Below are 60,948 nucleotides of genomic sequence, written 5' to 3'. Positions count from 1 at the left end.
TTAGGACTTGCTATATAGATCAATCTGGCCTTAAATATGAATTATCACCCTGCCCTAGTTAAGCAGGCTCTGCAATCAGGGTCTCACCTGAGTAGGCAAGTGACATACGGTCTCGTGGCCTTGGTTCCAACAATCAGTTAAAGCCAGGACAACGACTTGCTGGCTTTGAAGAGCAGTGTGGCCAGGAAGAGAGGAAGCTGTCACCATTTCCTGCCCAGTATAAAGGAAGGTGGCATGAGGACATGGCTCTCACCAGTGTGGGATTCTAATGGGCACAGGATTCTAATGTGCATATTTTTCAGAGACTACATATGCTTTCTCGTCTGTGTCTCTGCTTTGTGTCTATGTCTAGTCTCTGCTTTTAAAGAGGGAAGAGCTTTTAACCCAGTAAAATAGCATAGTCAGTTATTAAGGTTCAAAGGAAAAAATGCAATAAAATGACAACAATCTGCTCATTTGAACTTGAGGCCTTGTAGAACTCTCAACTTTCAATTCCACTTAAGAGAGAAATGAATCTCCATGATGTAACTTCACATTCTATTTATATCATTATTCTTGATTCAACATAAACACAGTGTTCTGTGATGTTACTACATGTCATAAATGTCATCATAATTTGTCTTTACACATCATAAATATCTTAGTTTGTGACATTATTATACCTTCGGGTGTCTCTTTCCATATTTATGGTAATTACATCAAAGTATTTACTATAATTATGTCATTTGATGAAATTACAGTAATTACTTCAAAAAATGATAGCCCATGACTAATGAATTAAAATAGCATGGAAATTCACATTAAAAATGACGTTAAAATAATGCTAAGGATCTCAGATAGTGAGCAGGAAGAACATTTCTCACTGAGCTTTTTAACCCAGACTTGTCTCCACTGGTTCCCCGTATGGAGGAGCTCAGCCTTATTTGAGCCTCAGAAGTACTTTGTAAGGGCACAAGAAACCAAAAATGGAAACCCATTTGGCAGCATAATTTTCAGTAAGTTTATGAAGCCAAAGTTTGACTTTAAAAAAATAACTCTTGTCATGGAAGAAAAATCAAATCCTCCTCTGTGTTTTTATTTATTTATTTTTTTAGTGTATTATTAGAGTTTTGTCAAAACCAAGATTATATAACCTCTATGATATATATGAGAAAGCAAACTGGGAAGAAACTGGACTTGAGAGGGACTGATTTATTATATACATATCATGAAACAAAGCAAAAAAAAAAAGTCACTTTGAAGCTTATGTACAAAGGAAAATAGATAAAACCAGACTTCAAGAGAGAAATTTCAGACAGATAAATATTTATACAGTAATATATAATGTGTATCAGCCATTATGCTATCACTATGACAAAATACGTGAAACATCCATGATACAAATAGCAATCAGAGACACGTCTTGAGGAGCAAGCAAGTGAATACATTTTGAGCTAAGAGCCTACAGAGAAAATGGAAGCACCAGGCTTGCTTTTCTTCTATCAGAACTCTCAGAGTATTCAAGGGCTTCTCTGAGAACTCATTACCTCCAGTCCCCAAGCCCCTAAGGACTTGCCTGGAGCCACCTTGAGGCACAAGCATCCACTTCAATGTGCTCTTGGAGTCACCAAAACCACACCTACAGTGGGAACATTGCAAGATAGGATGAGACAGGTGCTACATGGGCGGGTCACACCAGGAGAAGGCGAAGAGCACCTTAGTTACACGTGTGGCCTTAAACGGGAATGACTAAGAGAACAGCATCAGAGCCGTGAGAAAACAGTGATGGGAGTATTTGTCGGGAGAAATTTGATGGTTATGGAGAACAGTGAAAAGGGCTGAAGTCAAAAATTCATCCTTCACTTGGGAAGGCCAAGAGCTGGTGGGCAAGGAAGAGAAGCCAGTAAGATGTAATGTATGTATGTAATGAAACGCATGTAATGCTTCAGACATACTAGAACGCCTACTTCAGCCTCCACATACACATGCTGAGCAGGCCACTAGCTGTTCATCTTTAGGACTCAAACTTGGGGTCCATCAGCACAGAGCTGCTATTTAAGGCAATGGTGTTGGATCAGAGAGTGAAGGAGAGGAGAAGGCTGTGACAAAGAGACTAGAACCAGAAGAGAAACCTTGAACAATCCTAGCCAGCCAAGAAGCTCAGCACAGCAGATTTTGGCTCAGAACAATGAAGCACTGAAAGAGGGCTAGGCTGACACTCAGCATCTGTGCCACGGTAGGATGACTAGAGCTGATGTGGGCCATTGGACCCAGTGACACACTGGATCACATCATGTCCTAAGGTCTAGACACCCGTATGTTAATTGCCCATCCTCTGACTCTTGCTTCATACCCCACTCAACAGAAATAATAGCAGATGTAAAAAGGCTCAGAGTCCCTAAGGCCTATTTTCAGGATCCCGCCTTTCTCTCACTGTCTTGAGCACAGTGAAGTTTGCACAGGGAGGGGAACCTACATTACTTCTTATATGCTAGGAAGTACAGAGAGATAAAAAAGGTAGCACATAATGTCACTCTTGCTAATTGTTATGTTTTGTTTCAACACAGACAATATTTTTTTTTCAAATAAACTATTATAAGGGCTGGAGAGATGATGCAGTAGTTAAGAGATCTTAAAGGGAACAGGGTTCTGTTTCCGGAAGCCAGGTTAGGAGGCTCGCAACTGCCAGGTAGTTCTACCTCCAGGGAGTCCAGTGCCTATCCTGGCCTCCATGGGCACTTTCGCCCATGTGTACAAGCCTACACAAGAACACACAGGAACACACATGAATAAACAAGAAGACAGATCTTAAAATACAGAAAAATATTACCAGTAACATGTAATACGTTATTTTTAATTAACAAATTATTCTAAGATTTTTGCTTTCATTTTTAATCTGTCCAATATTTCAATGTGTTCATCTGTAAAAAAAAAAAAAAAAAAGCTGGACTAGCCAGCCTATACTATGCAAAGCGATGAACTAATTTATTAAATCTCATTTATAATGATAATAAAGTCTCTCTCTGTCTCTCACACACACTTGATTGTACTCTTCTGCCTAATGCGGTTCTTAATCCCAATGTGCAGTCTGCCTGCCCACCTGTCCTAACAGCTGCCCAATCAAAGCCTTAGAGCAGGTGTCATTGAGAGCGTGCCGCCATTCAAACAGCAAAACACTTACTTCTTCCTTAGCAACGTATAAAATGTAATGCATCTCACACTCCATTAAGTTTTAGATTCAACGATATATGTCCATAATCAAATATGAATGTTTTAATATGACAAATGACATGCAAACAAAGAAAACAAGCACTTAGGAAGACAACCTTATTCCAAAGGAAATCCACACATCCGCCTTCCTCGGAGCTGTTCCTTCACAGGTGCCACTTAGTTGGAGTGTGATAACATCTTATTATACTTCTCTACACTGTCCCAAAAATGTAAGTTCTTCAACCAGTATTTGAAGTTGAACATTGTTTAAAATTGCTGCTGTCTGAAACCAAATTAAGCGATTGCTTGTCCTGTGACAGCCACATGGGCTAGGAAACTCTTCCCATTCCAGGTTCTCTCAGAAGATGAAAGGGTCTGAAGAGTCTCATCTGTGGGGAGTGTGTTAAAAATAAAGTGTATCTTTCATAATTTGTCTGCCATACTCTTCCTGCACAGTTCTTAGCAAGAGACACAGCTTAACGTGTTGATTTGTGCCCAGAAAGTAAATTCAGAAATCAGAAACTTGTACAGTCACTCCTAACTCACAAATGGATTAATCAAGGCTAACTCACTGTAACACCAGATAACCTTGACCATCAGAAAGGCAGCATTCTCCTCTCCTCATTTCTGGAAGAAAGAAAAATAAGCAAGAATCTGCGCTCATATTTGTGAAAAACGGTAAATACAGGCCAGGACTGCATTCTTCCAGCGAGCATACAGAAGACCTTGAAACAAAGCTTAGAGGTCTGCCTTGCAGCCTAGAAGTACTGGCTGCTTTTCCAGAGGACCTGGCTTAGATGCCCAGAACCACACGTCAGCTCACAGCCCCTGTGACTTCAGTGCAAAGACACACATGCAGATAAGACACATCCATGTACAAGATATAAAAAAATAAATAAAATCACTAATAAGAATTTGAGCAAAAACAAAAGGAAAAACAAAAATAATTCTGTTTATTTGGAAATTTAGATATCAGAACAACTCTTTGGCTAAATTTATTTTGTTTAGTTTTTATTTTTTACAATTTATTCATTTTTATATCCCAATTGCAGCCCCTTCCCTCATCCCCTCCCTGTCCCATCCTCCTTCCATCTTCCCCCATCCCCTTTCCCTAGTCCCCTGAAAAGGGGAGGCCTCTCCTGCCATCTGATCCTAGCTTACCGAGTCCCATCAGGACTTAAGAGCACTGGCTATACTTTTTTCTTAATGTGTCGTTTTTTAGTTGCACTGTCCTGGGAGTGGTGTGAGTGAGGTAGTAATTATAATAGCTATTTCTATTTTGGGATTTACAAATCAGGAAAGGAAATACAGAAATCTTTTATTATTTCTGCTTCTAACCCTTTCAGATGTAGGAAAACATAAAGGTTTTCGAAAACAAAACCATGTTTTGTTTTATTTATAATTTTTGGTTCAGTATCTGCTCAAAATGGTTTTTGTTTTCCAATTTATTTTACCATGGCTTCAAGTTTGTTTCTACATGAATGGTGCATTTGTCATCATATCTTGGAAGGAGAGGTTAGTCTGAAAGGATTAGACATGAGATGCGGAATCTGGTCCCTGTAGGTCATTTGTTTGTATCCAGCTGAAGTCAGCAGTGGCTAAAATTCATTACCTTCTGGCAGCTTTTCCACAGCATCTTTGACAGAACGTGTGGTCCTAGTCTAGTACACACTAGACAGATGTCCAGGTCATAAAAATCACAACACTGCTTGGCATGGTGTCACCCCTTGTTGACAGAATCATCAGACAGGCCAGAGATCGAAGCAGAATAAAGGATGAGCTCTCTTCATGGCATCCAGTGGTCCATTGGCAAACAGATTCCCAGTCCTTATGCGTCCCGTGTGGGGGATGGAGTTTTTGGCTGTCCTCGGAGGAAGAGGGAAGGATGCTAATGAACTCAGTGTGTCACAGCGCAGCAGAATCAGATCTCTTGCTACGCCTTCACGCGCAGATGCAAAGTCTGATGGAATGGCTAAAGCTCAGAAGCTTTCCTTCCCGTGGCAAATAAGACTTCTTCTACTCCATTCCAAACTGTTGAGTGAAGTCACAGCTACTTCTGTGATTGCAAACACAGCTGTGAAGACAACCAACCATGTAAACTACTCATGTAAATGCTCTGTATTCTCACACCCATCTTCTGCCTCTCCCAGCCACCCAAGCATTTTCCATGACAGACATATAATGTACGATGGATTTCAAAAATCCCTAAGACCACAGTCATTTCTCTAAATACCTCCTTTACCTTCTTTGCTAACTGAAGTCTTCAGGTGCTCAGGCTAGTTCTGTCCTGATCTTCAGGGTAGCTCACTTTCCTCTCACTGGCCACCTCCCCATCTTTGTTCTATGATTTCTGCTTTCCTGTGTGAGCCTCTCTTGGAGTACCCGTTTGCTACTTCAATGTCATTGTTAATCCTGTTCTGTGTTAACTTCTGCTCAAGGCTTCACCTCGTTCCCATCATCACCATCATCACCTGCCCAGTTTAAGCCATTATACACCAAAAACAATCCCAGTTTATAGTGTACTGACTTCTCTGTTTTGAAAGCAAACCAGCCCTCCTGATTCTCGGACTGAGTGGCTTTTCAATATCCGTCCCAGCTAAACGTAGGTGAGTCTCACCCTCTGCCACCACTGTTGTGTCTTACATGCATCCTCATCTTCTTGTCTTTCCTCCCTGCATTATTACACAGGAGGAAAAATCAACTGTGCTAAATTCCAGCTGCCCCAGTGCGGAATGTTTGCGTCAAAGAATAGAACGTGGGAGCCATAGTCAGACGGCTGTCATCCAGACTCACGCTGAATGACGACCAGAGACTGCAAATGGAGCTTGGAGCTATCTGGACGCTTTGTCTGGTTTTCACTCAGCTCATTTGCACATTGTCTAGATGACAATGTCACATGTGTAATTTACAGTTTTCTCAGTATTCCTTCTTTTCCTTACACTGGGCTCAGAAGCACCCTCCACCCTGCACAGACAAGTGCAGAGAGTACAGACCTCCTCCTGCTGTGTCTCCCGCTCCCCCCACAGGCTTGATGTCCCTTCTATGTTAGATTGTGTTTTGACCACAACATACAGCAGGGCGTTGCCTGTCTTACAAGCGAAAACCTAGCTTGACATGGATTTCCTCCAGCGCCTGTAGCACTGTTCTTCCCTTTGTCATAATCAAAGTTCTTTGGGAAGGTCTACAGAGAAGGCTCAGCTGTTAACAATCCTTGGCATGCTTGCAAAGCACCTGGGTTCTCTCCCTAAAACCACTTGATGGCCTACCAACATCTGCAACTCCAGTCCCAGCGATTCTGAAGTCCTCCTCTGGCCTCCATGGACACCAGACACGCACATGGTACACATACATGTGTATAAACACTCGTAAGCACAAAAAAAACGACCAAATAAATAGATCTTATTTTTAGAAATGTTCTCAAATTATTAAGAGAGTGAAAACTTTTGTCACATCCCTCTGCCAAACTCCCCTCTTTTCTTTGAACTTGGTCAGACTATTTAACCCTAATTCTATTAAGGTCCTGTATGAATCAATGGATCTAGCAATTGATTTTCAGTTTCAAATTCATTTTGTAGTTTCAATTCATTGGACAGAATTGTTCATTTTTCAATCCCAAATACCATTATCCCTTAGCTATAGTGTTCACACTCTTCCCTTAGCTAGGGGTGTTCACACTCCTTTTGTGAACCTCTTACTTGACTGACCATTCCATCTGTGAATGAAAACAGCTTCACCAATCAAAACAAAAACAAATAAGCAACAGCAGCAATAATAATAATAATAATAACAACAACAACAACACAGGTGCATATCAAGGCTTGCCTGAGTATCAAGCTGTGCTAAGTGGTGGAAGTCCTCTTCCATTAATCAAGTTAGATTTTCTCCAGGATTTGGAAATATGAGTCAAGGTTGATGCTACTCTGAGTATCCACGTAGAAAAACACACAGAACATGCTTCCATTGGTTTTGAGTATATGCTGCAATTGCTAGATCATATATACTGCCTGTGGTGACGTTTATAGTTTTTCACTGTAATTTTTAAACTCCGAATTTTAACCTTGTATTTGTTTTTCATTTGTTTTGAAGATTGTGTGGTTATTTCCGGTCTCATAAATATCAGCAAGGATTTTAAGACCAAGTTGAATTTTTTTTTGTAAAGAATCAACATTAAAAAAAAAGAAGAAGAATGACAGCTGTCTGAGAAGAGAAGAGAGAAAGAGCTGTGACAGTAGAGTCATAACTTCTCGTTTCTCACACCACCTGGACATCGACAGGGACGCTCATCAGCTTGATCAAAAGAGGGACTACGTGGCACATTCCCACTCACCTTTCTGACATGATAGGAACCTTCCAATTAAAGTATGCATTGAGCAGTGCCTGCAAGTCTCCAGAATATTTTACTACAAGAGATAGTTTGTATAAAGTACGTAAAACCCCAGGGAGTACCAAAAAGTAAAACATTTTAAATGAGAAAAAGCTATGGCAGACAAAGGGGTAGCTCGTGAATACGCCCAACATCTAGGATGAGGACTCAGGAAGACAGGAAACCAGGCCCACCCACCACCTGTCAAGCACCAGCTAGAGGGTCCCTAGGAAGAATGGGGTTTCTCTGCACTTGACTACAGAAGGCCTCTCACAGGGCAGAGAGTATGCCTGACAAACTTTTGAAACTCACAAGGAGATTCATGTTGCCAGAGAGAAGCTTTGGTGCTCACTGCGGCTTGTTTATGATATCTTTTCCATCTACAAGGTGCTGTGAAATTTACATCTTTGATCCAGGTACTTGAGACAGAAAACTCTATCATCTTGAATCAGCAATGTCTAAGCCAAGTCTAATGTCAGGTAAGTGACTATGGAGGTGATCAATAAATGATTATTAAATAAGTGATTGAAATTCTCTAGGCCCCTGTACTTCTGTGTGTATTTGTATGTGTGCCAGGTGTGCAGTTATGTTTGCATGTGCTGTGTGCATGTGTGCATGGGTGTGTGGCCACACTCAAGTGTCATTCCTCAGGAGCTTGGTTTTTGAGGCAGAGGCTCTTGCTGAACCTGGAGCCCACTGACTCGGCTGCACTGCCTGACAGTGATCTCCATGGATCCTCCTGTCTCTACCTCCAAGCTATGAATTACAAGGACACCCCCACACCTGGCTTCTTATATGAGTTCGTCATGTGGGACTGAACACAGGTCCTCATGTTTGCCATGCAACTGAGCCACTTTTTCATCCTTCCGTCCTCAAGAGAACAGCAGTGCACCTGGCTGAACTCTATCCATTCTCACACCGTTGGGCTAGGTTAAATGAACAGGTTTATAAAACCCGCGTAGCTGAGGAAAGGGGACAGAACTTCATTTCATTCTCAACCATCTTTCTGTCAGAGGAGGAAATGACCAAACCAGAGGCCAGCTACATCTACCATACATTTAGCCAAGTGCTTTCCAGCATGGATCTCGGCAGTCCTCACTCCTTCCACAGTTCAGTTTCCCAGCTGTAATCAGGCTACCTCGTGAAAACTTCCCACTTGGGTGAAGCGGACTATTTTATTCATGCAGTCATAATCCAAGTTATCATGAATTAAATCATGTGCCATTCAAGAATGTGATGTGCACATTACGGGAGAATTAATATGTGCAGCCCTGCTGCCTTTAACAGATTATCATTAGGCAGGGCCTGAAACGCATTGGTAAGAAATACTTAACAGATGACACCGTGACAGTGTGCCAGTGGGCATGTTTCTGTAATGTCAATATTATTAAACCTATGTACCCAGCTAATTCATGAATAGAAATTACTTGGTATCCGTAACATTTTATTGTGTGACAGACTCTGTATAAAGTTGTGACTATTCCATTGAGACAAGCTGAGGAAAGGTCTTCTTCAAAACCACTTCCTAGAGAACTACTGAATCCAGATGCTACCTAAGGGGCTGGGGATGAAGGACCAGGGTCCCGCAGGTGCTAATTCTCTGGTCTGTGTTATCAGATCAGGTGTGACTAAAAGATGTCATTGATTTCTAGTATAAATGAAGACGCACGGTAACTATATCTACAATCTGTCAAAGCCTGATAGTTACCTGGTACTTTTCACACATGGCTTCAGACGTAGGATCTGCCAAGTCAGGGCAGGAGAAGGTATGGTTTTTAGACATCAGGAGGTAAACATCTGGGGGATTAGTGCTTTATTGGAAATATGTGGCTCTGAATTCTCCTGAGTTGCCTCTTACAGGCTTTATGTAGGACCAATCTGGGTGCTAAAGCATGGCGTTTGGAATAATTGAACCTCTTACCTGAGTGCTGCCTGCTGATGCTGCTGTTTGTCTCAGTTTCTCTTTCTGCAAACAGAAATAGCACTTGATTAGAAAAGTAGTGACACACCATAAGAGCTAAATTATTTTAAAAGGTTTCCCACAAAACTACTGCAACTAGCCATTTGGTTTTATTATCTCCATCAGCAAGAATCTGGTGAAACACACAAGATCATCTGCCTACTTTCAACGGTTCTTATCCTCAGTCTAATGTTCCCGTTTTGAGATGAGGGCCATTCCTTAGTTAGACTTCTTCCCTTCTGTTTCCCAGTATTACCTTTGCCGATAGTTCTTGCCCACTTTTAGATATTTTAGGCCACTCGATATACGTACACGCATAATCCCTATGTTGGCATCACTGTCCGAAGCTGAGGGAAGGCAGGATAAAGGAGTGTGAAAGGCCAGAGGAGACAGCAGCTGTGTGTGAGAGGGAGAAGTGGCTTCTGTCTGGGGAGCTCTCCATATTCCGCTACTCAAGCAACAGAGGGTGTGGCTGAAGCTCTATCTTTAAATCTATCGCCTTCTTGAAAAGGAAGACAAGAAATAAATGAACCCACAGCTCTCAGACTCATTAGCATCCACGAACACCCCCAATACGATCAGTCCCTTAATGTTCAGACTGGTGTCACCACTACCTTGAACAAGAAACAACTACAGGTTCTTAGGCGGGTCTGTGGGCCACTGTCTGAGCACTCTTTCTTTTCCACTTTTCATTTAGTTCCCACGGAGGGGTGTATACTGTGGGCACTACTTGCGCAGAACGTGAAACCCGGGCATGGACTCAGGAGACCAGCTCACTTCTACTCCACTCTCCACACCGCTGCCCTCTCCACACAAATGATAGGGGTTGTTGCTGCTTTGGCACAGGCCTTTATGTGAGGCTATTAGCCAGGTTCCAAAGGACGTGAAGAATGAAATTACTGCAGAGGTGTTTGAGGGAGGTTAGGGGAGACTGAAGGAGGGGAACACTGGGAACAAATTTTGAAATAAAAGAGCATGTACTTGGTTCAATTAATAGTTAAATATTCATGCAATTCCACAGTTCTGATGTTGGAAGTTGTGCTTTAAAAATAATACTCGGCTAATGTCAATTATTAACAGTGTGGTAGTATGTGATTTTTCCTAGCAAAGCATAAGCAAAGGCCCTTTCCCCTAGATAGAACACTGGTCTCTTGCCAGTGTTCTTTGTAGCTTCATGAGTCAGTGAGTTACTGGTGTTACAGGACTGTTATTGGTGTTATAGGACTGTGACTGACTCAAGGCAGCTGTATTACTGGCAAGAAGATCCTCACATAGGCAACAGCTCATGAAAACTACATCCCTAAAATTCCCTGAACAACTTGCAGGCCGCACCATGGAAGAATCATTTCCTCCTTGGCAAGGGCCCTTGTGACTCTTACATTTCTGAGTTCTGTGAACCTCCTAAGTTTCATGTGCTTCCTAAACCATGTGTGTTTCCTCAGCACCCTGCATCCAAGAGCCTTCCTCCTTCCTCTATGGGAGAAGGTTTCAGATCAAGACACAGCTACTCAACAGACAGTTCAAAATTCAGTCATATTTTGATAGATCTCAAAGAGTGATTGTGGAGTTGAATGTCACTTTCATTGGTGAATAAAAGAAATGGCTCAGAAATGAATGGAAAGAAAGACTTTTGTATTTGCTTGAGTTATGCATAATCGCAGAAACCTGAATTCTATTTTGCACCATTTAACCTCTATTATAAAGGATAGAAAATCCAGTCTGTGAGTGATTCATTGGACATTTCTTCATTATCATAGACACCTGCTGAATGGTAATTCTCTATCAGTGACTTTGTGAACTGTGTGAGGTGCTGTGGAAAGGAAACCGACCTGAGCAGTCTGACTGTCTCAAAGTTTCCTTTGGCTCCTGGTCACCTGCAGTTGGAAGCTTTCTTCCTTTTACCCTGGAGGGCTTTGAAACACTCTTGTATTTGCCTTGAAACTAAAATACTATTGTTTATGATCTCTTAGGAATCTTGAAATTTTAGAAGGTACCACCCCCAAATGATCCAGCAGGACCAGAGGACCATCCAATCACCATTACTGATATTAGGACTGCTTTAATATTACCAGTAGCATGGCATATATCAAACATATTTGATGTTTATAGGTTCTACATTCAAAGTACAGGAAAAAAAATCACCATCTGAGAGGGGTGATGTTAGGTTTTAGGGTAGAACAGAGTCCCCAAGTGGAGACCCTCAGACAGAGGCTTATTAGCCAACAAAGCAGTGGGATCTGAAAGGATGCTTCAGCTGTCCAGGGACAGATAAGTTTGTCCTCTAATGTCCCTCTGTGGTGGTGAGCATTGTACCTGAAAAAATGGGTCCAAAGTTGGCTGACATCACAAAACTAGACTAAGAGATATTAAGTTTCCTTGTTTTTCTAGAAGAAGATGTTTGAAGGATCCCAGAGATACTTCTGGGGCCTTTGGAAGAGCAATGGGCCTAGTTAAAATGAGCTGCCTTTGGTCACATGTTCTGTCTGAAGCCACTCTGGACCATTCCCAGGAGGGACGGTAGTAACATGACTCTTGTAAGACCTGCGACTGGGAAAAGGAGAAACTGAGAGTGTGTGCAGATTCATAAGGCAACAGTAACCAGATATAATGCTATACCTGACATAAATAAAATTCAACTGATTGTTTAAGTGCTACAAAGCTTACCATAGCCCTGAATATAATATTGGGACCACCTAGGTGATATGCTGAAAAAAATCCTCTCAACCACATTAAAATTTTCATCTCACATATTGTTTTTATTGATAGGTCATTAGGAATTAGTGGATTTAATTAATGTGGTTCTGTGTTTTATATAAATAAATTCAGTTTCACGTAAGTGTAAATGTAAATCTGTGGTCCATCTCCTGCTTTAGTTTCTCTTCGATGTCGGTATATATTTGCTAAGTGGAATGAGGTGGAGCCTGGGATGGCTCTCTTCACATCACCATCAAGTCGTGGTTCAATTTGCTATACTTTGTCACAATTCTTTGTTATTTCAAGCAAGATCTATTTACCTCATGTTTTATTAATAAAGAAAATATAGTCCCATCTAGCCTGAAACCTTAAATCCCTCGTTCAGTCCAAACTTCCTCTATGATAAACACAGTTGAAATATATATATATATACATATATATGTGTGTGTATATATATATATATATTTATATTTATATTTATATATAACCTCCGTTCTACCCCAAAACACACACACACACACACACACACACACACACACACATACATTTATATATAACCTCTGTTCTACCCTAAAACACAGTTGAAATATATATATTTATATTTATATTATTTATATTTATATATTGTGGTACCCTTGTAACTTTCATCTCATTCTCTGGGCTCTTGTTGGAAGAGGAATATGCCTTAATATGTTTGGGCTGCTGTAACAAAATTGCACAATCTGAGTGAATATAAAAACAGAAATCCATTGCTCACTGCTCTGGAAGTTAAGAAGGATGAGACCAAGGCAGGCTGTGTAGGTCTGGAGAGGACCGACTTTGGTGAGGCCTCCTTGCTGAACCCTCACATGGTGGAAGAGATTGTCTAGGCCTATGGGCTCGCTTTCAGGGTACCAGTTCTAAGCAGGAGCGCAGGGCTCCTCCAGAGAAGAAACCTCACCCTGGAGCTTATTCTTGCATCATATGAACTGGGGCCTGGGGGTCAAGCATTTACCAAGACTGACCACCATGCAGATCAGCCCTATAGGACAATGAACAAGGCAGGAAATTCAGAGAACGGATTGTGGAGACCAGGAAGTGACAAAGGACAGGAGTATGCTACTATAGCTGAAAAATCGAAAAAGAAACAGAAGCCATGAAGAAAGTTTTTGTATCTAGCCATCATACGTAGTCAAAGACTCACTTTTTTCGGGGGGGGACGTCCTCCAGGTTCATCTCAGAAATAAGACAAACGTCTTAGGAGGAAAGGCCCAGGGTGTAAGCCTCGTTTTTTATTATGATGTCCGTAAACTTCCTCAATCCAAAACATGTTTATTACAACTTACAAATAAGCAAATAACATGGGAAGATGAAATAAGATAATACTACAAAATATAATGTGCTGAGATGCAGCAAGATAATATTACAAGAAAATACGGGAGAAATGCTGCATCAGTTGGTTAGTGCATAAAACCTAGACCCTCCTGTGGGTCATGAGTTTGGTTCTGTCTTTTTTCAGTCTTTCTCAAAAATATTTCTCTTACACATGTGTCGAGTCACTGTGACTTTTTTCTAGGTAGGGATATGGCAGGAAGAAAGTAACCAAGGTCTCACAGGGTTTATGTTTTACTGGGATATACAAAAAATGGCATATATATAAGGAAACTTCAAGCTGTGCTCTGAGGAAACTGAAACAGTCAGCTGAGAGAGTGATGGGGCAACTTGCAGTCTGCTGTAGAGACAGCAAAGCCTTCCTGAGGAATACGCTCCTACAAAAACGTCACTGATAATGGACACAAGTGCCAGTGAGATGACTCAGTGGACAAAGTGCTTCACACAAAAGCCCGCAGACCTGAGTTCAATACCCGCAGCCCACAGAAAGGTAGAAGGAGAGAGTCGATTTCACAAGTTAACTTCTGATGTCCATGTGCATGCAGAGGTCACACACACACACACACACACACACACACACACACACACAGCTAAACATAAAGAGAAAAATAAAAGAAACATGGCAATGTGTCAATATTGCAAACAATAACAGAAAATAAATAGATTGGCTTAGTTAGACTTTATATTTCTGCGATGAAACACCATGACCAAAAACCAAGTTAGGGAGGGAAGGGTTAATTTGGTTTACACTTCCATGTTGCTGCCAGGATGGGAACTCAAGCAGGGCATGATCCTGGAGGCAGGAGCTGATGCAGAGGCATTGGAGGAGCGCTGCTTACTGGCTTGCGTCCTGTGCCTTGCCCAGTCTGCTTTCTTGTAGAACTCATGACCACTAGCCCCGGGGTGGCCCTAACCACAGTAGGCTGGGCCCTCCTCCATCAATCACTAATTTAAAAAAATGTCTTACAGATAGATTTTATAGGAGCATCTTGTCAAGTCAGTTTCCTTCCTTTCAAATAACTCCGGTTTGTGTCTCAAGTTGACATAAGACCACCAGCACAGATATTAACATACCCTGGTAGTGCATGGGTACAACAGCCTAGTTTGGTCAGCACTGCATAGACCACTCCATGTTCATAAGCACCCTTCATGCTTTTGCATTTTTCAGATCTCATCAGTTCAACAAAACTTTATTTCTGACTTCTTATTTTGACATTTTCATGTGTCCACATATCTGCTATATATTCTTCCTGTCAGGGTACCATAACAAAGTCCTACAGACTGAGTGATCCAGATGGCAAAAAAATTTAATTTTTCATAATCCTATACTTGAAGTCTAAGATGTAAATATTGATAATGTTTTTTTGTTTTGTTTTCTGGCTTACAGAATGTTGCCTGCTCAATAATGGAATCAATGATGGAACTAAATCAATAATGGAACTAAAAAAGGGAGAAATTATGTGACGTTAGTACCAAAATGTGCCAAAATCCAACCCATCACCATATATCCTGCTCCCAAGCTGCTCCATGCCATTTTCATCTCTTCCTTGGATCATTATAATGGATTGTAAAGTCCCCTACTCAGCCCTCACCCAGCTTCTAGGGGTTCGGTACAAAACAAGTCAGACCAAGATTCCACAGCGATGTCTCATGTTGCTCAGAAGAACCAGTTCCACCAGAACATTGAAACTCCTATATCAACTGCCATCCATGAACCACCCCTTCATTTAAAACAAAAAAAAAAAAAAAAAATCAAACAAAAACTGCAGTGATCCATGAAGTCTCATTCTCTAAGTCAGCACCTTTGCCTAGAACTTTAACAGACTAGCAGTCTAGCAGTGTCTGTGTGGAGACTTACGGCAGGGCGGGGGAAGCCTGTCAGCCATGAGTTGGTCTAATGTAATTGACACGCTACTAAGGGCCTGGCTGGTGAGTTAAGGGATGGCGACATGGCTAGGCAGACTTTTGTAATAGCCTTGATGAATGAAAAGGTCAACTTGTTGAATGCATCCATAACCTCCATTCTGATGTCATGGCTATTTTGTCCTTTGGGCCACTGTAGAAAACAGAGACAAGGATGGAGTCTGGTTGAATCCTCCTTCTCTTCAGCTCTTGCATAATGTGTATATATCTGTATTTTCTGGGAGGTCATGGTAAGGTATAAAAGCCTGTACAAAGTGGGTCCAATGTCCTGCTCTGTCACCACAGCCTTTTCCTTTACAATATTTTATTTGTGTTTTTAAATTATGTGTCTATATGTATATATTAGAGCATGGTTTGTGCCAGAAGGTGTCAGGTCCCCTGGAGCTAGAGTTACAGATGGTTATGAGCCCCCCCCCCCCCGCCCACATGGGCACTGGAATGAAACTTGGATCCTCTGCAAGAGCAGTAGGTGTGTTTAAGCACTCAGCCATGTCTCCAGCTTCCAATTTTTTTTTTAATGCTACTCAAATACTAGGCAATTACCAACCAGCCAAAGTCATTCGACCACCTAGGGACCTCTTTGCATTTTTATCTATGGCCATTTCAATCCCCATAGTAAGCTAGTGAGAAGGCACATTTATTAAATCTCTGCTATTAAGAACATTTCATCTCATTACTGATTTATTGGCCCACTGGAGCCCTGATGTATGGGTGATATAGGGTATTTTGGTTGTTTTGTTTTTAGCTGAAGTATCCTTGCACCAGGACAGGGATTCTTTTCTCCTCTGGGAAATAATCTTAAGTGTGAACAAGAAAGAAAAATGAGTATGTCGTACATATGTGACAGGCACCCAGGTCAAGTAATTTACTCACATCAGTCTTAATGTGCCCCTGCTCCTGTGCTCAGTCCATACCAACGGTCTGTGGGAGCACCAGTGCCTTTCTTAGGATGGGCAATCTGGTTGTATTTGCTGTTTTCTGGTCAAGTACCTTTTCTAGAGCAGAGCCCAGAAGATTCAACAGATCCTTTCTGAATGGTTAACAGAACCCCAATTCAAATCAGCAATGCCTTGCTACCTGAAGAGTTCAGGAACCCACAGAAGATACTGTGAGGGCTACAGTTGGGCTAAAAGCCCACTTATTGCTTGATTTTCATAATTTTATGCTCTGAGAGGACAGCAAACCAAGGTGGGGCTTGGAGTCTCACAGGCTTAGTATCAGCTCTGATCCTACGGTAATGGCCCTTGCTTAGGGTGCTCCCTCATCTAGCAGACAACCACAGGCTTTTGCAGTTGGGTTGGGAAGAATACAAAGTAACGAAAACTGATTTCTCCTTCATCCAAGCTCTGGGCTGGCTCTGGCCAGGAACTTTGTTGAGGGCTATGGTCCTTGGCATCAAGAACAATGTGGTAGGATGGCCATACATACCAGTGCAGAGCTGCTGTGATTACCTCCTGGCTAGCAAAGATCACTATAGATCTAAGAATTCTGATCATTCCTATGAACTTGCACATGTATGTGCATGCTTCCTGGAATAATGGGCAAGAGCTGGCAAGTGCTGCTGTATGTGAGGTAACTTTGGTCAGACTCTGCGCTGGTGTTCTGCCCAGATCTGAGTCTGGGAATGGTGAGCACTAGAGATCAGTCATCCAGAAGAACAGCAGTCACTCCCAACCTGTTAACTTCAAGAGAAGTCACTACAGGTTCCCTCTGCAATAAGACTGAAGTTCAGACAGCAGAGTTCTGGCTACTCCTGCCGGGAAGGGAGGCTTAGAAAGGAATTAGAAAGTTCATGCGTTCAGCATCTTTGAAGACCGTGAGAAGGTCACCATTCCAAAGTTTAGTATCTTTTCATCAATTTAAGCATCACCTGAGTGGCATTTAATTCTCTTAGTTCAAACTCGTAGAGGAAAAGGGAGTAGCTGCTCTGCTCACAGTTCATGTCCGCTGTACCCCTAGGCTTCTTATGTCATCTATCACTCAGAGCTCTCTGCTACTCAGCACTCCAACTACAACTACACCAATGCAAGACTCCGTGCTAGACAGTCATATCATTTACTGAATCTTTCACCCAGGCATGTGCCCACTGAGTATCAAACAGGAAAGCACAGAAAACAAATTCAACATTTTATGGGTTTTCCCTTCTTCTTTTCAAAAGAGAGGGAAAGGAACATCAAGAAAACCTAGATTTAAGTATCTGAGAGTGGCTCTTTTCCCAATAAAGTTTTCTTACTCTGTGTTGTGGTTGGAATGCCAAGTGCTCACCTTGGCATATGTGCTAAAAGAGTTGGTCACCGGTTGGTGGCACTGCTCAAAAAGCTGAGGAAGTAGGTCACTGGGTGGATAGGGGATTTTTAGAACATGGATCCACTTCCTGTTTTCTCTTCCGATGAGAAATACAACGAGATCAGTCACTTCCCACTCGTGCCGGGCCTTCCTCGCGCCGGGCCTTCCTCGCGCCGGGCCTTCCTCGCGCCGGGCCTTCCTCGTGCCGAGGGATGTGGCAGCAGACCATAAGCCGAAATAACCTTCTTCCTTTAAGTTGCTTCTTGTCAGACACGGGGACACATGGTCACGAGAAAACAGCTAATGTTTTCTCACTTTGTGAATGCTGAGGTTTCTAACACTTTCTGACGGGACATTTTCAGTTGCTGAGCTGATTTTTCACCTAGCTCTCCATGGATATTCTGTCCCATATTTCTCCAACTGTGTCTCCCTCTATTCAGACAACTATCTGTCAAACTATCTACTGCGAAGTTTTGTGAATCTGCAACTGTTCCGTATAACCTTTCCTGTTACAAACCATGGCACTGTCTTATATGCAGATAGCCCAGATGGTGATTTGCACTAAAATGCTCTTACTGCAAGAAAGCCTTTCCTGGGTTATCCTCCTTTCCATATGTCCCTGTGGTTCTTCCTTTGATTTTCTTGCAGTGGAGACCAGGATTAGGTAGCAAAGAGGATGAGCCCAACTGACAGAGGCCTAGCTACTTCTTTCTGTGATCTTACGCTGTTTGCCATTGCTGGGAGAGGACAGTCTCCCTCACTGACGTCCCATTGACTTGGACCAAAGAATAAACACACCTGAAGCAAGTGAAAGCAGAAAACTCAGTAAATAAACAAGCCTAACCTGTCACAAGCACTATGTCTATATCAGTAAACACCCCACCCCACACAGAAACATACTGCTTATAATCACCTGCCGCTGGCAGTTTTCTGTTTACATAACTTGTTGCAACAATAGCAAGCTGGTGAAATGGTAAATACTTGGAAAAATTTATGTCCACTGTATAGCAGTTTTGTATCATTTTTGCCACATAGAAAATGATTCTATGTATTGGTATAGGCAGACATTGCTGAAATATAGTATTCTGCCACCTCTTAATGTTTTAAAATTTTCTTTTCCAAATGATCAACTGATTTATTCATTTGTTTTGAGTTCATGAGACAGGGTCTCACTCTGCAGCCTCAGCTGGCCATGAATTTGCTGGAATTCTCTTTCTTAAGCCTTGCAAGTATGGGCATCACTGGAGTGAGCTACCATGCTCACTGCCAATTTTTAAGTGAAAATTTTGGCTATAGTTATGTACAATAATTTGATCTTTGGGTTAAATGCTACCACAAATATTATTGAAATGCTTTATAGTAAAAATGTATCCTTGCTTTAATTTTTTTCAGCTGGGTGATGGGGCATGTAAGAAGCTAAGAGTGAAGGATAATAAATTTGAAGCCAACCAAAGAAGCATAAACCAACCTCTGAACCCAAAAACCCAAACAGCCAGACGATGGTCCAAACAATGAAACAAACAAACAAAAAGAGAAACAGAAAAAAACAACTAAATACTGATTTTATTTTATTCAGCCTCTAGATTTTGAGGTCAACTGACCCTTTTTAAATATTGATTTAAAATAGCCACTTGGCTGTTTTTGACGGGATTTGTGGAGTTTCTACTCCATACATCAATGTGAAGGTGTGAGAGACCTTTATTTTAGAGCCAGTCATAAAGGCTCTATCACCTATCAAGTATGTTTTGCTGGTTCTAAGGGAGCTGGATTCATTTAATGAGTAGAAGGGAGATTATACTAAACAATAAAAACATCGTGGATATGGTGGTCAGTGGTCCGCTGTGAGAAGGAGCATGTTTTGTCGGCATTCCGCTAGACTCTAGAGTGGGAAGCTGTGACTCTACAGGCTATAAACACATCTTGAACTAGAATCAAGCAAATTAATTTCAATTCTTGACTTAAAACTGCTGCTGAGAGATTTGCATTTCCTGACTCTTGCCCTGAACAGACGAAGGGATTCACCCGTGTTGGGTTGTGCTTGTGCGCCCTCCCTCCGCAGAGATTTCACCTGGCTGCTCCTGTGTCCGTCTCTCTAAAGCAGGCCTGTGTGTGAACTTCTCTTCAGTCTCCCTCCCTTTCTCTCTTCCCACCTGTTGCTGCTATTTATTCTTTATAATTTTTTTTCTGTCTTCATTCTTTGTACTGAAAAAACAAAGGCAAAGAAACCTAAAGATATTTATCCTTTTAAAGGAAAGAAGGCCGTGTATGGTGGCACATGCCTATAATCCTTGCACTCTGGAGGCAGAAGCAGGTGAATCCCTGAGTTCAAGGCCAGCCTGGTCTATAGAGTAAGTTCCAGGACAGCCAGGGCTTCACAGTGAGACTTTGTCTCAAAAACAAAACAAAGCAGAACAAAACAACAACCAAAAAAAAAAAAGTCGTTAGACCAAAATGAGTTGGTAATAAATAATAAATACTCCTTGTAGGAGTTTCCTCAGCCTCAGCTCATGCTGCCTCTGGAATGCTAAATATTCAACCCATTTGATCCCCAAGATGTTCTGATTGGCTGAAAGGCTGTATGTTTTGGAACCAGCTTTGATTTGCAGAGAAGTTGTTCCACAGGGTTCAGAGGCATTGTGACATTATGTTTTTTATGAAAGATCTTTGGTACTATTAAGTTGAAGTTGGCTTTACTAAAATGTGGGAAAATAAAATCTTCCTGCACGAGAATAGCTCAGACTCATTGGCCGGCTCAGTTACCCCAGCCTCTGTACCTAGCTATGGAACTATTACATGTTAACCAGCTAGAAACAAAGGGGACACGAGGGCATCTTGCAGAGTCAGAAGCTACGAGCAGCGAGCGGTAGAAGTGGGATGCCAACCCACCTGGGTGCTTTGGGCACTGGCACCTGCGTCTGATGGGCTCCCTTCTACAACTGTTCAGACCTATGACGCTGGAAAGTCGTGGAACCCTCCTGCCCAGATCACACAGTTCCAGCAAAACTTCCCTCCATCAGCTTCAGTAAGGGAGCACAGCTGCGCATGCGTAGCAGCCCCAGTCTCAGCACAGACTGCAAAGATCGGGACAGCTTAACCAAACGCCTATACTGGCCAAGTCACACCAAGACTATCCAAAGAAAAAAGCACAGTATTTCTCTTTCTGATCTTCCCCTGTGGCTTTCATGAGGTCGGCAGCACTTGCAGGCAGGGTGTGAGATCGGGAAATGTGGCTGACACAGGCTGAGGCGACCATCAGAAGTTGAAGCTGGTTTGGTGGGAGAGGTAATGACGGAGAACAGCAGCCGAGAGATAATATTTCCAAAGCATTACAGGAAGTATGTTCTGAGATGACTGAGGCAAACGAAGACTTCTCAAAAGGTGGAAAGGAGATAGGATTCAGAGAGAGGGCGAGCATTTAGCCAGCGACCTGGGGCCAGCAACATGGGCTGGGATTAAGAAGAGAGCGCTCGGTGAGAGTATCTGCGCCCAACGATGCGGCACATCGTTGATTTGCAGAGAAGTTGTTCCACAGGGTTCAGAGGCATTGTGACATTATGTTTTTTATGAAAGATCTTTGGTACTATTAAGTTGAAGTTGGCTTTACTAAAATGTGGGAAAATAAAATCTTCCTGCACGAGAATAGCTCAGACTCATTGGCCGGCTCAGTTACCCCAGCCTCTGTACCTAGCTATGGAACTATTACATGTTAACCAGCTAGAAACAAAGGGGACACGAGGGCATCTTGCAGAGTCAGAAGCTACGAGCAGCGAGCGGTAGAAGTGGGATGCCAACCCACCTGGGTGCTTTGGGCACTGGCACCCAGAAGGCGATGACTGCATTGAGCCATGTTCTCCAGTGGTTACAGAAAATAATTAATAATAATAATAAAATAAACAACAAACAGCTCTTTAACCTTTGGTACCTGCTAGGTACTTTTATGAAATCTTTTCTTCTCTCTAAATATAATTTACAGATCAACACTTCCAGGATGTTCCAGAATTTTCTAGGTAAAACTTCAAACTTCACTCTACATACTAAGGGAAAGTCGGCACATTAACAGCATCCCTTGGTCACTCAGAAGGTAGGCTGATGCCTGAGAAGCAAAGCGGGAGTGTTTGCTGTTAGTGCTCCTGGCGTCGATGTCAGAAGGCCGTGGCTAACAGAAAGAAGCAGGAGGTGCAGAACGGGCAAGCCACGGAACCAGCCCCCTACCTGCACTTGCACTATGGCAGAACGGGGCACTCACCCACAGCCACCCTGGCCAGCACATCATTCCATTCTCTCCAGCAGCTCACAGCACTTGACCAAATGCCATCTGCCAGGGGCAGTTAAATTTCTTGTTTGCAGAAGATAAAATGAGAAATTTTCAGTCTTTGCCAGGAGTTGAGGCAGCCACGCATCTGAAGTGAGAATTACGGTTTAACTATCGTTCAGGGCATACGGGTAGACGTAAACAAAGACCCGCTAGAGTCGGAATGGATGGCTTCTGCTGCATTTGCCTCGGGAGCTGGTAAGTGGGGCCCGGATGGCGAAGAGCTCCCCAGTCTTAGTTTCTCTCCTGATTCTATGCTAAAATAATCTAACAAACGCAACTGAAGGGTGTGGCAAAGGCTAATTCTGAATCACAGTTCCAGGTGTAGTCCACTATGGGAGGGAGGTGGCATCAGCCTGCAATGTTAGAAGTGACGAAGTGACGTCACCAAATAATTAGGTAAGGAACTTTGGAGGAAATACAGGGAAATACTCTCAAGATAATCAAAGAAGCTGTTTGTGATGTATCTTGAAAGTAAGATTTAAAATGAGTGAGATTTTTTAATGCCCCCCAGTTGTAGTGTACCTGCTCAGTCCATAGCAGGCTCTGACTGCTACCTTGGAGGGGAGACAGAAAGGAGGAAAGCTACATCTGTACACACACACACACACACGCTCCACTCTGTTTTCTGTACCTCAAGTGGCTGTATGGGCTAGCTGCAGTACACTAAGAAATACCATGGAGGCAGGAGATGGGGGGTTCTGAGGATGTGCTTGCCCTTCCCTTGGCTCACTGTTGGGGTGTGGCTCAGGATCCCCAGGCTCTGCAGAGGCCTCACTAATGAGGTTCCTGCTGGACAGCTCCCAGGCTTCAGAGGATCTCTGTCCCCTGAGAAAAAGCGCCCTCCTCTCTTCCGTCTCGGGTGGACTCACTATACCATGTTTGGCTCCTTCCTGATTCTAATGTCCTCTCAATTAGCTCTTTGTTCCAAATTCCTTTCACTGCATTGCTAACATTCAGCCCTGTTTTCCTAATTAGATTTCATAAATATTAAATGCCTACAAACCACAGTCTCTCATCTATAGAATAAAATTAGCAATTGCTTTCTTCGACGTTTATTTTCATGATAATGTTTGTGGCCATAGCAGGAGTCAGCACACTTTGGCCTGCCAGGGAAACACAGCCGCTGCTGGGGTTTTAGAGCAGCATTTTTGGGAATACAGACATGCTCATTTATCCACTTTTTTCACCTCTACTCTTAATGCCTAAAATAATCATCTTTGCGGAAGTTTGTCAATCCTTGCTGTATACGGTTCTTGACTCACAGTAGGTGCTGCACAATTGTGGCCTTTATTTTCTTCTTGTATTGTACAGTGACCTCAAGTTACACAGGCCTAATTACAATATTGGCTTTAAAGCATCTGTCTGTCACAACCAGCGGGGAGCACAGGGATGATTTCATCCCCTCTTACTTCTCTTTGGTTTCTGTGATTTGTTAGCACAGTCAGCACCTTTGACAATAGTTCAAACCTAATGCACAGGGTAGTTTACCTTGGGTGTGTCAGTCAGAGCTGTGTTCCTAAACAAATACCTAAGAGAGTCAAGTTGGAATGAGAAAGAATTGATCTTGGCTCATGATTTTGGAAGTTTCTACCTGTCATAGTTTGCTTCAGCTGTCAATTTAGCACAACCCTGAGTCACCTACAAAGAAGAAACCTCCACTGAAGAATTACTGGCTTATGGCCATGTTTGTGAGATATTTGCTTAATTGCTGGTTGGTGAAGAGGATGCAGCCTCCTGTGAGTGAGACGATCCCCCGGACACCAGGCCTGGGCTGTGTAATAACGGAACCCAGCAAGCATGAGCAAGCTAGCCAGTCGTTCTTCCTGTCCTCCATGCCGCCACTCAGTCCCTGCCTTCAGGCCCTGCTGGTGCTCTAGCCCCTGCTTTCTTCTCTGGTGGACTGTGACCCATTAGCTTTCCTCCTCAAGTTGTTTTTGCTTGTGGTGCTTATCACAGCAACAGAAAGCAAGGGAGGACACCGTCCATGATCATTGGCCCCATTACTTTTAGTCTGTGATGAGACAGCTCGCTGGATACATGCAGTAGAACCAAAGCAGCTCATCTCAAGGCCAAAAGGTAAGGGAGGCTAAGAAAAGATGCTTAAGATGCTTACAATCCTCTTCAAGGGCAAAGTTCCAAAGACACAACACCTCCAATTAGGCCTACTCTTTGAAGGTACCACCACCTTCCAGTATCACCAAGCCCGGTGCCCAGTCTCTGATTCCTTGGAGACACTCAAGATGTAACCTAGAGAAGTCTTGTGCTATTGATGTAAATATATCAATTGCCTACTGAGGTGAGAAGCTACAAAGAAGTTACCTTTTAAAGAATCCCCCTTTTTTCTTCCTTTTTTACAGCCCTGAAGGCCTTGAGTTCCCTGTGTAACTAAAGATGACCTTGAACTTCCTGCCTCCAACCTTCCAAATGCTGAGATTACAGGTGTGTTCCACTGTACCTGGTTTATGCAGGTCTGGAATAGAACCCTGAGCCTTGAGTAGAGCAGGCAGGTGCTCTACCCACTGAGCCACAGCCAGACCCACTTCCCTTTTCTGTTTTTGTGTGTTGTTTTCGATAGAGCTCACAGATAACATGAACTGACACAGCCACAGTCAAGAAGGAAGTCAGTGTAGGAAACGGTGCTTCCTCACTTTCACTATAAATCAAATCAAGTGCTATTTAGAGAGAATTTTGGGTTAATTAGAAGTCTGCTACAGATTATATTAAGAGCACTGACTTGCTGTTACTTGACATACAGATTTCTAATGCTTGTCCAAAAAGCTTAAAGGCGGGTGTGTGGTCACACACCTATATATCGACTTTTGTCCAAATTCTGAGTGAGAACTGTAATGAATGGAAGACAAACACATGAGTCCAAATTGCAGAATTTCACAAGTTTATCCTGGGGAACATGTAAAAGGTTGCCCCAGCACTTTAAGGTTTTTATTTTTTAATTATAAAACAAGAATTATATGATACTACATACAATTTCCTTGGGGATTAAGTAAGTAAAAGTCTATAAAATGTGCATATAATGGAGTAACTACCACCACCCCAAAATGTAGTTTTCCTCTGTTTCTTCAGGACACAAACCAAAGGATACTGACACCCATTTAAACCACATTCATCTCATTCGAATTGATTTATACCATGCATAATGTTTCAAATCTGAAGGAATCGCACTTATATTTCTGGGAATATTTGATTAATGGCAACCCAAACATTGTCTTACAGAATGGTGGTTTAGCATGCACACACAGAAGAACATAAAATTATTGAAAAATTTTTGAGTCTCAAGAATACTACTGGAAAACAACATCAAAGAAGTAATATGTCCTCATGGTCAGTGCAGGGGCTGATCACACAGAGCACTCAACACAGCATGCTGGACCAAGTGGTCTCAAGGGTACTCACATGTGGGAAAAAAATACTACTATATAGATAAATTCAGAAATCAATATCCCAAAGCTCTCAAGCTCTAGATGAAGGATTTTTAACAGCAAATTCTGGGTCTAATCAACCACCCACAGACTGATTAAAAATACATTCACATCTTGTAACTTATACCATATTTTGATTAATGTATCTGCAGAGGAGAGTCAAAATGACTGACAAGCTAGGTAAAGAGTAGCTGGGAAAATGTGACTTATTTCAGCAGCTGAAGATCTAGCCTGGAGACTAGGACAGGGAGGCTGAAAGTAAAAACATTAGGCAACCAACCCTATTTTAAGATGCTTGGGAAACTGTTAGGTCATTCTCAAAGATCTTATAGACTGAATTCTGTAAATCCAGACTGACTTTCAAAAGAACTAATTGAGACTCAATTTATACAAACTAATAATCCAGTGGCCAGAATTTTTCTCCTGGAAAAACGGTGTTTTAAACTTTCTCAGTGCTGCTAATGACTGTCACAGTGTAAAGAAAGGTTAGAAATGGAACATTAAAAATGTTATCACTGAAAATTTAAAAACCAAACATAAACTACTGCTAAGTGACAATACTTCCTGCTCACTTCCTCAGTTCTGTGTCCTCTTTCTGCACTGATGTTTCTGTGTTTGCCTGATATAGCCTCTGCCCTGTGGTTGGTGAAAAAAAATTTTTTTTTCTTTTACAAGCAAATTCCATGTGAAGGATGGTTTCTCCTTTAGTTATGTCCAAACTAGCATTGGTGCTGTGGAATTTTTATCCAGCAAGCTAGAAGAACTGGCAAGAAGATCAGTCAGTTTTATATTTCTGCTTCGTGCGGGACAAAGATCTCTACTTTCCAGAGAAGCGGTGTAGAGACGCTGTTCATCATAATTAGGACCATGTAACTACAAATGTGAGGCATAAACATATTTAGTGCAAAACGTAAATATTGCAACAAAGTGGGTTGGGCACCTGGGTCTCATCTGGATTTCCCCAGAATCAGTTATGCTACACAGGTAAACACAGGTGTGGGCCTTTCCAAACTTGCAGTATGCTACTCTAAAATTACACGCGGATGCATCGTGTAATGGCCACCTTAATTAACAGCTGCACTCGCTTCCAAAAACTGACTAAAATGCAGTAACTCCTGGCAGGAGATGAGGAAGTTTATATATACACACACATGCACACATATATGTAAAATTAAATCATATACCTGAGGAGAAAAGTCTCTCTTAAATGTGAGAGTAAAAAAAAAAAAAGCTATAAAATCAGGCATGGTTAGGTATAGTCAGAAAGGAAGTGAGTTTTACACAATGATAAAGAAAACAGTGACAACCAGAAGTGTGGAGACTTCTTAGCTGAGCACATTTATTCCAGAGCAGTGATTGCCCAAAATTAATACCCATGTCTGCAGCCAGGAGTCAGCTCATGTATTAGGGGCCAATTTCTTACATGGTTTGCCGAGTTCTAAGGCTCTTAGCACACATACACATTCCAGGTAAGTTTCATACATACTGCTTCTTTCTAAGAATGCTTCCAGAGAGAAACGGTCTCTACCGGGGACCCAGAGCTGCCACGCCGGCTGGGACTCATCAGAATATCACTCAGAAGCTCATCAGAGAACTTTCTTCTTGTAGTAGATGGTCACTGACACTGAGACCCACGCTGGACAATGTGTGGAAAGAGAGACTTTGGGGCACTGAGCCCTAAACAGGATATCTCCATCAGTCCCCTCCCCTCAGAGCTCAGGGATCTGTGCAGAAGAGGGTGTGGGAAGAGCGCAAGAGGCAGGGCTGGTGGATGAGACAGCATGTCACAGACCCACAAAGGTTGATGCTCATACAAACTCATGAAGCCGACACAGCACAGAAGACCTGCACAGGTTCCAACAGAATCCCAGCATGGAGAAGCAGAAGCGGAGACAGAGGCCAGCCTAACCAAGAAGCTATTTGCAGGCAAAGGGAAAATCCATTTTCTCCAGTGGGGTGTCACTGGGTATATCAACATGCTCCAGGGCAGGTTCCGTGTCCAGGAGCAGCTGGCCAACAGCAACACATAACAGAGCCCAGCGTGTTTGTGGGTGTATGTGTGTAAAATAGTTGTACACATAAAAATATTTTCTGATAATGCCATTATATAAACTGAATTTAAAAACAGTTCCTTCATAAACATATAATAATAGTATATTATTTAATATAATTTAATATTATTTAATATAATAATATAATACTAATACAAGTATGGAAAACACAATTGCAACATAATGAGATGTATGTATTTATTTTTATAAAAAGTGTTAAATTGTGGCTGAATGGTTCTTTAGGACACATGACATCCTCCCTTTCTTCAGAGTTGATTGAGAGTTGGATTTTCAGTCTTCACAGGTGAGCTTACCACTCTGCATAAACGCTTAGTACAAAAATGGCAGCAGTGTGCTAAGGACTGTTTCAGAAATTATTGGAAATTCTATCCTGACTCCAAGCCAAAATTCATTTCATGATGCATTATGAAACAACTTAAGCCAGCAAATCAAACTACAATTTAAAAATCAAATATTTTAATTCAATACAATCCAAAGATATAGTAATTTCACACAAGCTGAGGAACAGTGGCAATGTTGAAAGCTTTTGTTTTCCATAATTAGACCACTACGCTTATATCTGAACAGAAACCTTTGTCTGTACATTAAACACTGCAATTCATAGTACACAATAGACTTAACTCTGAGCCAAGGGTTACGGCAGAGTTCATCAGCACTGCCTAGCAGGGAAGCATTTGCAGTACAAAGTTTATGGTTGTGTGTTTAGAATCCGGGCTTCCATGAAGTCATGTGATGCCACAGGTGACGGATGCCAGAAATACCTCACAATCATGATGCAACAAGATTTTGAACTAAATTCCAGTTGTTGTACATTCAGAAATCTTGAAGAGTTGGCAAATTTTTCAGGACATCCACAGTTATTATATAACTCCCTGTGGCTACCTGTGGCCTATACTTTTAAAAGTTGTGATCTAGAAAAGTCTGGGGTAGGCTAACATTTAATACTCACCACTACAGAGAAGAGTGAACTGTAAACTTGAGCATGATTTTGAAGTTCCCCAGGAGACACTGAGAGATTAAAGAAACACACCAACTTTTTGGTGCCTAGATGTCCTTTAATGGAACAGCTACTCCTTACACACGCAGTGCGAGGACCTCAGAAGGGAAACAGAATACGGTTGTTCTGAGAGTGTGGATCGGCACTAGCACTGAGTCTGTGTGTTCCGAGACAGCTCCTGTATAGTGTTTGCCCATCATTCCTGGTTAGACGCAAATACTAGGAATTTTGATGGGCTGTGGTCCTGTTCCCCTCAGCAGGTGTTCATCTGAGGAAGATCACTGCTCTAAGAATGCTGTATGTTTACAAACAGGTTTCCAAAGACTATGAGTTTTGCAGTAAAATCGTCTCAAATTTCTTTGTACAAGCTCTTCCCTCACCTTGAGGTTCTTAATCATATCTGACAAAGCAGAGCTTCAAGCTGCCCCAGACACCCTCAGGTATGACTCCGTGGTGTCCGCAGATTCTGCACACCCTCCTGATACCTGCTACAGGAAATCGACAGCCAGTCATGTCCTACTGTCTCCTACGGCCTGGGGGGAAGTTTCCATCCAGTCAGATCTAATGGCAACAAACCATCCAGCATCTCCTGGATTATCATTCAACTGTACCACACTGTCTTCCAGCCACACTGGGAAACCCCGCTCACTGAAGAAGTACAATCTGGGGCTTAAAAATCATCCTTTGCTCCCCTTACTTGGGAACCCACATGGAGACTGAGCTGCCAAACAGTTACATCTGAGCAGGAGTTCTAGATCCTCTCCATGCATAGTCCTTGGTTGGTGCATTGGTCTCTGCAGGACCCCCTGGGCTCAGATGTTTTGGCTTTGTTGGTCTCCTTGCAGGGCTCCTGTCCCCTCTGTGTCCTTCTATCCCTCTCTTCTGTAAGACTCATTGTTCTCTGCCCAACATTTGGCTGTCATGAACTTGTTTGCCTGCTCTTTGATCACTTTCCCCGGGTCATGTGGCCTTGCCAGGCCACAGAGGAAGAGGATCCAGGCAGTCCTGATGAGACTTGATAAGCTATGGGCAGATGGCAGAGGAGAGCTCCCCCTTTCAGTGGACTAGGGGAAGGGGATGGGAGGAAGAGGAGAGAGGGTGGAACTGAGAGGAGTTGAGCAAGAAAGCTTCAAATTGGGAATAATTTTTTTAAAAAAATTAAAATTAATAAAAGAAAAAAATAAAAAATGATCTTTTGTACTGATATTGTTTAATAATCTCGAAGAGTAAACTAAGTTGGGAATGTGCCTTCATAGGTTGGCAAGTGTGTGGTGGGGCCTTTTCCTGAATAATGACTGATGCGGAAGGGCACTGCGGGTAGTGCCACTCCCAAGAAGGTGGTTCTGGGTATATAATGAAACAAGCTGGGTGAGCCGCCTGGAACATGTCATTAACTAGTGACTGTTCACAGCTTCTGCTTCAGTCCCTATCTCCAGATCCTTCCTTAAATTCTCATCCTGGCTTCCCTCAATGGGCCATGGCCAGGGAATGTAAACCAAATAAACCATTTTCTCCACAAGCTGCTGTTGGTAATGGTGTTTAATGACAGTAATAGAAGCTCCAACTCTTTTCTGCTTTAGCCAACAGTCTCTTTGTCATAGACCCAAGCTTCATCCTTGCCATAGTTTCTTTCTGGTGCTGTGATAAAATGTCCTGACAAAAGTCAACTTACAGGGGTATTTATTTCAGCTCACAGTTCCATGTTAAAAGTCCATCACTGCAGTTAAAGTTAAGGCAAGAACTTTCAACACTAGTCTCTTCTGTAGTGAAGAATGGAGAAGAACGGATGCATGCATGTCCTTGCTCAGCTCATTTTCTCTACTCTTGCACAAGCACAAGGAATGATGTATACTGAGAGTTCTTCCCACACCAATGAAAATAATGAAGAAAGTGGCCCACAGACACACACACATGCCGATCTTACCTAGACAATGCCTTATTGGCACTCTTGTCTCAGAGTATCCTGGAGAATGTCATGTTGACCCATTGGCAGTCTAGAGGCCCATAGATTTGGCAACTCTCAGTGGTCTCCAAGCCAGCCGGGACTCTGCTTTGTCTGAGAAATCATTTCTACATCTTAAAAAAAGAAATCAACAAGTCCACCACCCCCTCACCTCATGAAACATGTCTAGCTGAGTTAGAATCTCTTAGTTGGTGGCGCCCTACATCTCTGTATTTTAAGCAATTGATGAGCTGCCGAGGCATAGGTAGCTGTTTGCACACAGTCTCTGATCCCTCGTGCTGCCTCCATGGATTCGGTGACTATTCTAGGCACATGAGAAAAATGGGGTGTTCTAGGAGATTAGAGCCTCTCTTCCAAACTGAAGCTGGTCATCATGATTGGGCCCCCAACATGGGAACACCATCTTCTCACCAGAAAGGTTTTCTGTGTCCTGTGCAAACAGCTCAGGAGCAGATAGAGCTTTCGAATGAGACACAAAACTTTGTATTCTAGTCATTGCTCTGTCTGTGAAGAATCCTGGGCCCATTGAGATTTTTTTTTTTGCATTCATCACCTGATTTGATTTTATAAAGTACAAAATTGTGCACTTATAAAATTTTTTTGTAATATCATAAAAATTATGACAGTGATTCACCAAGAAATACATGGATCTATATGAATGCCAAGTTTCAGATGATACCTTATATAATTTTTTAAATTAAATATTTGCTTTTAAAATTATAGCTCCATCCCTGACCATCAGAGACTTTGTTTTCAAAAGAATGCCTTCATTTTAGTTGAAACTATCAATTTTTGTCTTCCTTAAGTATGTCAGAATTTGTTTAGGAACCGATAAGACTTGGGAGCTCCATGGACTATAATCAAAGCACAAAACATTTGCAGTAGGTTGGGGCTGAAACCTGCTGTTCTCCTTCCCAGTTTTTCCTATTCCGTTCAAATTTTCAACTGTTTAGAAGGCTCAGATAACTTAATCAGTGAAGCGCTTATTTTTGGCATTCTCACATTCCAAATTAAAATTACATTATATTTTTTTGGGAAAACCCCCCACCAGTACCATCTGTGAATTGAATGGTGTCATTACATCAAAGTACTGCAATTAGAACAATAGGGTAAAATTAATGCCAATGTTAAATACAGATGTGCCAAATATGATGGGTAGTTGATACACAATTCAAATTGACAGCCACGTGCAATGTGGAAAGTATCCAGGCATAACCCCAGATCCAGTTGGCCAATGGATGTCATGATTGCTTCACAGAGAACATATTTAAAAGAGATTTATTTGGCAGTAAGAAAAAGTTAGTCTAAAAAGACCATGGTCTATCCTAGGTTACTCATATAAAGCTCTCATTAACTCAGAATAAAAATGGAACCAAAGAAGATAACACAAAGGATGTGCAACATCCCACGGCCACACAAGAAAGTCCACACCTTTCTCCTGTGTAGGGACACATTTGATATTTGCTTAACACGGCAGACCACATGACATTATTCAGCTAATGGCAACGTTTTTCCTTTTGGGGAGCTGAGACAACTATCATATTATTATGTTGTAGAGGTTTTTAATACAGGTTGGTAGAACAATAGGTTTTAATTGCCTAGGTTCACTCTCTTTGAGAAACTAAACTTTCGTAAGGATTATCAACCAGGTAGCATGCAGGTTAGGATCTTCTAAAGTTCTCCATTAAAGCTGATGCAGAAAGGACTCTCTCACTATGATAATCAGAGGTGTCCTAATCTGCCTTGTCTTATATTGAAGAATGAGGGGTTCAAGACAGGACAAAACCAGAGAATCAGTGGAAATGACCTCCGTTGGCTCCTCAGCTACAAATGGAGTGAGCATTCTTACGTTAAAATACTATTGCTACTCCACAGAATTTTTTTAGCAACAAATGTTTTTTGTGTCTATATGAATAAGTATAATTAATCTGCAAACCTCACAGCAGCAGATTTTTATCTGTGTCAGTAAGTTTCACACACGCAACAATATTAATAAAGCAAGAACAACAGCTGGTTGTCCACAGTTACATGGGGATATCAACCGGTACAAAGAACTGTCCATGAAGTCTATCTCCACCTGAGGTCATGGTGACGTTTTTCTATACAACAATAAAAACTGTAACTCCTTTCATGTTCTCTTTTGAAAGATAATATTTTCAAATTCTTTCTCTTGATCGTTGTTCAGTATTCCATGTCTTATTGTTTCAAGCTGAGAAAAGAATAGAAGATAATCAAACATTCATTGTAAGAGGCAGATATTCTTGTCATTTTCATCAATCATCATTAGTGCCCACAGTTACTTAAAGTCACTTTATTAGACTTAGTAAAGTTTATCCTAATATTTTCCCAAGACAAATACACGAATTTAAGTAACAATGTTCTGGAAGTTTATGGAAGCTTGACACAGTTTTACTCATTGAGAACGCAGCATACACAAAGTGCTTTGCATGAAAATGGGTTGATGGAGACAGTAACTGTGTGACGACCGCCTTGGTGGAGCTCTCACATAACTGTGGACAAAGCTAAAATGAAAGAAAATGGCAAGAGAGGTATGAGAGCCTTTATGGAGGTAGGAGAAAAATTGCAGGTTAGAGGGATGAAGACCCTGGCGCAATAGTGACATTGTTGAGACTGATAAAGAACTCAAAATGGAAAAACCCCGGAGCCTATGCAAACCATGAAAAGCTACGTGTGAATGAAGACTTATTTGTTCACTCAACAAAAAGATAATTAAACCAGCTTAAAATAGGGCTGCAGAGGTGACAAGAGGAGTCTTCTGACTCAGAAATATTCTTCTCATAGAGGTCAGAGAGTGGGCATGTGGAACAAGAAAGTCAAGGTAGGCTACAGTCAGAAGTTGCTGTCATGAAGAAAGCACTAAATGCTACAGGATAGATGAAAAGACAGGATTCACAGGTCTTAGAATGCTCTAGATGTCCAGTTTGTGCTTGACTCCCCCAAACAGACTCATTCTTCATGTCCCTGGAATGAATTCTGAAGAAATGCCCAAAGGAAAAGCCAAAAGAATCATAGACATAAAAAGTGTCAGCAATACAGCACTCTGTGCCTGCTGTCCTTGTGTGACTCTTTGCAGGCTTTGTTCTCTAGAATAGCACTGTTTAGTGCTTTTCCCTCTGGGGACGCACAGACAAGCATTTGTTCACCCAAGAAAGCACTGATGACAGACCAAAGAAACAGTTCTACCCAAGTCCCATGAGTTCATTAGGGTTACCTACAGGAGTATGGCTGGCCCAAGGGTGGCCAAGTCATTGAAGATCCCACCCCACGATGATGATGATGACAATTTGCAGGCAGCACCACTTTAGAGTCTCCTCCCTGCAGCAATTTTTTCCCGTTTATGCAAACTTTGTTGACAGTGGGGTGACAGGGGGGATAGGGAGCGGGGCTTGTAAAGTTCATTACCTTCTGATCCTGCTGAGCCTGCTAAATTTTCTTCCTGGGATCCATGAGTTTTGTGAGCTTCCCAAATCTGAGGATTCTCTATCCTCCCCAGCACACGGATGTTCCAATTTTACAGAAATGACTACACAATAAATGATTTATGCACACGGAAGGCATTTCCCAACCCTAAAACGTTGCAAACTATGAACAGAAGAGAGAAGAATTTTTCTCAAAGCACTTGAAAATTCTGCTACATGGCTGAGTAGCTCAGCTTGAATCTCATGACCCTGCTTGGACCATTTATTACTCTGTACTATGAATCTTATGTTTATTCCTCTGGTCAATGGAAGACCAATCCCTTCCCCCCACCTAATTGGTACAAAAAAGCATTTTCCAGAAGAAAGGAACAGAGAGATGGAAAGAAGTTAGAAAAAAGCAACTATTCGTTAAGCGATATTTATAGTGCAGATATTACATATGGGAAAAAAAAACTGATGCAAATACAATTCAAACTGTCTCTGACTATGTACTACCTTTCTCTGTCCTTCATAAAGTTAAAATTTCTTTTTAAAAGTGGGTGTGTATGAGTGTTTACATGCTTGTACATCTGTGTACCATGTGTGTGCCCAATGCTCACAAAGGCTGGAAGGGGCACTGTCTCCTCAGACAGTGCAGTCGTGATGCTTGTGAGACCACATGAACGTTAGGAACCGAACCCAGGTCCTCTGCAGGAGCAGCCAGTACTCTTAACTCCTGAGCCATCTCTCCAGCCCAAGAAGAAACTTCTGAAACAGTCTTTACCGACTGCAGTTTCATTTATTCTGTTCAGCTAAGCTCACTGCGATTTAGGCATAGGTCCCTCGCCACTTCCTCACTGTGGTGATTTTATTAGTGATAGGCCCATTGAAGAATGGAGGAACCAGCCAAAACTCCATCCACCGGACCCGCTAGCGATGCTCATAGACTGAATCCACCCTTGATAACAGTTCGCTCACATGGCTCAGTGCATTTGCTTTTCATGGTCCTTCCTCTGGCCGTATCACAGGTTTTCAACCTCCCCTCATCACTGACATTCTGTTGGGATGTACCGGCTCTTACCTCAAACCTTTTCTACCTAAACTCCTTTCCTTGATGGCCTTGCTGTGCCTTGTGGGACCTAAAACTTCACCGTGACAACACTCGCATTTAAATCTCTAATTATTTCCTCCCTGAATCCTAGAAATGTATGTCCTCCACATACAAAATACTTTCTATGCTATGTCCAAGGTGCCTCAATTTAATACGTATGAAATTAAGTTCCTCAATTCTCCATTTTGTATCCTACTCATCCACTGACTCTTAACCCTTTACTTCAGAATGTGCCTTTCTGTAGAGACGAAGCCATTTAAGGAGACAATTAAAGGAAAATGAGGTCATAGAGGTTCCACCTAATCCCAATTGACTGATGTCCTTGTAAGAGGAGACATCACTAGACCTCACTGAGCATGTGACTCTGAGGTCACAGCAAAAGGACAGGGAAGGCAACAAAGGCAAAGAAGTAGTGGAAGAACACAGAAGAAGGAGAAAAGTGTGCTGTTGGTGCTTCAAGCCCGTCAGGACTAAGGATATCCATGAGGTCACCAATCAATGTGCAATAATGTCCCCCTTTCTTTTCCCCTTAAACTTTGGACTTAACCGTGAATGACTGTTCTATTTTTCATATCCTGTCTTTTATCCACCCAGGAATCCTCTTGTCAGGAGAGGATGAAAGGGTCTCCTGGCTGCCCACTCAGACCCTTGGTTTAGGCCATCAACTCTCACAGTGCTGCAGTTGAGAAGAGCTCGCTCTATACACAGCTCTTCCGGGCACATTTCATCTGGAGGGAGACAAATAAACAGAGGTGGGGGGAGAGGAAACAGAACCTGCGTGGGGCCAGGCTCTCTGACTTCAAATCTGCCCCTCCCCCACAGTGGCATGGCTTCTCCCAGGCAGACCTCCCCTTCCAAAGACCTCATGACCTTAAAGATTAAGCAAACAGAGCCTAAGATGGCATTTCTCATTAAGCACGATACTGCTCTGAGAGCTCTAAAGCCTCTGGCCTCCCACTAGGCCATCTTTGCCTTCAAGTTCTGCAACTTTGTCTTTCATTCACTCTGAACCAATGTAACCAGCTGCCCTCTGGGCCTGTGACAGCCCTAAGGTGGGACATCAGTGCTGCGATTGTTAAAATGCTCGACTTTTAAGATTTTCTACTCCCTCATTTTTCTTTACGTCTTTAAGGCTAACGTCACCTCAATGAGCCTTCAAACCTGCATCTCTGAAATTACTACTCTCTGTCTCTGACACCAGCCATCTTTTCTATACCAGAAGACCATTAACCAGCCCCTATCAGTATGTATTACAGTCTATCATTTTGTTAGTCACTGGTCCTTCCTTCCTTCCTTCCTTCCTTCCTTCCTTCCTTCCTTCCTTCCTTCCTTCCTTTCTTCCCTCCCTCCCTCCCTCCCTTCTTCCTTCCTTCTTCCTTCCTTCCCTCCCTCCCTCCTTCCTTCCTTCCCTCCTTCCTTCCTTCCCTCCTTCCTTCCCTCCTTCCCTCCTTCCTTCCCTCCTTCCTTTCCTCCCTCCCTCCTTCCTTCCCTCCTTCCTTCCTTCCCTCCTTCCTTCCTTCCCTCCTTCCTTCCCTCCTTCCCTCCTTCCTTCCCTCCTTCCTTCCCTCCTTCCTTCCCTCCCTCCCTCCTTCCTTCCCTCCTTCCTTCCTTCCCTCCTTCCTTCCTTCCCTCCTTCCTTCCTTCCCTCCTTCCTTCCCTCCTTCCCTCCTTCCTTCCTTCCCTCCTTCCTTCCTTCCCTCCTTCCTTCCTTCCCTCCTTCCTTCCCTCCCTCCCTCCTTCCTTCCCTCCTTCCTTCCTTCCCTCCTTCCTTCCCTCCTTCCCTCCTTCCTTCCTTCCCTCCTTCCTTCCTTCCCTCCTTCCTTCCTTCCCTCCTTCCTTCCCTCCCTCCCTCCTTCCTTCCCTCCTTCCTTCCCTCCCTCCCTCCTTCCTTCCCTCCTTCCTTCCTTCCCTCCTTCCCTCCTTCCTTCCTTCCCTCCTTCCTTCCTTCCCTCCTTCCTTCCCTCCTTCCCTCCTTCCTTCCCTCCTTCCTTTCCTCCCTCCCTCCTTCCTTCCCTCCTTCCTTCCTTCCCTCCTTCCTTCCTTCCCTCCTTCCTTCCCTCCTTCCCTCCTTCCTTCCCTCCTTCCTTCCCTCCTTCCTTCCCTCCTTCCTTCCTTCCCTCCTTCCTTCCTTCCCTCCTTCCTTCCTTCCCTCCTTCCTTCCTTCCCTCCTTCCTTCCTTCCCTCCTTCCTTCCTTCCCTCCTTCCTTCCCTCCCTCCCTCCTTCCTTCCCTCCTTCCTTCCTTCCCTCCTTCCCTCCTTCCTTCCTTCCCTCCTTCCTTCCCTCCCTCCTTCCCTCCCTCCTTCCCTCCTTCCTTCCTTCCCTCCTTCCTTCCCTCCTTCCCTCCTTCCTTCCCTCCTTCCTTCCCTCCTTCCTTCCTTCCCTCCTTCCTTCCTTCCTTCCCTCCTTCCTTCCTTCCTTCCCTCCTTCCTTCCTTCCTTCCCTCCTTCCTTCCTTCCTTCCCTCCTTCCTTCCTTCCCTCCCTCCTTCCTTCCTTCCTTCCTTCCTTCCTTCCTTCCTTCCCTCCCTCCTTCCTTCCTTCCCTCCTTCCTTCCTTCCTTCCCTCCTTCCTTCCTTCCTTCCCTCCTTCCTTCCTTCCCTCCCTCCTTCCTTCCTTCCTTCCTTCCCTCCTTCCTTCCTTCCTTCCCTCCCTCCTTCCTTCCTTCCCTCCTTCCTTCCTTCCTTCCCTCCCTCCCTCCCTCCTTCCCTCCTTCCTTCCTTCCCTCCCTCCCTCCCTCCCTCCCTCCTTCCTTCCCTCCTTCCTTCCTTCCCTCCCTCCCTCCTTCCCTCCTTCCTTCCCTCCTTCCTCCCTCCCTCCTTCCTTCCTTCCTTCCTTTCTTATTACTTACTTACCTATTTTTATGAGGCATGGTCTCACCATGTTTCCCTGGCTGGTCTGAAACTTACTATGTAGACTAGGTTGGCCTTTAACTCAGGGAGATCCACATACTTCTGTCTCTCAAGCATTGAGATTAAAGGCTTGCTCCACCATTCCTAGCGTATTTATTAATGGACTTAGGGACATATGCCATCGTGCCCAGCTCTTCATGTGTTTGGCTCAGATACACCAATTATATTGCATGATTCTGCATAGTAAGCATTCAATAAAATTTTATAAAGTTACTATAAATGAGTAAGCTATAAAGCACAAACAAGGATCAATAAAACAATATGTCTTGGAAAAGATATTACTAGCACTCATGTCCTGTCTGTACTTCTTGAGGAAACCTTTTCTGTCTTCCATAAATGTGGGCAGTCTCTTATTTATTATTCCTTTAACATATTCAGTTAAGCTGTGTTTGTGTCCCTCTATTGCACAAAGATGCATGCGCTCCTGAGTTTTACACTTATTTTAAGTTAAGACTGTGCTCGAGCGTTTCATCCACTCGAGCTGGTGCTCATTCATTCATGACGCTGTTGTTTTCTACTATGTTCACCAATATTGTTTTAATTATAGAAATGTGGCTTACTTTCATGTTGGTAGATAGCCCATATTCTAAACAAGCACTTCTAGACAATAAAGACTGGGGGAAAATGGAGCATTTCTTCTCAGATAATTTAGCCACAAAGTCTCCCTTTAACTGGCGGTTTCTAGCAAGGCTTGGAATGCTGGAGTAGAGGGCACAGGAACCAAGTTTCCCTCCATTATATGGACTCAGCAGCTAAGTTTTGAGTGTCTTTTCATCTGGGTCCCAGCACATTTGGGCTCTGGTGTCAGTCCTGTCTTCATTTTGGCCTCTGTCGATTCAATTTATTTTCTTTTAAGCTTAGCAAAAGCATTATCGACACTGTTTATTTGAATCGTATCCAGAATTACTCCATATTTTAAATTCAGTGTTGTTGTTTTTTTTTTGGGTTTTTTTTTTTTTTCAGAATACCTGTCTGCCATATTGCAAGAAACAGCAGGAAGCTTAAACTTCATAGTTAATTTTAAAACTGTCACATGTTGAAGGTTTGGGTGTTGTTATTCAGGCTACAGTAAATGTGACATAATAACAACTGTGTTTTGGAATATTAATACGACAACAGCAGCAGGCATCCGGATATTGATAACGAAAGGTGATTTCTTACACAGAGGTAGAGCCACACTAAAAGCTGTCGGACTGAAGTGGACATTTTAACAACCATTTTAACAAATGGTTGTGACATGTGGCAACCATTTGCATAAAAGATAAAGTTTGAATTCCTATCTGATATCTCACAAAGTCTAAACACAAGAGACATCTAAAACATTCAAATTATTATAAAATTATACAAACTGAAAAGTGGGTGATTGCCTGTAGACTCAGATGGGAGGGGGAGACTCCCAAATCATAATTCAAAATCCATTTGTTCTGCAATTAGTGATAAATTTAATTATCTAAGAATAAAATTTTTGAATGGCAAATTTCAACATGAACGAAAGACAAATAACAAATGGAGAGGAAACATTTGCGACATACGTCACAAGTGACAGGGAAATAGTCTTAATATATAAAGAATTCCATAAAAAGCTGAGAAGATGAGACAGAAAATTCACAAAATTAATATGTAAACAGCCCTCGGCCATATGGAAACATTTCCCACCTTATTCATAACAAGAGAAATAAAAATTTAAACTATAGTAAGATGCCATTTGTATGCATCAGTCTGGTAAAAATTCAAAAGTTTGATCACATTCTGTTGTTGAGGCTTTGAGAAAATGTGCAGTTTCACACAAGATTTGGGGGAGAAAAAGTGATATAATGCCTAGGGAATGGAATTCCACAATATCTACTAAAACTACAGTTGCCTGCTCCTTTTGTTTAAAAAACTCTCAGTATTAACCTGAAGAGATCTTGCTGATATGAAGACAATTGTTCAATGTCGTTGCCCAATTGTCTGTGACTGTGAAACTTCAGGAATTATCCTACCAGCCACAGAGAGGGGGAGACTGATTGGATAAGTTATAGTACAGTTGCAAACATTCACTCAATGTTATAGAACAGTGATTCTTAACCATCCTAATGCTGTGACCCTTTAATGCAGTTCCTTGTGTTGTGATGACTCCCAACTATAAAAATATTTATTGCTACTTCATAACTGTAATTTTGCTACTTTATGAACTGTAATGTAAATATCTGATGTGCAACCTCAAAGGGGTCATGATCCACAGGTTGAGAACCTGGTATAAAATGTAAATTAGAGTTCATCTACCCAGTTTCCTGAGTCTAATCAATAATATAGATGGTAAATAACAGTGCACCTCCCCAATGGTGTGCTTCTACTCAGTGGTATAGGCAGAAAGGTAGTTTTATAGAGACATTTAGAGTGACTCTCAGGATATGTTTTTAAGTTAGGAAAGCAACATGCTAAATAATAGTCACAGCACATAACAGATCTTGTGTGAGCATCTTGCTGCAGAAAGAAACCACAGAGGAGAGAAAAGAAAAAATGGAGAAACACTGCATGAAAAAAAATAACGTATCTAAGTCACTTGGGAACACTATCCTTGAATGAGGAACAGTCAGTGTAAAGACCATGAATGCCTAAGACAACCGTTGACCTTTGCCCACAGGGCTGCTCTTGCTGGACTAATTATGAAATGATCTTTTGTGTTGTGGGAATCAGAAAATCTAGCATACATCTTGATTTATTGGCAAAGAGAGTTCTTATTGTGGATGGAAGAAGAGTGAGGGTTTGGGGGCTGAAGAGATGGCTCAGCAGTGAAGTGCTCGTGTTACTCTTACAGGGGACCTAGGTTTGATTCCCAGTACCCACAGGGAGGCTCACAAGCGTCTGCACCTTCAGGCAGGGAATACAGTGCCCTCTTCTGTCCTGTGTGGACAACAGGCACATACATAGTGCGCATACATGCAGGTAAAACATTCGCACACATAAAATAAAAATAAATAAAATAGAGAAATGAAAGAGAATATAGAAAATACAGAGCAAAACCACATAGTTAGGGTTATAAACTCATAACCGGTACATAGCAGACATCTCGTATTTATGAATTATAAGCTATTCACAACTCATTATATACATGTGTTAGTTTTGTTCCTTTAAAGATCAGGGAACAATGACATCTCAGGAGTAATGAGCTCATTTGGCATCTACATCTTGGTTTCTAATGACCCTCCCACACTAAAACAGCAGGACATCTTATAAAAACAGTTCTTACAAGGGCTCAGGAAAGAAGGGGCATATCTGGGAAGCATTTATGCCAGAAACAAAGGAAATGTTTATAATCTAAGAGGGAACATATTGAAATGACTCAGACGTCAAATCTTTAGTCCAAATGAACAGCAGAAGAGTAAAACCCACAAAGATTACAACGCGTTGATCTTTACAAATAAGAAAATCTGAAAAATGCACGAAGCAGAGAGAAAGATGAGTGGGAATGACTTCCTTTATGAGATGATTCCATCCACTAAACATTAAAGGATAAGCCAGGGAACCACTATTTGTTACCTTCACAGCAATGTAACAATTGATGCAGGGGGAAATACTATTGCATGCAACTGAAAATGTGGTGGGCCAGAGGGAGACATCTACATAGTTAAAAATAGTCACTGGTTATTCTGTATAAATTACAAATGGCAATTTGTATACAAGTAGAGGCGTTGGTACAGACATTGGATGGACCCCTAAACAAATAACCAGCTCTGAGATGAGCAGACTGGTGCTGAGGTGGTCCTGCCGAGCCAAAGTGGCGCTTGGAGAAGGTGCCGCCAGAACTGACTCACAAATACATACAACTGAAATCCCGTCGTAAGCAATCACTCGTGTGAGTACCAAAAAGAAGGGATATTTCATAAGGTGTCAATGATATGACGGAAGAGCAAAGAAGAGGAATTAAACTCTGTGGAAGGATTAGTACTGAGGGCAAAAATTAATACAGTTTGAGCCTCATATAAATTTTATTTGAAATGGACTCAGCTCTCCCAAAAATAGCTGTGGAAACGAAGGCATTCAAGATTTGACCTATGAATTCTCTGCTCTCCCTTCCTCATCCTTCATTTCTGCTCTTTCTGTTCATTTTGTTTTGATAATTGGAGCAATTACAGCCAGTGATATTCAAATAGTTAAATAACAAAACTCTAGACAACTTCTAGCAAAATTTACATTCAAATTCCCAAGTGATTAAGTAGGGTGTAGTACTGAGACTACTTTACAAGGCCTGTGAGGTTGAAATCATTTAAAAGTAAGAATGCAATCGTTATTCTTTATCATCAGCTTGACTAACTTCCCTATCACCTCGGGAAACAAACCTCCAGGGACCTCTGTGAGAGAGTGTGTGTAACTGGTGGCAAGACACATTCCGGAATACGGTGTCACCATTTCATGGACCGAAGTCCCAAGCTGAGTAAAAGCCTGAGCACAGATTTCATCATTCTCTCCATACAGAGTGTGGGTACAATGCCTTCCCTTCCACAAAGCCTGTATCTTTAAACCGTGACCTAAACCAAACTCTTCCTTACTTATTACTTAAGTTACTCTTGTCAAATATTTAGTCACACCAGTGAGGAAAGCAACTGAGGCAGTAAGAAAGAACAGTACTGGCCTGGACAACCAGGCAATGGCACAGCCACCACAAAGAACCAGGCTACTATTGAGTACAGAATACAACAGCATGAAAAGCAATAACGCCATAAGTGAACAAGACCGTCTCAGGGAAACTAAGGTGTGATGACGCCTGGCTATTGGCAGTATGTCCCTCAAAATAATCAGTATACCATTTGCTGAAAAAAATTTTACTGAGTTAAAAACATTGCTATAAGCGTACTTAGCCTGCTAAAATAAACACAGGGAAATATTTAGCCATACAATTCAGATAGAAAAATCAAATAACAGAATGTTTTTATTTATTTCCCTCGGTCATACGTCTATCAAGAGCTATGAAGGAATTAAAAGAACATTTCTCAGAAGAGCCAAAGTGGAGCATATATTGAATGTTCTGTTTACTTGACCTACCCTAACCAGTCTCTCTGTCCTCTGTCTCTATCTGTGTGTGTGTGTGTGTGTGTGTGTGTTTATGTCTGTCTGTCTTTCTGTCTGTGTTTATACAAAGGCCCAAGGTCAACCTCATCTGTTATTTGTCAGGCACTATCCATCTAGGTTTTTAAGACAGTCTCTCACTGGCTTGTAACTTCGCAAACAGGATAGGATAGACAGTCCAGTGATCGGCCTCTCTCTGGCTCCACACACAGATTTTTATGCGGGTGCTCAGGATTGAACTTAAGGCCTCCAGCTTGCAAGGCAAGCACTTTACCAACTCAGCCATCTCCCCAACTACACAGCCCGCTGAAATTCCACCTTTCTCCTGAATCATGCATCTCCCTACACATTTCATGTTATGCTATGCGTGCCTCCACTGTGTGTAATGCTTCAAACACTGAAATAATGGGCGATTTAACTAATATTCTATAATGCAATGCCCATTAGTGTGATACAAAATAATATTATGAGATTTTATTAGCTCATATTAGTAAACACAGATTGCATTCAAAGCTGTCCCTGGTTTATTTGTGAAATGCTTGCATATGATAGACTTGTATGAAATAACCAAATTATGCTGCCACGAAGCTGGAGAGTTGAGCTCCCTGCTGAGCAGGTTATGTGCAATCGTTTTCTCCTCCTTTCTTCTGAAGAAAGATGGGGAGATGGTGGCTACAGGGTTTCTCTTTGTGCACCTTCCCCCAGCACACAGGAAGCTGCTGCAGAGCACTTCCCAGAGAGCAGCTTCTCGCCCCCAGTCCCTTGCTTTCTAATGGGTACCAGCAGCGACGCTAGATACCACTTCTCGGCATTAGAAGTGAGTATTATCTAAGAGCAGACTCCACCTCGCACAAGGTAGAGGGGATTTTTGGCAGATAGCCAGGTAATTAACTCAATGCAGACAAAAACAAGACCATTCGAAGCCTCACTGAAGAGGCCTCGAAAGTCTCCCTCTCGTCATTGTTACAGAAGAACCCGTCAAAGCATGGATTTGATATTACCATGGTAAGTATTTCTCTTTTGAATTGTTACCACCCCCTAGAGGTATGCCAGCTCTTTCATTTAACAAGGCCATTATCACACCAAGGTGAAGGCTATATGGGGGGAGGGGTCCCACTCAAAATAATAGTGCCATGGCTATGTTTTTCTATGCTAATGACTGTGAGCATTAGAAGACAGTGGCACCAGTGGCCATTTCTAAAGCCCATTAGTTAATATTCTTGTCCTCTGTGAAGCAAGAGGGAGAACATAGCATTATAATAGAATTAAATCTAACTTGAATATTACAAATTATTTTTGCTTGGTGCATAATGGATTTTTTAATGGCTTTAAATAGGGATGAAATGTTTTAAAGGTTTGTTCGTCTAAATGACCACACACATGTCAGCCACACTTATAGATGAGAGATCATAGAAAAACATTTTGTTAATCGAATTTTAGCATGTGAGATTAATCAATAGATTAAATGGAGGCCATCCACCTGAAACACACAAGCCTTGTATGAACTTGTCTAGCAGGCTTTTCTCAAACTGCCCTCTTTCTAAGTTTCTGACAAGCCTTTCAGTCACATCCCTCTCCTTTCAGTGATAATTGTCTCCTAAAAGTCACATCATTGCTTCTCTTTGTTTATCACCCCATTTCCTCTGAGTTCTTAAATACTTAAAAGTCACTGACAGCCTTTCCAGAGGCTGTTGTCCTTCGGTCCTCCTATGATCTTTAATGCAGTTTATTAGTTTAGTTGCTATTGCTGTGATCAAAAGAAATGAAGAAAGCATTTATTTTAGCTTACAGTTCCAAAGGGACGCAGTCAACACGGTGCGAAAGCCATGGTGGCAGGAGAGGGCCACGCTGCACGGCCCATCTGGAAACAGAAGGAGCAGGACTAGTTCGAGGCTATAAAAACTCCAGGCCTACCTGTTGGTCCTCCTCCTTAGAGTCCAGCCTGTGGGTGAGGGCAGGGGACCCAGGCTGGGAGCCTGGTGAAAGAGCAAAGGCGACTCGTTTCTCCCTGGAAGAGAGAGCGTGTTATATAGATTTAGGCAACCAATCAGGTTCCTCACTCCATCCCGAGCCTGCCATTGGTTGCTGGTCTGGGTAGGCTCACCAATCTCATCGGGCTACACCACCTCCCAACTACTTCCGCACTCACGTCGGCAGAAGTCGCCCGAGGTTCTGAGCCCAAACGGCCCCTTGACCGAGTGTCCGCACCCACTCCGCTGACTTCTACAAGATCTACATCCTAACTAGTCCTTAGCCTCCCCGATAAAAACCACAAACGCCATTTCTCATCGAATGTGGTTGTGCCTCCTGTCATGTGATTAGCTCTCTGACAAGAGTAACGATGCATCTTACTTCCAACAGCTCTTGTCCTCACTCTTTCAGACACGCAAAGTGAAGGCAATCCAAGGCAGGGGCCACACTCCTGAGCAATCCATTCTGCATGCTCCTTGAGTGTCTAAGAAAATAAATCAGATATTTTCCAGTAAGCACGAGGACCTTTTTTTAGAGCTCAATATAAAAGCCACGTGGATGTATGATCCTTGTTTTACATATGGTTAAGTATGCAAAGACACGGTCTTTTTTAAGGCAGACACCACCAGTGGCCATCCCACGACTTTTGTGTGTCAATACAGATCCTTTGGAGCTTGATAACGCATGTATTTGATCTGTTACCATCTTTGTGCCTCATTACCTTTAAACGTCAACTTTTTCTGCTAAGTTCTTCTTGTATATGAAAAACCAAAGCAGACGTTTCCAGGTGCTTATAATGATTTTCATTCATGTGCTTATTTTACTATTGCATGAAATTGCACACATTTGTGTACTTTTTGGACAGGAAAGAACCCCAGAAAAGGATAATTCACATAACAACTGGCCTGAAGATTCACAGAGTCTGCTCCCCAAAAAGAAAAATCTGCAGAGAACTATCCGGGTATTTCCGAGAAATGGATCTTTCCCACAGAGCCGGCTTCTCCTCGCTCAAGCTGGCGGCTTTTGGAGCGTTCACTTCACGGCGGTGCAAAGGACATGCTTTGATTTGCTGCACTTGAAGGCACTGCTTCAAACTGTCTCCCCTTCCCAAAAACATATTAGTATGAGTGGAACGCCTTGTTTTAGACTGTGGGATGGGACAGCTTGCTTTCATCCAGTCATGCAATTTATGAAAACATGGTCATTCCTAATGCTGAAGTCGTAGGTTTATAGGGTATTAACAACATACAAGGAAAGGCTTTCTTTTTCAATGCTCAAACTTTGCTTGCAAGTAGATAGGACAGATTACCTCATCGAATTCCATGTGTCTTTAATGGCAGACATAGACACTGAAAGTGATGCACCCATGGAGGAAAGCCGCAGTGGCCAGCCACAAAGCACATACCACACCGTGCATTTCTCCCTGATGTTTTCCTGTGTGTGTGTGTGTGTGTGTTTTAATGAGTTGTTCACTTGTTATCATTTTAATTGAAGGCATTCTTCCTCAGAGCCAAGGTTGTTGCAAATAATTCAGAGCAGCTTAACTTGTCAAAACATTTAGGGATCTGGAAAAATAATTTAAAGTTGTATAAAAAACTAGTACATGAGCCAATGCCAAACCATGCCACACTGTAAGAGTATGATCAAGGAGCAGGCGAAACAAAGGCCTGGCCTGTCAAGGAAATTCTGTAGTTGACATCACAATTCCAGAACATGGAGATAATTTGGACAAGAAAATACAGTACGGTCAGGGGAATTTTATGTGTATAAGCATGTGCTTATACATGTTTGCATGTATTGCGCACGTGAATGCATACATGTGGAGACCACAGATCAATGGCTGGGTGTCATCCCTCAGTAATGTCACCCACTATATTCTGAGACAGAGTCACTCTCTGAGCTGGAACTAGCAAAGGAGTCTAGGCTGGCTGCCTAGCAAGCCCGGCACCTTTCTTTTCCTGCCTCCAGTACTCTGGGCTTACAAGTGTGTACCACCAAGCCTGACGTTTTTAGGTAGATTTGAGGGCACAGGGCACAGCTCTTCATGATCACGAGACAAGCAGTTTGCCATTGAGCTATCTCCCCTGCCACTATCATGATATATTTTTTTAAAGAATCAAAAAGTAAGAATGGATATTAATATTATTGTTATTTATATAAAGTCATTGCTGGTCTGGCCAGGAGGGTTTTTTTTCCCCCCTAAAAGATGAAGTTCCATAAGCAAGCCCCATGCTTAACCTTTTCTTCAATGAATGTGACTTATTTTGTTCTTCATCTTAAACCTTTTTTTGACTAATATTCAAAATAAAGAGGGAACACATGAATATCCCCACTCTCCACATTCTTTTGATTTTTTAAGATTTATTTTTATGTGATTGTGTGAGTGTTTTATCTACCTAAGTTTGCCTGTGCACTGGATGAATTCCTGGTGCCTAGAGAAGCCAGAAGAGGACATCAGACACCCTAAAACTGGAATTACATGTAGTTGTAAGCCCCCATGTGGGTGCAGGAAACTGACCCCAGGTTCTCTGTAAGAGCAGCCAGCACTCTTAACTACTGCGCCTCGCTCCAGTCCCTGAGTGTAATTAAAGCATCAAACGCCAGCTCTTGGAGGTAGTGAGAACACCACAAGTGGGATTATTTCTTCCCAGCTGTGACTCTGGTGACCTGGTCAAAATCTTACCTCTTCCTACCCACTACCAATCACTGAAGCAACACCCAATGTCCCTGACTAGCTCAACCCAAACTCATATTTTCCCTTTACAAGATGGATTATCCTCCTCAGCATAGATCCTGCTGCCTCATCTCAGGTAGATGAACCAGGAACACATATCTAAAGCAGAACGGCAAACATGAATCTTCAATCTCGGAAAGAAAAATCAAGACGTCACTTCAGCTCTGAGATTGTTTATTAGTGATGTTTGGTGGTAGCTGTCTTGGTGACAGACTTGAACACAGATGCTAAAATCTTGAACTTATAACATTTCTTTACTGCTTTCACTCTACTGTGATGTCTAATCCTGGTTGTCAACTTGACGTATCTGAGAAGAAAAACTCTCACTCATTTGCAATCACTTCCATCAGACTGGCCCTCTGTGGGACATTGTCTTGATTGCTGATTGATGCAGGAGGGCCTGGCTTACTGTGGGCAGGGCCATCCTAGGTAGGTGAGCACCTCCTGTGTAAGACAAGTTGTTTAAACCTGAGCTTGGAAGACAGCCAGTAAGCAGTGTTCTTCCATGGTCACCGCTTCAGTTCCTGCTTCTCAGTTCCTGCCTTGAATTTCTGGCCTGACTGTACATAAGCAAGCAAACAAACAAACAAATAAAAAGCTTTTCTCCGTTACATTGGTTTAAGTCACGGCATTTATCACAGCAACACAGAGCCAACTCGGATATTCATCTGTCCATAAGAGATTGATTAATATAAGCTAATTTTCTGTATTCACATTATGGACAGTTTTTATTTCTATTTCCTTTTGAAGCAGAAGCAGGCAGGTTTCTTTGCGCTTAGACTTGGAGGTCACACTCTAGACCTAACACAAGAAAATTATTCCTTGAATTTATTTTTGATTCACCTTTTTTTATGAGGTCAACTTACATAGTTTTAAATACATTTCCCATGTCCTACTGGGCTTATATCTACAAAGGACTAAATTTTTCAGGTAGCCAACTTCTGACTAACACACCTTAAAATACTTATAGATTGTAGATTATTTCCAATGAAATTAATAGATGAGAATATAACGAACAACTCAGTAGACATGAAAGCTGAGGCCAGGCACACAGTGGAACTCTCAGGAGTGCCCGTTCCCAGACCCTTCAGCTCACACTGAGGAAGCAGGTCTTGACTCTTGTCCATCAAGACCATGGAGTTTATTTCTTCTACTGTAGATACTCCAAAATAAAGCATCATGGTTTAAATCGCTACGTTATTAGTCTCTTACTGCCTAGAGCCAATTACAGATCTCCTTCCTTAGTTTCTCTACGGCGTCATTTAATTTACATTAATTCATTTCTGCTCTTGGTAGATTTATTTTTTTTCCTTTATTTTGATTGCCAGAGCCCTGTGCATGCTAAGCAAATGTCCTATCACTAACCTGCACCCCTAGCCTAGATGCCTGCTATTTCATGATGGTGTCTGTCTGTCTGTGTGATATGTATGTATGTGTGTGTGCGTGTCTGTGTGCATGTGTGTGCAGAAGGCAGACTTCAATGTCAAATGTCTTTCTCAATTCCTCTCCATCTTGTCTTTTGAAACTATTTCTCACTGAACTTTCTGAGACTATCTCTGCTGACTCCTGGGATTCTCCTTTCTCTGTTTCCCAGGACTGGGGCAACAGGCTCAGGCATCCATGCTTGGTTCCTGTGTGCAGCAGGAGATCTGTACCTCAGTCCTCATGTTTGTGCATCCAGCACTTAGCTTCTCCCAATGCCTTATTCCCTGCCCACTCTAAGAGCCTTGGGGTGTGCAAACAGATGTATAATATACGTGTAATCACTAAGTTATTTTCCAAAGCTGTGCTAACGGCGTTTCTCCTGGTGGCATACACATACCCCAATTTTTTCATCTCTTTGACAAAACATTTTTAATTGGAATTTAAATTTAATAAATGAAATGTTTCTGATTGTGCTTTTTGCATTAAATTCTGAAAGATATTTTATGTGTGATTTTTAAATTTAAAAATTTACATATTCAGAAAATTATTTAGAAAGCAATATTGAAATACAAAAAAATCTTTAATGCAAAATACATAGTCAAAGAATAGAAATTCCATTGGAAGCTCAAATGTGACCATCATAACAAATGGACATTGTCTAATCATAAATTTTTTAAGATAGTGTACAAAGTCCTGCACCTGATTAATATAGTTCCAAGTATACACATCGTGATATTTTGCTAGTGCATGATTACGGAAGTCTTAGAAAAATCTTCATTTCACAAGGGTACTTCAGTGTAGTTTTCATTTATTTTGAGGTGTCATTTTTATATGATAAATTTACCATCCCTGGGATCATCACAACTTTAGTGGAGATGTATTTCTCCTCTAAATATATATTTGTGATGTATTTGTCCACAGTTTGTCTATTTTTCTATGGAAGCATCTGTTTTGATCTAGGAATTGCAACTAAATTGGAAGGTTCTTAGCATGCTGTCGTGAAGAAGGCTCCTGAGGCTTCCGGTAAAATCCCATACTTTACTTTTCATGTTTCAGCCTCACTCCACCTGAGGCTAATGACTGTGCCTAAGCACAAAGCAACTTTCCAGTCTTTCATGATCAATAAACTGTTGCTCAGCAACAGAAAACGCCATTCTTGAATTAATAAAAGGTGTGAAACACACACTCACACTAGTTGAGGGGATCCAGGACAGAAGACAGCATGAAGGGGGTGAATATGTTCAAATCCATAATATAACTCAAGGAAATTATTATCCTTATTATGAGGGTCGTCACTGTGGACAATGAAGATACGCTAACACTTGTTAAGTAGCTTGTTTTTAACCAGGCTGCAGTGTGATGGAATGAGACTAAACACCTTCATATTTGGTTCCTTTTCAACCCCGCTATTATTTCTCCTAGGATCTAATAACTCACCAAATTCTAACTTCAAAATATTTTTTGGTTTATGAAAAGACCTCATCTACCATAGCCTTGCAGAGTATCACAAAAGTGATGGTTGAAATCTTTATAGAATTGTGTGTGTGTGTCCAATAATTTTTTAAAAGAAACATGCAAATTGATTGCCTGTTTATCTAATGTTAATACAACAGACCCCCAGCAAACTGGCCTCAGAACAGCTCACCTCATGCTCTGCTGTGGCTCCTCTGGGTTTGGGGAAGCCACAAGCTTTTGTGGGTGGCTATTTAAAAAAGTCTTCTATAAACTTTCTATCAGATGTTTCCTGAATAGCATGGACATGATGCAGAAGGGAAGTCTGGGCAGCTGAGAGGCAGTGTGCCACTCTCCTAGTCTCTTTCCATGTGGCCCTGCGGCACTCATAAAGCCAGCATCACAAGAAGCAGAGAGCAGACAGGCCCATTTTTGAGACCTGTTGCCAGGACCTAGTGTAGCGTCACTTCTGCTAGATTCTATTTGTCCACCCCAGGTGCCAGGGATGCTGGGATCCAAGCCCCAGTCCTCTGATGGAGACCTAAGCGCTCTTAACTGCTGAGTCACCTCTCTGGCTGATAGAGTATTTTTGATTGTTTTTAATTTCTATGTATACAATCATATCATCCATACAAAATGGCAATTTATTTTTTATCTTCTACAACAAATGTATTTACTTATTTTTCTTGTCTTATGGTATTCCTTGAATATTTTATTAAACAGAGAAATATTTTATTAAATAGAGAATATCAAACCTTCTTCCTAAGTCTAAAGGACATAATTTTATCCTTTCCAATGAAATATAAGAATTAACTTCCAATGAAATATAAGAATTAACATGTCAGTTTCAGATATTATATTTCAGGCTAAAGTATTTCTTTTCATATTTAGTTAGCTAAGATTTAAATAGTAAGACATTAAAAATGTTAAATCATATCTAATATTTCCTATATATAGTGTTATGATCTTTTTTGTTTGTTTAACCTGGTGTTTTGTCACATTAAATCAGTATCAAATTATGAGCTCATGACTTTTGACTGGATATATTTTAACACATCTTTGTATTTGGTTTGCTAAACATCTATCTTTTCATTTTTTAAAGAATTATTTATTTACTATTTTTATATGTGTGTGTGTATCTATGTGAGTTTATTTATATGTTGGGCATCCAAAACCCCACAGAGGCCAGAAGAGGTCATCAGATCCCCTGAAGCTGGAGTTAGTTACAGATGATTGTAAGTGACCATGTGGGTGCTAACTCTTCATCTGCAAGAGCAGCCAGTGCTCTTAACCACTGAGCCATCTCCCCAGCCCCTTGATAAACATTTAGCATTTATTTTCTACTCTTTTGTAACTTAGACAATAATTTTTCTTTCTCACAACACCTTTGTTAGAACTTGTTCTGGCTTTATGCTGAACTTCTTAAATGAAAGAATAGTTAGTCTGTTTTTTGATATATATATATATATATATATATATATATGATGGAATGTTTTGATCCCTGCCTCTCTAGTAGGAATCTTTATTAAATGTTAGCCCAGATTGTTTTCTTTTGTTTGAGGAGAAACACTTTATTATTGATTCATTTGGTATTAAGTTTATAAAACTAGTAAAGTTTCTGTGTTATGTGAAATATTTTGAGTAACTTACTCTCCTATTTACCGTCCATTCTCTACTTGTGGCTGAACCACAGACAAATGAACAGAAACTAAACTTTTAAATGAAGTGCCTTTGAAGTGCTTACTAGACTTTTAAAATCTTTAAGATTATATCAAGCTTTCTTTAAAACAATGTTCGGCTTTTAAAAAGGAAGTTATATTTTGGGGTTGTTGAAGGTCCAGTCAATAAAATATAAGGAGGCTTTGGGGCCAGAGAGATGGTTCAGGCGTTAAAAGAACTCTCTGCTCTTTCAGAGGACCTGCGTTCATTCTACAACATCCTCTTGGACAACCACCTATAACTCGAGCTTCAGGATGGTCAACACTCTCTTCTGGTCTCTGTGGCCACTAGCCATCCACGCCATGCACTTACATACAGGCAGGTAAAACATCCACACACAGGAAGTAAAATAAATACATCCAGATGCAGTCTCAGCTCTGGGAGAGGGAAGCAAACAGAGGGTTCCACTCCTAACCAAGAAACCATTCGCCACTGATGCCTGATGGCAGAGGCAAAGTCATTTTCTCCACCGCTGTGGCCCTGGGTGTACCAACCACACTGGAGAGCAGGCCCCGCGCCCAGGAGCAGTTGGCCAGCACAAAACTACAAAACAGACTCCATGTGTTCTGTGGGCTTTTTGTTTCATTTTACCATGTTTTTAGTTAGTTTTTTGTTCGTTTCAACTTTTGTTTGGGGGTAATTTTTGAGGGGTGGCGAGGGGAGAGAGAAAACCGTAAGTTTGAGTGAGTGGGGAAGTAGGCAGGAACTGGGAGGAGTTGGAGGACGGGAAAGACATGATCAAGGTGCACTGTGTAAAGAATATGAAGAAGTGGCTTTCACCAACAAGTCACTTCAGATTCCGTAAAGCTAACTGGAACAAAAGAGACAAAAACAGGTCTATAGACAAAGAAGAGTTGGTGGATTTAAGAAGTGCTGTAGCAGCAGTTTCTTTGGATGGACTGAAAGCATCTCAGATATTTTCTAGCTGCCATATTGTGACGATATTCACATCTCTGGAGACTCTGAGGCTGCCGGTTCAGAAACCAGTCTGTCTCCATCATTTCAACAGGACTTTGTTCAATTCTCTGTTCTACTAAAGAAATGAGGTGAGAAGAGAAACAGTTGTAAACCATTAATGCCATGTCACAGCTGATCTCCTATTTCCAGTTATTAGGCCAGCAAGACACTGTTATGGGTATGAGCCGTTTCAAGGCAGTTTCCCGGAAGGAACCTTGAGTGTCTCTCAGGCTTGCTACATAAACTGAGAATGTCTTACAACTTTCCCAGGGGGTCTTAAGCTGCTGACCCTCACTTGCCTCCAGTCATAGAACATGCCACAATGTAGTCAGCCTCCTAAAGCAGACAGCATCGCATGCTACAATTTCTTTTAGGATATGCTTTTTAAAATAGTAATTGATGATGGAAAACCACAAGCATGCAACTGTGTGTTATGGTCAAAATAAACAGTTTGCAATAAAAAAAAAAGAAAAGCATAAGTGTAACTGGAAAATGCTTTCATTTCCTCGTGTTGCTTCTGCGTAATGCATTTATCACAGAGTCAATAGTGCACAGATACCTAAGAAGTATTAGTTGGCACGTGCATCAAATAATTGAAGATCTGCGACACAAGAAGAATATAATGCATGTTTCTAGAATGAATAATTCAGCATGCTTTCTATATTAGCTCAGGAACAACACAGTACGACGAAAACTCTTGGTACTAATATGATCTAAAAATCCACGGGGGCTGTCTTCTGGCTCCAGGACACAACACTAACAAAGTTATAAATGAGCAAAAAATAAAATAAAAAAATCAAGTTCTCATCCACGACGCATACATGAGGACCCGTGGCAACTGACAGGCATTTATGAACATCATATCTCCTGGTAGAGCTCACCGTAGATTATAGACCATGCTAACCAGCTTGAGATTTCCTGGATTTTTTGCATTCCGCATATCAATTTTTATATGGTTTAAGTTTTTTTTTAATGCTTAATTTTGTTCTTCATTTGGATGATGCTAATGGACTATTATTGGCGTTTGTCTCCCGTTCACCTCATCACTCACTGGGCAGTGTTCACGAAGTTCTCCTGGATGCCAGCTGAGACTGGTAGTGGTTTAAAGGCAGAGAGCCAAATTCATCACAAGGATAATGACTAAATATATTTTGTTTTGTTTTCTGAATTTTAATGACTGAATGGAAGACTTATTCATTATTTATCTATTTTTGAATTTTATCAAATAGTTCTAGTGGTAATTACCCTATCTCTGTATTTATAGAAAAGTGGCACATTATCAAAATAATAGCCTGATTCCATATTTATGAAGGATCTATTAAAATTATAAATATAGATACATGGGACTGTGTGATTAATGCCAGGGAAAGCCACTTATAGGTTAAAATGGGGGGAAACCACAACAGCTAGCACCTTCGGTGAAATTAGTATTCTATATTGGCATTCCATTTGGGGGAAATGGCTCCTCTGTAAAACATGCAATTTATTTTGAAGGGAAATGTGCCGATTCCTATTACCCGACATTTGAGAAGTAGAGAATACAGTAAGCACTGCCTTACACACTGCACTGCAGACTCAGCAACGCAGAATGCTGCGGTTTTCCGTTCTATTGGTCTAAAAGGTGTTTACACTGGGCATGGACGGAGGCAGCGGCGGCTTCGTACAGCTTCCGGGGATTGCTACATCTGCCACTGTAAACACAGCAAACAAGCCCAGATGTAGCGGAGAGGAACTCTGAGAGCAGCAAGGCAATGAAGCCGCATAGGTGTCTTAGGGACAGAGCTTAGATTTGTAAAAGAAAGGTACGCTATGACATCTGTACTTTCCTGCATGAAAAACAAAGTTATACGTAGTGACTGTTTTAACAAAACTCACATCTGGCCCCAAATCCAAGCCTGGTCCGAGTGGCTTTACTTCTGATTGCATACTGGTATTCCACCTTCAGGGAAGATGGAAGCAGATATCACTCCGACATTCTCCAAGGTCTGCACAGGTTATAACGTAAATGGACAGCATCGTTAGAGCTGCGGTGTTTACCTTCAGTCTATAAGCAAATCCATTTCTCGGAAATCCCCCGTGAGTAGTATTCCACTCTATAAATGTACCACAGTTTCTCTATCCATTCTTCAGCTGAGGAACATGTAGGTTGTTTCCAGTTTCTGGCTATTATAAATAAAGCTGCTATGAACATGGTTGAGCAAATGTCCTTGTAGTATGGTGGAGAGTCTTTAGGGTGTATGCCCAGGAATGGGATAGCTTGGTCTTTAGGTGCAGTTATTCCCAGTTTTCTGAGAAAGTGCCAGATTCATTTCCAAGGTGGTTCATTAAGTTTGCACTCCCACCAACAATGGAGGAGGGTTCCCCTTTCTCCACATCCTCACCAGCATGTGTTGTCATTTGAGTTTTTGATCTTAGCCATTCTGACAGGTATATATACAGACAGAATCTCAGAGTTGTTTTGATTTGCATTTCCCTGATGACAAAGGATGTACTCAGACATTAAAAAGAAAGGAAATCATGACATTTGCAAGCAAATGGATGGAACTCGGAAAGATCATCCTTAGAGAGGTAACACAGACCCAGAAAGACACAGGTGGTGTATACTCACATATAAGTGGATATTACTCATATAACACAGGATAGACATACCACAAAGCGCAGACCCCAAGAAGATAAGTCCGATGGGATTTTTAGGCTTCATGTTGGTCCACTAGTTAGGGGAGTGGGAGATATCTCTCACACAGACTATGTTGCCTGCTTTCTGATCACTTCTCCCTGATGGGACTTCCCTACCAGACCACAGGAGAGGAAGAAGAATGCAGTTCTCATGTGAATAGATGAGCTGGGGTGTATGGGTAGGGGGGCTCCCTTAGTCTAAGGAATAGGGGAGAGGGGATGCAGGAGGGAGGGTAGGACTGGGAGAAGAAAGAGGGGCCTATGACTGAGATGTAAATTGAATTCATTAAAGAAAAAGAAAGCCCATGTGAGAGTTACATGCTCACTGGGAAGACAAAGGGTCATATCTACATTGCAAAGAACAGGGGTAAAATTGCACAGAAAGGCATTCCTGTGATGGTGGCTTCATGGGCCGGACCAGGGAGCACCCATTTCAGAACACTGGTGAAGCTGAAGTTTCAACAATTGGGGCCTACTGGGAGACTGTCTGCTCACTGGGTACATTCCTTTTAGGGAGTTAGGGAGATCCCAGCTCCTTCCTCTTCCCCCCTCTCCCCTGTGGCTCTGAACCAATGTCTTTGCTACAGTGTGAGCTTTAGACATGATGCCCTTCCCAGTTCCTCTAGTCCAAAAATCAATGGTATGTCCTAAAGCCCATCTCTGTCAGCCAAGTAACCTTCTCACTTGAGTAGATTTAACCCAAGGATTTGTCACAGTTACAGGAATCTGAATAACTCATTAGTTGGTGAGCATAATACATTGCAGGGTTCCAATAAGTGTCAGCCATATCAGTGTTCTTTAAACAGAACATCTTTCTTAAATGTTTAAAGATTAGACATAATATCTAAGGCAGTAGTAGATATAAATAGGGAAAACTGAAACTGTACTTAAAAAAAAAAAAAAGGAAAACTGTCAAAAAGAACATCACCTTCAACCATATTTTAAGCAACAACATGAGCTGCTCACATTCCAAAGAATTGGCCACTCTCTGCATCTGGCTGAGATGTCAGTTGGGGTGGTGTTATAAAACTAAGATGTGCTGATATACCAGGCAAGCAGAGTCAACCACAGAGACAAAGAGAAGGATCTCTGTGTGTGTGTGTGTAAGAGAGAGAGAGAGATAACATCACAGATTTCTTTACTGCAACCACAAAATCTATAAAATAAATATAAACGTAAAAGATAACTTTCAATAAAGGTTCCTTTGCCAGAATGAGTAGGTAGGCATGGAAGACGATTAAGGACAAACAGCAGCCAACACATAACCCGCATGGACACTGCATTAACTACAAATACCATGGGGTTTTGCTAGGTGGCTCGCACCACTGTTTAGCTTCCACAATTATCCTGCCAGGCCAGATGTGTTGTCTGAGGCCCCTCTACAATCTGCTGCCAGGCCATATGCTTTGGTGACTGTCTTATGGGCCTTTTGCTTCCTCTGTGGAAGCATTGCTAACCACTGGGACCATATCTGCTTGTGGAAAGCATGCACTTTTGACAGATCCTTGGCTAGGATGAAAGTTACCTGCTAAATTTTGTAGGGCCAAGCTTGGGAGTTTGTGTTTTCTTCCAATCACTTTTCATGCATTCACTTGTTTCTTTAGCCACTCAGCAAATGTTCATTAGGCATCTGTGAAACACAAAACTGTCTGTGCTTTCTGGCAGATTCCAAAGACATTGGGTTTTCTATCTGATGGTTGACCCAAGCAATGAATGTCTTGAATCTCGGCAACCTTAAGCAGCATTATTCTCTGAGGACAAAACACTCACAGTAGCATTTCACGACTCAATGCCCACTGCCCCTATTGTCCTGTTCCATCCTTGTCCTGCTGTCCTCTGCCTTCAAGGCTGACTGTTCTGGGCCCGGTCTGCTGAATCCACTGACTTCAGCTTCTTGGGCACCACCTTTAGCAAGGACCCCTCCATGTCTTCTCCTATTTGACTGTGCTCTCTGCTTCCTGTTGCTTCTTGTTGATTACAGAAAGTCACCTTTTTCTATTTCTAGGGCTTATAAGGGACTCTCCTGTGTGCCTTCCAGAACTTGCCCTTGCCCCGTGGGATGCCTGGCTCCCTTTGGCAGCTCGAGTATCTCCTGGGTGTTCAGAGCAGCTGCTTCCTTTCACTAGTGTCTTCCAACTTCCATAATCACCCCTCTGGCTCAGGCGTCCCAGAACGGCAGAACACTCTGACACCAGATCAGCATCCCGTGCCCTGCTCTCAGGACTGGCTCACCCAGGAGGCACTGAAATTCGGGCTCTGTGAAAACCCTCTAGAATACCCAAAACTCCTTTAGTAAAATTCGAATAAAAAAGGTAAACGCTTAGGTTGAAGAAATGCTTTCATTTAGAAAATCGACATATTAGCCATATGTTATGGTGGTTAATCTTCATTGTGAGTGGACAGGAAAATCACCATGGAAACACCACACTGGGTATGTCTGTGAAGTCTTTCCCGGAAAGGTTTACACTAGGAGGAAAGATCCGTTGTGAACGTGGGCCATTCCCAGCGCTGGGGTCCCAAGCTAAATGAAAACAGAGTAAACCAGCTATGCAACAGCGTCCATCTCCTTTGCCCCCTGACTTGGGTGTGGTCGGCCAGCTGCCTCATCCTCCAACTGCCATCCTTTATGCCCTGCCACTCTTGACTGCACTATCAAACCCTTCCCTGCTTTCAGTTGCTTTTGCTGGGTATTTTGTCACAGAAACACAAAAGTAACTATGTTACATGCTAATGCAATCAAATATACACATTTCTTAATTCATTTTCTCTCTCCCTCCCCACCTCTGTGTCTGTCTGTCTGTCTCTCTATGTAAGAAAGGGGCATGAAAATGAAAGTGCTCCCAGCCTTGAAGTTACAACCCATCCTTGCTTTTGGTTTTCAAGGCCTGTGTATGGCTCCTGTAGGGAACTGTGTATTCTAGCACCCAATTACTCAAGCATCTGTGCACCCCTTCACTTCCTACTCTTCAGCAGGAAGTCGCTTGCTCAGCTCATACCTACAGACCTCTTACAGGCTTACCAATGATGTAACTGTGCCGTTGACCCAACTAACTCTGAGGAGCTTTGGGCTCAGGCTGAGAACATCTCTGCTATGCAGACACTGGAACGCTGCTGTGAAGTCTGAGGTAAGAAATGTGACATACACAGAACAGGTAAAGAACAGGAGCTCAAAGAGTAATGGGGTGAGAGAGAGCAGATGACTGGGCGTTAGGGGTCTAGGGGTGACTCGGGAGAGATATGGTGTTACACAGCTGGGCCAGACACCAGAGGCCTTCATCTCGATAGGATACACGGTTACATTGCTGAATGACAGGGCAAACTAGTAGAGATGCAATCCATTACCTTGAGGGAAAACTGAGGGGGAGGGACAGGTTTTCCTCCCAGATTTACTGGTGAAGAGTGGAAGCAGACTGTTCCCAAGGGCTGTCTACAGCAGATGAGGAAAGCCAATCCCATCCCCTGCCATGATTTGGGGATGATGATGAAGGGAGGCTGACAGTCCTTGAAACAAAGGCCTCCCACTGTCCACGGGTCCAATAAGCAGAACCTGGTGATGGGTGGAGGGAGAAGGGTTTTTATTAGATTTGGCAGTGGGGATTACGGGACACAGTGCATCCAAATGAGGACCTGGGGGAGGGGCTGAATTATCAGAGATGGGGATGGGTTGGTGGAAAATGGGGAGGACAGGATCATTTGGGTAGGTCAGGTCTGAAGTACTGTTCAGAAGGGAGCATGCAGCAAAGCGACCATTCGGCACTGGTTACGCAGCCCCTGTGACCCAGTCTTTAATTAGAGCATTACTCCTTCGAGGGCACAGGGCATAGTTTGTCGGTGGTGAGGGAGCAATCACACCACTTTTCACATCGTTGAAACTGTAGTTCACGATGACAAATAAAGTCAGTTTGCCCCGGGGGTGGGGGAGAGCAGCCAATAATTCTTCTCTAGTAGGAAGCACGACACACTCTCCCATGCTCTGTGCTCTCCATGCTAGCATTAGCCCAATTCATCCTCATTTCAGATCCTCAAGGGGCCACGCCTTTTCTTTCTCCTAGGGTAACATGCCTGCTCTTCCTAGAAGTTTCTGTCAGCACAATTAACCCTTGCGTGACTTACAAAGGTTCTTGTCACACAAGGCAAACTCTCCCTTGCTTGCCCTTCAGATCCACTGTTTCCTCCCCGAGTCACCTATTCTGACCTATTATATCCTAGTCCATCTTTACACAGGTCCCGTTGCTTTCTAGACTCCCCTCTGCCCATTCTTCAGATGCTGCCGTATAAGTCATGTCTCGGAAAAGTCTTCCCTGGCATCTCCATGGAAGCTGGCTCACTCTTTGTTTTCTACAAAAACACAGATCAGGGCAGTTACAAGGTCTATCACTGTGTAAAGAGGACCATCAGAATTTGATCCCCAGAATCTACACAAAGCAGCTGCTCATGGTAGCAGAAGCTTGTGACCACAGCGTAAGAGGGGGCAGGCAGAAGTTTGACCCCTGGCGCTAGCTGGACAGCCCAACCTACTCAGTAGATCCTAGGCTGGTGAGAGAGTTTCTCTCCTGAGTGGCTCCTGGGTAACAGCACCTGAAGTTGGCTCCTGGCCTCTACACTACACAAACGCAGATGCGCACCCACCCATACTCACACACAGACACCTACACAAGGGCAAGGAGGCAGATCACAGCCACTTGGTGTGTATCCACTGTGTGACTCTCCAGCCTCTCACCCTGTTACAGTGTAAATGACAGCAGGGCCGGACCCACCCATGCTGCAGTGCTAACTCAGCAATCCCTCCACACTTAGCAAGTGAGTGAATGAGAACCGCAGCGCCTGCTCTGTATGGAAAGGTTACTATGGCATTGATGGTGCCCATAGAGCAGTGGTTCTCAATCTATGGGTCGTGACCCTCTAGGGGGCTAACAGCACTTTCACTGGGGTCATATATCAAACAATCTTCTTCAGA

At 42.3% G+C, this 60,948-nt stretch overlaps 1 long non-coding RNA gene across 1 annotated transcript; it reads right to left on the bottom strand.

The window, feature by feature from the left end:
- Positions 1-4,323: 4,323 nt before the first annotated feature.
- On the bottom strand, positions 4,324-45,514 carry LOC132654325 (uncharacterized). The gene is made up of 4 exons (XR_009592013.1): positions 45,410-45,514; positions 44,972-45,065; positions 9,474-9,518; positions 4,324-5,263 (listed from the first exon to the last, which is right to left on the bottom strand). It is a non-coding gene; the product is annotated as an uncharacterized LOC132654325 (long non-coding RNA).
- Between the last annotated feature and the right edge of the window lie 15,434 nt (positions 45,515-60,948).

Source organism: Meriones unguiculatus, chromosome 5 (genome assembly GCF_030254825.1).
Source record: "Meriones unguiculatus strain TT.TT164.6M chromosome 5, Bangor_MerUng_6.1, whole genome shotgun sequence".
In the NCBI taxonomy this organism is placed as follows: Eukaryota; Metazoa; Chordata; class Mammalia; order Rodentia; family Muridae; genus Meriones; species Meriones unguiculatus.
This window is presented reverse-complemented; position numbering and strand designations above follow the sequence as displayed.